At 33.7% G+C, this 64,540-nt stretch overlaps 5 protein-coding genes and 3 pseudogenes across 5 annotated transcripts; 1 reads left to right on the top strand and 7 right to left on the bottom strand.

Moving 5' to 3' along the window:
* Positions 1 to 9,032: 9,032 nt before the first annotated feature.
* Positions 9,033 to 9,971, top strand: LOC117028918 (olfactory receptor 6C2-like). Its single transcript, XM_033117754.1, has one exon. The coding sequence runs from the start codon at positions 9,033 to 9,035 to the stop codon at positions 9,969 to 9,971; it is 939 nt and encodes a 312-aa protein (XP_032973645.1).
* An 8,126-nt stretch (positions 9,972 to 18,097) lies between these two features.
* LOC117028826 (olfactory receptor 6C2-like) lies at positions 18,098 to 19,039 on the bottom strand. The gene has a single exon (XM_033117686.1). It carries the CDS (start codon positions 19,037 to 19,039, stop codon positions 18,098 to 18,100), a length of 942 nt encoding a protein of 313 aa, XP_032973577.1.
* A 6,614-nt stretch (positions 19,040 to 25,653) lies between these two features.
* On the bottom strand, positions 25,654 to 26,402 carry LOC117029168 (olfactory receptor 6C2-like; annotated as a pseudogene).
* A 402-nt stretch (positions 26,403 to 26,804) lies between these two features.
* Positions 26,805 to 27,359, bottom strand: LOC117029013 (60S ribosomal protein L17-like; annotated as a pseudogene).
* Positions 27,360 to 34,679: 7,320 nt separating this feature from the next.
* On the bottom strand, positions 34,680 to 35,615 carry LOC117029044 (olfactory receptor 6C2-like). The gene has a single exon (XM_033118025.1). It carries the CDS (start codon positions 35,613 to 35,615, stop codon positions 34,680 to 34,682), a length of 936 nt encoding a protein of 311 aa, XP_032973916.1.
* A 6,300-nt stretch (positions 35,616 to 41,915) lies between these two features.
* Positions 41,916 to 42,851, bottom strand: LOC117029050 (olfactory receptor 6C2-like). The gene has a single exon (XM_033118033.1). It carries the CDS (start codon positions 42,849 to 42,851, stop codon positions 41,916 to 41,918), a length of 936 nt encoding a protein of 311 aa, XP_032973924.1.
* A 9,242-nt stretch (positions 42,852 to 52,093) lies between these two features.
* Positions 52,094 to 56,095, bottom strand: LOC117028825 (olfactory receptor 6C2-like; annotated as a pseudogene).
* Positions 56,096 to 56,553: 458 nt separating this feature from the next.
* Positions 56,554 to 57,492, bottom strand: LOC117028973 (olfactory receptor 6C2-like). The gene has a single exon (XM_033117890.1). It carries the CDS (start codon positions 57,490 to 57,492, stop codon positions 56,554 to 56,556), a length of 939 nt encoding a protein of 312 aa, XP_032973781.1.
* Between the last annotated feature and the right edge of the window lie 7,048 nt (positions 57,493 to 64,540).

Raw genomic sequence — 64,540 nt, 5'->3', positions numbered from 1 at the left:
GCATCAGAGTTGTTGTTGTATTACGCTTCATGTCCTTAATGTCATCCAAATGTCTTCCTTTCAATATTTCCTTTATTTTTGGGTAAAGAAAGAAGTCATTTGGGGCCAGATCAGGTGAGTAGGGAGGGTGTTCCAATAAAGTTATTTGTTTAGTGGTTAAAAACTCCTTCACAGACAGTGCCGTGTGAGCTGGTGCATTGTTGTGATAACAGAGCCACGAATTGTTGGTGAAAAGTTCAGGTTGTCTAATTTTCTCACGCAGCCTTTTCAGCACTTTCAAATAGTAAACTTGGTTAACTGTTTGTTCAGTTGGTACAAAATCATAATGAATAATCCCTCTGATATCAAAAAAAGGTTAGCAACATTGTTGCAAGAAGTTCATGAACCTAATTGTCAGACCTCATATAGGTTTAGTACAGTTTATATAAAAATCCAAGCAATATTTTTTACATATATGGACAAAATAATTCTAAAATTTGTTAGGAGAAGCAGAATTATAATAATGTGAAATATTTATTTAATTAATTAATAACTAGTAGTTAATAATATATTAATTAATGATATTAACAAAAGTATCATTCTACAGGCAGATACGTATGCAATGAATTATCAGGAATGGTAAATACCAAATTATTATTTAATTATCCACTTCTGAGTGGATAACTAAAGAAGAGGAACATATTTGGCAGTGATCCTTGTGAAAAACTTATTCTATATGGTATTGACTTTTGCAAAAGATATTTAATTTAAAAATAAATTTTTTAAAAATTCAAGTTTATCGGGTTAACGATTGTTAGTAAATTTACATAAGTTTCCAGCGTACAACTCTGTAGTACATCATCTATATATTATGTTGTGTGTTCACCACCCAAGTCAGTTTTCCTTCCATCGCCATATATTTGATCTGTTTTACCTCATCTACCACCCTCTCCCCGTTACCCTCTAGTAACCACTAAACTATTGCCTGTGTCTATGAGTTTTTGTTTCTTTATTTGTTTTTCTTGTTCCTTTGTTGTTTTCAGTTTTATATACCACATATTAGTGAAATCATATGGTGAAAAATGAAATATTTTAAGGATTGAAAATATTAACAGAATGAATATAAATGGATTTTAAAGTGCTGGATACAGTGATTGAATAATCTAATCAAGTATAATTAAGTAAAGAAAGATCATTATGCTGAAAATTTGGGAAAAGTAACTTTTTTGAATGCAAGGAAAGTAAGACAGTAGAGGCAAGAAAAATTAGAAGCTGAGCCATTAAGATGGATCCATTTATTTTCATATTCATACAGTGTGCTATACAGAGAAGAAGAAAAGTCGGAAGGACAAATTTGGTAAAAATTGTAGAGAAAAATTTTCCTTGTGGTGAATAAGATTTCACTCACTGAATGAGAATCAAAACAAAAAAATGGAAATGATTAAATACATAACAGTAAATTTAAAAATATTATAAAGAAATATAAACAATATTATAAACAAATATAACTCTTTTAAAAAGTATAAAGTATGAAGAATAGACATGAAAAGTGTCTTATTCAGAAAAACATAAAATTTTTTCCTGAAGTGTAACACAAGATTGCATGTCAAGAGCATAGTATAAGCTCATAAAGACCAACAAAAAACTGGGAAAATATTTGGAACACACATAGCAATCAATTAGTTAATGTATATAGAAATAACATTAATGGCCACTTCTAGAAAATACTCTAAGTAGGCAAAGAAATTTGTACAAACATGCATTTTACATCAGAACTGATAGTTGATTTAAAAAGAAACAACATAAGTTTATAATGAAAATTGTAGAACCATAAAATCAATTCAAGGTAGTCAATGTTTTATAACACTTAAAAAAATTTTTTATAACACAATTTCAGCTGTTAGGATTGATTTCAAATTATGATGGAATTCTCCAAAAAGAAATACTACATAGTTCCTTGAATGATGGTGCAGTTTATAATTATTGAGATAAAAAGTTTAAATTTTTAATTATCAAAGCAATTTGAAAACATGTAAAGAATGTTTATATTTGTGAATATACCAATTAATATAAATATATTTGCATACAAAATTTTTGGAAGGGTGTAATTTGAAATATTCAGAGTGGTTATTACATTTAAGTTTAACTTTTCTATTTTATCTCACATTAATTTTTGTTAATAATAAATATCAATTAGTTAAGGTTAAATATGTTACAGAAGGAGTAAAGGGGTAATTGTATTCTGTTAATAGGTATTATGTTAGCAGCTGTAGATGTTATTGAATAAAAGGAAGAAAAGTTAGGCTTGCTCTTTTTCATCTGATTTTTATTTTGAGTCAAAGTCCTGGTTGAATGTCTTGGGAATCTTCCATTCTCTGAGGACACCATCCCCACTGCTACACGCTCAAGATCTTTGCCAAAAGATTACATGAAAGGTTCATTAATGACTTTGGAACCTAATTCACCTAGGACTTGTGTTTATTCATTTGGCTTCAAGTTTGGCAAATAAAACAAGCATCATCTTGCTACTGTAAAAAAATTCTCATTTTGTGTCGGAAGGTCCAAACATCATATCTATCTACACCAGAGAGAGTTCCTGATATTCTCCCAGATCTTGGAGTGGCAATTACCTTTCATAGTAACACAAATATCTTATAGGAAAGTCTTGGCTACATAATAGAAATGAAGTGGTCAGATAAGTCAACGCTATCCCAGAGCTGCCTGTGAGGTTAGGATGGGTCCATGAGTATGAGGGACCAGAAGGATACACACAAGCACATATATTCTTCTTCATCCTTCTAAACTTTATGGTGCTCAGAGATAAATAACCAACTGAAACCACTACATCTGTGGTCTTTGAGAGACTTAGAAAATTATTTTCTCTGAGAAACAGTTTGATATGTTTTACCAAAACTAGAGAGATGTGAATAGTTAATTAAATTGTGCTGAAAAGAAACAAAAGTTCATAATTTTGAATCGATTGAAGACTTTGATGGGGCTGGGTTTGTGAAAGAATAGATAACAGGATATCTGAAAATAGGTGAAATGAAGGACTTCTAGAAGTAGCCTTGAATTGGAAATCATCTGCTAGTATAATTGAGATCCCTGCAGTTTTTAAAATGCTCAGTTCTCTAAAAGACAAAAGAAGTAAACAGATAACCATCGAATGATAGTGTCAATTTACTTTTCAAATATTTAGGAGCAAGGACATGGTCTAAAATTTCCAGAGTTGTCTAAGGCACCAACTACATGTCCCAAGACTGAAGAAAAGAGAGGCAGGTGGGTTGTATATGTGATCCTTTTCTATAATTCTGGTCTATTATTGTATTTATTTTAATTACTTAATCTATGTGAATATTTATTTAATATATTTTTATTTGTGCGATGCTAACATTGTTGGGAGTGCCCCCAACTTGTCATAAAATATTAAACCCGGGTCAGTTTTCCACCTCTTTAATGGAGATATTAAACTCTGGGAGATTAACTATGGGAAACAGGCAGATGGTGGGTAGAGTGCATCTCCCATGTCTGGAGAAAATGAATTTTTTAAAGCGTCAAATGAACCCTTCACATAGCCAGTTAATTGGAATTTCTAAAAGATTCATGTGTTTTTCCCCCAATTTATTGATGGCCTTAAATAAGCATTGGAGAGAGAAATTATTTCAGCAGGTTTAGGGTAGTTAGTTGGTGTTGGCTGAGGAACAACCACAGAGCAGGTGCTGGTCCATATCCAGACTTTAAGAGTCCTTCAGCTCTGGTGTTTATATGTTTCTGACAGGTCTATTGAGGAAGCATGAACGGAAACCATAAAATGAAAGGCGTTGGCTAAAAACAGTGATCAGTCAGTTAAAACTTTTTGCCTTAATGCTGGCATTATATATGTGCCGAGTGGGTAGTTAGGTTACGGTGTTAATAAAGAACCATTCAGAACATCGCTTTTTAAAAGTAAAATCCATCAAGAATCCCCTAAATTAGAGTCAGGGATACGGCAAAAGTAGGCGGTGTCAGAGTAGTTTTAAAATTGAATATACATAATAAGCAAAATAACTTGGTTTAGGTCTGAGGGTAAATATTCTTTTGAATTAACTCCATGTCTCCGAATCCTTCAGCTCTGTGCTTATTACATCACACAAGAAAAAATCCTGTTTCCAACAATATTTTTATTGTCTCCATTTGTTATGTGTGACAAAAACACATAGAAAGGTCTTAATGTGTTTGGGAGATTGGGAAAGACGCTTCTGAAGAGTCTAAGCAAAAAGAGAGAAATGAGTCAATAAGAGCCACGTATAGGTCAGAATCAGCAAATGGATGGAATAAATAGGGTGAGGGGGGACAAAAATGATTAGATGAAAACATTTTCCAGAAAGGTAGTCCATGTGAAATGACTACCACAATACCTATCTCTCACTACGGTGGGTTTTTAGAGCCACTCTCCACAGCTTTACTACCGCCAAACCAACAAACAAAAAACTTCTCCTTGCTAGCGTCAGGGAAACAGCAAAATTAAGTGAAACTACGTGCAATGTCAATAGACTTTGAAGATAGGGTTAAACTAAGATATCGGTTGTTAATATAGGGCAATAGTTGTTGGCTTTTGGTTTTAGTATAGTGAACAAGGAGTAAAGTGATTAATAGAGATGCAGAACATGAGGCATTCCATTTTGAAGAAATTCACTTAGAGGGAGTGTGAAATTGCTGGGTGGAGATGTCTAGAATTCGAAGAGACCATATTAAAAATGCACATTTTGAAATTGTCAAATATTAAATGCTAACTTAAACTCACAGAATTTAATCAATTCTCGGGAAAAACACATAGAGAAGCAGAAAAGGGGATATAGGAGGAAATGTAAGAAATATAAATGTTAGAAAGATGAGTAAGGGAAGAGATTCTTATAAAGGAGAAACCAGAAGGGGGAAACAAAAACCAGGAGTGTGGATATCCTTCAAACAATGTGTCTAGAACATCATAACAAGAAAGCAGTGATCAACAGAGCCAAATGCAACAAAAAGTGTAAAATAAAATAGCTACATTTCTTTGAAACTTAAATAACAGTTAAATTTGCCAAGAGTAGTTTCAGTGAAGTGGTGTGTTCAGAAGCTGTGTTATAAGCAGCTGAGTGGGTTGGAAGTCAGGAATTAGAGGAAATTATTAGAAGCTAAGGATAGAAGTCAGATCGGAGAGTGTATTTAGTACTTACAGAGCTGATTAGAACATCAGTGATAACAAGGAATGTGTTTCAGCCAAATATCAGATTGAACTATAAAACACTAAGGATAATAAATTCTTTAGCTGCGTGCATAACATTTTCTCACTTACTAGTGATTTGGTATGTATCAAAATGCTCTCTGTGTTCTGCATAAAGTGGACAATCGGTGAAAATCGATAAAGGCGTAAACAATTTGACAAAGTCATGGGAAAGAGCAAGGAAAGGATTTTTTATATAGGAAACGTCCTTTTTAGATTAATTATAGGTTTGGTCATGCAGTGCAACAGTGTCCTAGATGGCTTTGAAAGATGAATATAGAAATATCTTGTGTCATAACCACCCCTATGTGTTTTCATTTTATCCAGGAAAAAAAGCTTCAAGTAGATAATGAAACAGTAAAATATTAGATAGTGATTTGGGAAAAATTCTTAGGAAAATAGGTATATCCTAAAGTTCATGATTTCATTGCTTCCAGAGGAACAAGTGTGCTATGAACATATCTATTCAAAGACTAAATTAAAAAGCATATATTTAAAAAAAATCATGGAAAATTATGTTTTACTTAGACTATATTATTTAAAGAAACTAAAAAATTTGTTGTTTTTCAAATACAGATAATGACCATTTAGTAGACTATAAAATGAATTTTGTGATATGTATATTTATTTATTTATTATTTATTAGTTTCAGGTATAGAAAGCAATGTAATAGTTAGACATTTACACCCATCACAAAGTGATAAACACCCCCAATCTACTATTCCTCTGAGATCATATATAGATCTTCCTATACTATTGACTATATTCCCTATACTGTATTTTACATTCTGTGACTATGTGTATATATATATATGTATATATATACATATATATATGTGTGTGTGTGTGTGTGTGTGTGTGTATATTTAATTATAGTTGACATTCAATGTTATTCTACTTTAGCTTCAAATGTATAGTGCAGTGGTCAGGCATCTACACAGTGTATGAAGTGATCTGCCTGTTAAGTCTAGTACCCATCTGGCATCCTACATAATCTGTACATTATTGATTATATTCCCCATTCTGTATTTCATATCCCCATCACTATATTGTGATTGCCAATTTGTACTTTCTAATCCCTTTACCTTCTTCCTCATCCTCACCCCCTCCCATGTAGCAACCATCAGTTTTTTTCTGTATATCTCTGAGTCTATCTCTGTTTTGTTTGCTCATTTATTCTGCTCTTTAGATTCCACATATAAGTGAAATCATATGGTATTTGTCTTTCTTAGTCTGACTTATTTCACTTAGCATAACATTCTCTAGGTCCATCCATGTTGTTGTAAATGGTAAGATTTCATTCTTTTTTAGGGCCAAATAATACTCCATCGTATAAATGTACCACAGGTTCTTTATCCAATTGTCTATTAATGGGCATTTTGGTTGTTTCCATATCTTGCCTATTGTGAATAGTGCTACAATAAACATAAGGGTGCATATATTTTTTTGAATTAGTGTTTTGGATAGATACACAGAAGTGGAATTGCTGGTCATAAGGTAGTTCTATTTTCAATGTATTTATTTATTTATTTGTTTATTTATTTATATATTTTCCCCCTTCTCCTCCCCTTCTCCCCTCCGGTTCAAGCCATTGTTTCTCAGTGTAGTTGTGTAGGACACAGCTCCTTGGCCCACGCTGGTAGGCCTTGTGCTCCCCCCGGCTGAGGCAGTCGGTCACCGGTCGACAGTGGTCGGTTGGCCGCTCATGGCAGCTCTTGCTGGCTACTGGCCACTCACTATGGGTACCGGCTACTCATGATGATTGCCGGCTGTTCATGCTGGCCACCAGTCGCTCATGGGAGCCCACCGCAGCTCATGGCAGCCCAGCTCCAGGGAGAGCCATTGTTCACAATCTTACCTGTAGAGGCCGAAACTCACTAGCCCATGTGGGAAGCGAACTGTTGACCTCAGATGTTAGGAGCACAGTGCTGGGAGCCCCTGAGTCACTGGGCCAGCCCTATTTTTAATATTTTGAGCAACTTCCATCCTGTTTTCCATAGTGGCTGCACGAATCTGCAATCCTACCAACAGTGCAAGAGGGTTCCCTTTTCTTCACTTCCTCGCCAACACTTGTTTTTTGTTGATTTATTGATGATAGCCATTTTGACAGGAGAGAGGTGATAGCTCATTGTGGTTTTTGTTTGCATTTCTCTAATGATTAGTGACTTTGAGCATCTTTTCATGTGTCTGTTGGCCATCTATACGTCCTCTTTTTTTTTTGTACGTTGTCTTTACAGAAACGTTTCTTAATATTCTTTGCCCATCTTTTAATTGGGTTGTTCATTTTTTGGTGTTGAGCTGTATGAATTTTTTTTATAAATTTTGCATATTTTGTTGTTGTTTTGTTTTTGTTTTTGTTTTGATCAGAATAATTTTATATACAAAGACAATGAAGAAATTTCCCGTATAGCCTGCACTTTTATCCCTATTATTAACATATTAACCCCTTATCAGATGTATCATTGGCAAATATCTTCTCCCATTATTAGGATGTCTTTTGTTTTATTGATGGTTTCCTTTTTCGTGAAAAAAACTCTTTAGTTTGATGTAGTCCCACATGTTTATTTTTTCTTTTGTTTCCCTTGCCCCAGGGGATATATCAGTAAAAATATTACTAAAGGTAACATCTGCAAATGTACTTCCTATATTTTCTTCCAGTAGTTTTATGGTTTTGGATCTTACATTTAAGTCTTTAATTCATTTTGAATTTCTTCTTGTATATGGTGTAAGAAGGTGGTACAGTTTCATTTTTTTTGCATGTATCTCTCCAGTTTTCCCAGCATCATTTATTAAATAGACCGTCTTTACCCCAATGTAAATGCTTGCTTCTATTGTCATAGATTAAATGACCATATCGATTTATTTCTGGGCTCTCTATTCTGTTCCATTGATCTCTGTGTCTGTTTTTATGCCAATACCATGCTGTTTTGATTACTATAGGCTTGTAGTATGATTTGATGTCAGGTAGTGTGATACCTCTCACTTTGCTCTTATTTTTCAAGATTGTGGTGGCTATTTGGGGTCTTTTATGGTTCCATATAAATTTTAAGATCATTTGTTTAGTTCTGCGAAAAATATCGTTGGTAATTTGATAGGGATTGTGTTGAATCTATACATTCATTGCCTTTGGTAGTATGGACATTTTAACTATATTAATTCTTCGTATCCATGAGCATGGTATATGTTTCCATTTATTTGTATCTTCTTTAAATTCTTTCTTCAATGTCTTATATTTTTCTGAGTACTCGTCTTTTACTCCGTTGGTTAAATTTATTCCTAAGCATTTTATTGTTTTTGAAGCAATTGTAAATGTGATTGTTTTCTTAATTTCTCCTTCTGATAGTTTGTTATTGGTATGCAAATGCAACTGATTTGTGAATACTAATTATATTTATTTGCAATGAGATAAGTTAGAACAGAAAAAAATTGGAGAGCAGAGCATCTAAGGGTTAGTATTTCATTGAAATTGTAGTTTCAAATATATGAAAGTATGTGTGTCTGTGTGTGTGTGTGCGCACACGTGCACACACATGTATACACTGGACTGCAATTTAAAATGTATACCTTACCCTGTAGTGTACTCAAAAATGTTTGAAAGCCAGGTTTTTAACCTATCAAATGATTTATCAACAGAGCTGAGAGCATGAATTATTTAAAAATATTCATTATCAAGTAAAACATATCTATGTAAAATACATGGCTTAGCTTTTCTAAACAAAATCCCATTGTAAACATTTTTCCCACTGTCTTTTCAAATTTTACCTCCCTCAGTTTTACCATTAAACTGGGCAGAAGTTAGGAGCCAGAAATGAGAAACCATACGTCCCTAACCAGCTTCATTCTCTTGGGATTGACAGATGACGCAGAACTACAGATTCTGATTTTTGTATTTCTACTTATCACCTACATATTGAGTGTAACTGGAAACCTGACCATCATCATCCTCACATTAATGGATTCTCACCTCAAAACTGCAATGTACTTTTTTCTCCAAAATTTTTCCTTCTTAGAAATCTCATTCACTTCTGCCTGCATTCCTAGATTCTTGTACAGTATATCAACACGTGACAGGACTATTACCTATAATGCTTGTGCATGCCAATTATTTTTTACATATCTTTTTGGAGTAACAGAATTTTTTCTCCTGGCCACCATGTCCTACGATCGATATGTCGCCATCTGCAAACCACTGCATTACATGACTATCATGAACCATAGAGTCTGCAAAAAGCTTATCTTCTGCTGTTGGATAACCACTTTGTTGATCATATTCCCACCACTTAGCTTGGGACTGGAACTGGATTTCTGTGACTCTAACACCATTGACCACTTTGTCTGTGATGCTAACCCTATGTTGAAGATCTCATGCTCAGACACATGGTTCCTAGAGCAGATGGTTATTGTGTGCTCTGTGTTGATCTTCATCATGACTCTCGTGTGTGTGGTTTTGTCTTACATGTATATCATCAGAACAATTCTAAGGTTTCCCTCTGCCCAACAAAGGACAAAAGCCTTTTCCACCTGTTCATCCCACATCATTGTGGTTTCTATCACCTATGGCAGCTGCATCTTTGTGTATATCAAACCTTCAGCAAAAGATGAAATGGCCATTAATAAGGGAGTAACCATACTCACTACTTCCATTTCCCCCATGTTAAACCCATTTATTTATACTCTGAGGAACAAACAAGTGAAACAAGCCTTTAAAAACTTAGTCAAACGAATAATATTGCTTTCAAAGAGCTAGGGGAGTGTTGAAGTCAGGATCCCTAAGCAATTTTCTTGTTTCTGCCCTATTTTGTCTCTTCCTGATCTAGATTTGGCCTTCCATCCAGTAATGACCCTGTTCAATTTACACCTTGTGTCTCCTTATAAACCAATCTCTTTGAGAATAACTTTTATTAAGAAAAACTAAGAATAGTTGTTTCTGGAAATCTAAGCATGACCTCACTCTCATCATTTCCTTTCCAATGCTGAAAGGGTTTGGAAATTTATCATAAAATATCAGTGCAATAGTGCACATAACTGTTTCAAAACAAAACTACTGAAATAAGGAGAGAAATAATATTAAAAAGAATGAATACTATTGCTAAGTGTAACAAGGAATAATTTTCAAAATTGCAAAGAACTTGTATATTTTAAAACAAGGAATGAGTGTAAATGTTTAGGATTTCAAAAAAGGTTTACTAAGAAAGAATCTTTACATGAATTAAGTTAAAATGAAGAGAGAAATGCATTGATAATTCCTTGTAAAGAATTGAAATCTGCATTGAAATTACACGAAACAGATTGATACTCATGTACCAATTGAAATACTAAATCTTGGACTGGCCTGGTGGCTCAGGTGGTTGGAGCGCCATGTTCCTAATGCAGAGGTCAAGGGTTCGATTCTCATATGGGCCAGTGAGCTGTGCCCTCTATAGCTAAGATTGTCAACAACAGCTCTCTCTGGAGCCGGGCTGCCGTGAGCTGCCGTGGGCTCCCATGAGCGGCCAGTGGCCAGCGTGAGTGGCCAACAGCCAGCTGCTGTGAGTGGCTGACCCACTGACAACTGGTGACTGACTGCCTCAGCCGGGGGGAGAACACAAGGCTCATAATACCAGCGTGGGCCAGGGAGCTGTGTCCTACACAACTAGACTGAGAATGGCTTGAGCTGGATTGGGGGGCAGGCAGAAGAAAGGGGGAGAAAAAGAAATGTTAAATCTTGACTGTAGAGTCTTTAAACCAAGCAAACAGAGAACTACAAGTCCAAGGAAACTAATAGGGCTAGAAGAGTGTGCAGAAAAAAGAAGGAGAATAGAAGAGGAATACTAATATCAATGAAATGACTTGCTTTTACAAAATAAAAACCTTACTCCATTCAAGAATCCAAAATATGTACTAATGATATCCTTCAATGAAAGATCTGCATTTAATTACTTGTTAAATTTTTCACCAACTTCCACTTTTGTAGTCCAACATACTAAAACTTCCTTTGATCTTTGTTCTCTTACTTCAGGCTACTGTTCATATCATGACCTCTGTAGGCAGAAAATTTCCCCTCACTTTTCAGCTACTCAACCCCCAGCATCTTCCAGTTTAAAAGACATTCCCACAAAAAGTTTTTTGCTGACTTTTCTTACTACTTCATCACCAACACTACCACCAAGACTGGATTAGTCCTACTCATCCACACTTGTGCCATTACTTATCTGCTGCTTTCATCTCTTACCAAACTACAATTTCATGTTTACTTGTTTTTATTTGAAATGGTAAATGCCTTGGGGAATGTCTATCTTGTATGGCAAACTCTAGAATGCTTTAAGCTTGGCATTTAGAGAAACATTAGTTACATAATAGGTAATCGTCCAACATGGTGATTTCATACTTCAGATAATGCAAAATGAGAATTTGTATATGAAAATAAAAAAATACAAAGGTAACATTGGACATTAACCTGTGAACAAAAAAGAATGACTATCCTGTTAAAATATTTATTGTTTATTTTGTGAATGAAATAGTCAGAAGGAAAGTCAAAATTTATTGAAAATTTATACTGATAAACCTGAAAGTAACCCTACAAGTTATAGTCATAGTTTACACTGGAGAAATGTGGAGAAATTAAGGTAGAAAAGTGAACTATTACTAGCAAGTAGTAGAACTAAGATTCAAAACTGGTTTTATTGATTTTGGAAGAAACTGTTTGTTCAAGTAAATGTATCTGCTTCTCACGAGGCATCAAACTGATTTCAAGGAACATCCCAAGAAACACCTTTTAATACTAAAATTGAGCAAGGTTTATATCAAACAATTTACATATGTAAAGGTAAACTTTAATGCATTTAAACACATACCTTATTAATACTATGTTAATAATAGATAATATTTATTATTGTAATTGGATAAGATACACTAAAACTATTAGATTATTTAAAAAATCATATTAACAATATATAGAAATAAAAAGCAAGTGGAAATAGAAAAAGAAGTAAAAGCAAGAGAATAGGAAAAAAGAAAAAATGACCTTATAATGTGGATCTTCAGCCTCATTGAGGAAAACCTACCTCAAGGCATTTTTTTGAATCATCTGTTCTCTGACAGAGCCTCCTAATGTGATTCCGTTAAAACACTAGAGGACCCTGCATGAATTTCTCAAAATCTTTGTGCTTGAGAGAAAGGGTCTCCAAATTCAGTGTCCTAGGACAAAAAATGTTTAGTGGCCTTCCAAATTTCAGCCAGACAAAAGCAATGGGGTACGTATCCTGAACCTAGGGCTATGGTTTAACTTCAAATTTCTAAAATAGTTAGCTTCTCTGATTCTTTGATTTTGCCATAACCTGTGCTACTAATCCATCAAATGAAATCTATGCGTTATGTATATTTTAGTTAAGATTTAATCTTTGTTTTTTTTCCTACATGTGGGAGTTCCTTAGCCTACCTACACCACTAAGGTGAAGTGTGTAGAGTTCAACTTCTGAATATCAATTCCTTAGTGATATCAATTTATATAACTTCTGTCACACCACTCTTCTTTGACTTCTTTAACCAAAAGTGAGAAATTGTTTTGTACACAAGCCTGATATGTCCTTTCATATACAGTTTGGTCACAAATGCAAATGGTATCAATGATATTACATTTCTAAATCAAAACATGGCTGTTTATTCGTATTATTTAATCTCACATTTCCTTGATATGAGTTCTAAACCTTTTGAGAAGTACACACAGGAGTCAGATAAGTGTCAAGAGTTGCTTTATTCATGATAAATGTAGATTGAAGAATGCAGCTCAGGTGAGAGAGTTTTCTTATTTTGACCTGATTTACTTGCTATATTAGAAGCTGAATGTTTCTGAAATCATTAGTGGAGTTAACTCAGAGGCAAATGGAGGGAGGAAGACAGCATGCCTGCCTTACAGGTAGCCATTCATGAGTAGTGATTTTATCCCAATCTCAACAAGCAGATGAGTTTTTTGTAGAAAATTGTCTAGTAATCTAGGTTTTTAAACCATTCTCAAATGGAAAATTTAAAACATCCACAAAAGGAGTCAAGATAGAATAATTAACAGACATGTACCCATCATCCAGGTTCCATAATTATCAACATAATAAAATTATTTTTCTCTATCACTCCCAATCTTTTGTTTTTCTTTGGCTGGCATTTCACCTTATAACATTTCAACCATAAATCCATTGCATTTCACCCACAACTTTATCAATAGGTATCTCTAACTGATGAGAAAATTTTCTTTTATCTACCATCATGCCATTATCCCACATATCAATATTATCAATAAATCATTATAGATGCTCATAGTCAGTATTTATTCATATTACTCTGGTTCACATAACGATTTTTTCCTCACAATTGAGGTGTTAGAATAAGAATCCAAACAGAATCCATATATCATATTTTGTTGTAATGCTACTTACAACATTTTTTGTATTCCTCTATAGTCTTTTCATTTTTTTTGCATAAATTAATGGAAAAATGATGCCATGTGCACTGTTTAATATCCTTGATTATTTAACTGATTGCATCTTTATGGTATCACTTAACTTGTTACTCTATCACCCAATTTCCTTTTAATGTTAATTAGATTTAAATACTGGTTAGATTTAGATTCATATTTTTAGCAAAGATAGTTGATAGGAGGGTCTGTGTGCTTTCTATTGCATCACATCATGAGCCTCATAATGTCTGTTTGACCTACTTAGTAATGCTTAGATTGATTAGTCAATTTCCTTTTAGAATGCTGTACACTCATGGATTTTTATTTATTTGGTATTTTTCAATCCATTACAGTCATTATTATATTTTTATGCTCAAATTTCAGGGCAGTAGTTACGATCCAAATTGGTTCCTGTGTCCTCATATGATTTTTTTTTTTCTTTTTTTTGCTTTGTTTCCTTCTGGAACAATGATGTTTGCTCAGCTTGTATGCTTCCTACCCCTAACTTGGAAACAACTCTTTCTTCAAAAAGCACTGGTTCCTTTCAGTGGGAAATTCTATTTAGAAACCACATTCTGCTGCCAGAATTGCTTACAATCTAACATGAATAATGGGCCCTAATTAGTGCCAAAAAATTTACACTGTTTAATTCTACAAGTTTGGTTGCTGCCCTTTCTTTCTCTCATATCTTTTGTTCCAAGTATAGCCATGCTTTCCATTAAAATCAACTTGGTTAACAAATAGAAAAAAATATCCTACTGACTTCACTGACTTTCTGAATATTTAGCCTGTATTGCAATCATTACCAGTTACATAATCAAAGACTCTATTAACTGGAGTAGAACATTAACGTTTAATTTGGCATTCTATGGCAAAATACTTATTACTTCAAACTAGGAACATTTTAGATAGAGAAAATAGCTTTATTTAATCTGGAAAAATCTGTGAATTTAACTCAGATTAACATTGTAATTCAACTCAGTGGCATAGGTAGACATCTCTTTCAGAAAATGTAAATTTTAGAATTTTAATTAAGAATATTTCAGTTGAATTCCCAGGTAAGATGGTGGATAGGTAAATGCTGTGCTTGTCTTCTCTCATGACCACATCAAAATTACAACTAAACTATAGAGCAACCATCATTGAGAATCACCTGATGTATAGCTGAACTAAAGACCTACAACTAAGGACATACAGAAGAAGCCACCTCACACTGGTAGGAGGGGCAGAGCCACGGTATGAGCTGGTCCCATGCTCACTTGTGACCATTAAAAAGTGGGAGGGATATCTTATATGTGGAAGTGCCCCCCAGAGGAGTGAGAGGTTCCAGTCCTATACCAGGCTCCCAAGTGGAGGGTTCCAGTGCGGAGGAGAGAAACTCCCACAACTTCTGACTATGAAACAAGCGGTGATTGCAGCTGAGTGAGACGGAGGCTGCTGCACTTCTACGTGGTTCTCTTAAAGGGCCCATGCACAGACTTACTTGCTGACAGGCTCACTAGCTCTGAGCTCCAGTGCTGGGAAGCAGCTTGAAAGGCTCCAGGGACATATGGGGAGGAATTGAATTGTCTGGCTTCAAGGCGAGGGCTGGAAGGGCACGTTTCTTCTGGACAAAACAGCTAGCGGAAGCCATTGTTTCTTTGTTGAACCCTCTGCCCTCCTGGCATGCAGCATCAGGCAGCTGCCATATCTGAGTCTCCATAAACCTGACTAACACTTTGTCCACTCCACCCTGGTGGTTCCCTGAGATCCTGCCTCACCCATAAGACTGTCAGCCTGTTTCTTAACAGAAAATTTGCAGGCCCGAAGGGACTGGCACAAAATATTCAAAATGATGAAAAGCAAGATCTACAACCAAGATTATTCTACCCAGCAAAGCTATCATTTAGAATTGAAGGACAGATAAAGAGCTTCCCAGATGAGAACAAGCTAAACAAGTTCATCACCACCAAAGCAGTATTTCAAGGAATGTTAGAGGGACTTCTTTAAGACCAAAACAAAAACAATAAATAATATGTGTAATAAAATGGCAATAACTATATCAACAATCACTTTAAATGTAAATGGTTAAAGACAACAAGAGAATCTTAAAAGCAACAGGAGAAAAGCAGCCTGGGTGTCCATCGATGGATGAATGGATAAAGAAGAGGTGGTACATATATACAATGGAATATTGCTCAGCCATGAAAGGGGAAATAGTTTCTTGCCATCTGCAGTGTCATGGATGGACCTGGATAGTATTGTGCTGAGTGGAGTGTCCGACAGAGAAAGACAGATGCAATGTGATTTCGCTTATATGTGGAATCTAAAGAACAAAATAAACAAATAAAACAGAAACAAACTCATAGATACAGAAAACATTTTGATGGTTCCCAGACAGGAGTGGGATTGGGGATTCATAAAAAAGGAGAAGGGATTAAGAAGTATAAATTGGTTGTTACGCAGCAGTCATGGAGATGTAGGGTATAGCAGAAAGGATTGTCAATAACATTGTATCAACTATGTGTTGTATTATATTGGTACTAGATTTCTTGGGGTGATAGATGGGAGGGGGTTGTGGGGCAGGGTGGAAAAGGTGAAGGGATTAAGAAGTACAAATTGGTAGTTACAAAATAGTCATGAGGATGTAAAGTAAAGCATAGGGAATATAGTTAATAATATGGTAATAACTATATATAATGATAAATGGGTACTAGACTAGTCAGGGGGATCACTTTTTAAATTCGGCCATTCTAGCCTTTGATTTTATGAATTTAACTACTTTTGATACCTCATGTAAGTGGAATCTTAAAGTATTTGTCCTTTTTTGTCTGGCTTATTTCACTTATCATAATGTCTTTAAGGTCCATGCCTGTTTATGAATATTGCAGAATTTCCTACTGCACCTCCCCTCCCCCCGTTCTGAGTCAAGCTGTTGTTCTCAGTCTGATTGTGGAGGGCGCAGCTCACTAGCCCATGTGGGAATCGAACTGGCAGCCCTGTTGCCCAGAGTTTGCACTCTAACTAATAGAGCCACCAGTCCGCCCCACTGAGTGACTTTTAAATTAAAAAATTAAGGGAAAATGTGTGAGACACAAAGAATGAGGAAAATATTTTTTACAGAGAAACAGCATATGGAAAAGATTAAACCTGAAAGCAGAGGGGAAAGCAGGTTCATATTTCTGAAGCCTGAAGTGTAGTTGGATTAGGGAAATAGTTACAGATGATGAACTGTATGAGCTTTTTTTTCGGAGTAAGTGTGGTAAACAGTTAGTGTTCTTCCAATATATAACTTTTTTTTTATTAGTTTCAGGTGCACAAGACAAAGTAATACTTAGATGTTTATCATTTATATCCCTCACACTGTGTGAACCCCCCTCCCTCCATCCACTATCCCTCTGACATCGCACACAGCCATTACATTTCCACTGTCTCTATTCCTAATGCTGTACTCCGCTTCTTGTAAGTATATACAACATATAACTTTTTATGTCATAAATGGGGTAATAACTTTATTACAACTTTTCATATTCCTTTGGAAAACTTTTCTGTTTGTAAGATGCTGTATATCTATCTGCATTTATTTCTTGGATTTCTTTAACTTCAGTTTTTCGCATGTGTTTGCTTATGTTAGTGACATTCTATGTTGGCATTTCAGTATATGTGTCTACATCTGGCAGATTTTTTTTGCAATACCAAAATATTTAAATTTCTCAAAATAATTATTATCTATTTTTACCATCTTCCCATTAACTTCATGTATTTTTTTGGAGAAAAGCTTATGACATTTAAAAGTTTTGATTATTACCAATTTGCTCTGATACAAATCTTATAAGTTTTAGTATTTAGTTTAGTATTTAGTTTAGTATTTAGTATTTAGTATAAGTTTTAGTATTTTAGATGTTTTACCATAATTATGAGGTTTATATTCCCTTTTATGAAAACACTATTTATTTGAGTGCAAGTTACCATTTTGCTTTCTTTAACATAGAATTTATTCTGTTTACCACTGAGGGGACATGGGAGTAAATTTTTGCTGGTTTGTTCCCTCCTCTATTTTTATTGCTTAAAACAGTAACAGTACCTGCCCCAAAGAAACTTCCAATATTTGTTAAGTAAATCAATGAATAAATCATTTGAAAGCTTTGGATTAGATAAAACACTGGCAATCATTACTTATTCTTTTGCTGGAAAATGTAAACATTTGTATTCTCTTTTGATATTTCTAATTTGGAGAAATACTGCTATTCTATTTTTATTTTTTGTTATTCTTAATTTGGAGGTGAAGCCAGTATTTAAATTTAATACTAAGCACATTTCAAAAGCTATTAATGTGCTTATTTGTGGAAGGATCTTAGAAGAGGTTTGTGAGGAAGATGTCACTAGATCAGGATGAATGAGAATGTTTTGAATAACTTAACATGGCTAGGGAATGTATTAAGTTCATTATATGTGTTTATTTAGCTTCACATTCTCTTATTGAAAAATACCTCAATTCTTTTGATTGAGTTATGGAAGGCTTGTTTGACTTGCTTGTTCCTCAGTGTGTAAATGAAAGGGTTCAGCACTGGAGCAATGGAAGTAGTGAGCACTGTCACACCCTTGTTAATAACCACTGATTCCTTTGCTGAAGGTTTGATGTAGATGAAGATGCAGCTGCCATAAGTGATGGAAACCACAATCATGTGGGAAGAACAGGTAGAAAAGGCTTTTTTCTTTTGCTGGGCAGAAGGGAATCCTAAAATTGTCTTGATAATATAAATGTAGGACAGTACCACACACATAAGTGTCATAAGGAAGGTCACCACAGCACAGATTATAACAGTCTGTTCCATGAACCAAGTATTTGAACAAGAGATTTTCAGCATAGGAGATGCATCACAGATAAAATGATCAATGGTATTAGAATCACAAAATTCCAGATTTAAGCCTAGGCTAAGTGGAGGGATTATAATAAATAGACCAGCTACCCAACAACAGAAGACAAGTCTTCTGCAGACTGTGCTACTCATGATAGTCACATAATGCAAGGGTTTGCAGATGGCCACATAGCGGTCATAGGACATGGTGGCCAGGAGAAAAAATTCAGTTACACCAAAGAGGTCAATAAAAACTACTTGGCTGACACAGGCATTGTAGGTAATGACTTTGTCACCTGTTGCTATGTTATACAAGTATCTGGGAATACAGGCGGATGTGAATGAGATCTCCAAGAAAGAGAAATTTTGTAGGAAATAGTACATGGCTGTTTTAAGGTGAGAATCCAATAAGATGAGGGAGATGATAGTCAGGTTCCCAGTTATGCTCAGCATATAGGTGAGAAAGAGAAAGATAAAAATCAGAACCTGCAGCTGAGGGTCATCTGTCAGTCCCAGCAGAATGAATGTTGTTACTGTACTGTTTCTCATTGTTGGCTTCTGACTTCTGTTAAATCTGCATGTGACATTGAGACATTTTATTATAGATTATTTTTAAAAATATGAAATCTATCAGCATATAGACTGTCTTAATGCACAATGAATGTACTTATGCACAGTATACATTTATAGTTTTATGAAATGCTCTGATAAAAAACTTTAAACATACAACAGATGATATGTTTCTCTGACCCTTTTATCTGTCTGTTAGTGGTCATATCACTTCACTCTCACTGTACTAATATTTCCTTTTATATTCATCAATTCTGTTTTGAAATATCATCTTTCATGTGATTAGTACTAAATCTGTATCTTTTTGTAATAGTCCTTTCTGATTCTCATATGCAACCGAACATATCTATTTAAACATTTCACATGGACCTCAAATCCACTATGTCACAAATAAAACTCACAATTTTCTCTATCACTCTTTTTCTTCCTCCTCTCAGTATGTTCTTATCAATAAAGATAATAGACTACATTTATTGAGCGCATTTTATGTGACAGATATTTTAGTACACATTTCTCACGAAACATCTGTTCTCTGTCTTCAACTCACCTGAATAGATTCTATTCTTCCGCTAGTTTTCAATTTCATCTTTAAGCTCTCTGGAAAGTTTCCTGCCTGTCTGATGAATATGCAATCTCTTATCCTTGTCACTGTGTTCCCAAGGAAAACAATGTTTTCCTATTTTAACACTTAAGACAAAACCAATTTGTGGGGAGCATGAAATGTATCTTTTTCACCATACAACTCACATAGCTCCAGATATGTTGCCAACTGTCCAATAAGTGTTTCTAAGTGAATTTATCTACGTATGTTTTGTAGACACCTATGAATCTATTTTTCTATTTGGACTTATAATTCAAAGCACTTTGATATGATCTTTGTTGAATTAAATTTTCTTTGTTAGAGTCTGTGGTTGAATTTTTTTGTTTTGCTTTCAAAGAGGATCAACTTTTCTGCTTTTGTTTATTACCTTCATAGGAGGTAAAAAAGAGAAACTACTGTCTCTTTGCTCTATTTTTCAGTAATTCTGTTGATGCAGTTTTTGCCATTGAGAGCTTCTATCCGAAGGCATTTAATCCAGAAGACATGGACTTTTTTAACTCCGAGTTTGTGTTAATAGTTCTTCCACAGGCATTGACAATTGATTACATTAGTAGGGACTCAAATATTTTTATTTCTTAATTATTTATTCATTTTTATTAAATTTATTGGGGTGACAGTGGTTAGTAAAATTATATAGGTTTCAAGTGTACAATTCTATAATACATCATCTATATATTTTATTGTGTGTTCATCATCCAGAGTCAGTTCTCCTTCCATCACCATACATTTTAAAATTAGTGTCTGTAGGTTTGAAATTTCCCTACAACAGTGAATTGTGAGAAGTTTCCTCAGGAGATCCGAATTTATTTGTATGTGGACTCATTTTATTATGTAAACTAATGGGTTGTTTTACTTGGTCAGCTCTGATTATCTAAGTAGGTACTGGAGATAAGGCCTCAGGTTACAGTATCCAACATAAGGAAGATGAGTAAACTAGGCTCATGGTTTGCCTGGAGGAACATGCTAAGGGAATTGGAGATACAGTCAATGACTACATTAAATCAAATTGAGATGTATGTAAGAGAAAGATTTCTGCTGCCCATTTCCTACCTTTTTCCAACCCTAAATAATCTCTCAGCAACAATATGCATCATATCACTAAGTAAATTTACTGAGCTCTGTCACCATGTGCTATTATGTTGTGTTCTAAAAACATGTTTTTCTTTTCTTTTTTCCTTCTAAGGTATCACAAGGTATAATAAAACAAGATTTAAAAAATAACTCAGTGAAATGTGACTAACTGCTTTTGTTGATTCTATCAAAGATATGTTTGAAATGAAGACAGGGATCTCTAATGAAATGATGCAACTTCAGTCAATGTGTCATTCTTTTGGGAGATTAAGAAGTATGCTTACACAATAACATGAATGTATGTCTTATTTTTTGATGTGAGGTTGTAGATATAGGTAATATATTTCGGGATAGCTATCCAGTTTTAATCCTTTTAGGTTACAATATATTTTTGTGCATAAAAATCTCCCAGAAAATGACATTTATATATCCAACAAGATTTTATTCTAAAAAAGTAATAACATGTATGCTTTAGCAAATATAGAAATAATCATTTAGATTTTCAATTAAAAAAGTAGATAAAATATGTTTTCCAGAACTTAATAAAACTCAAATCACACAAAAGTAAACAGAATTAAAATGACAAATTTTATCTCACTTACTATTATGACTGTCAATCATAGTTTCTGTTGGTTGTTGAAAAGCATGAAAGCTTAAAAGTCCTAAATTGAAAATGGTCGTTGGGGTGAAAACTTTCATGTGGACTTCTGGTCACCTTTGCTTATGAATCCACTTTCATATTCACAACAACTTTAAGATGCATAGACCTCTTGGAAGTATCCATCTTCAAACAATTACATGGAATTTCTTGTTGTATTGTTATAACCTTCCCCCAAAAAGAAAAATGTCAAATAACAATAATATAGTATGAGGGTTGTGGGACGTCAGGAATGCTCTCCAGTTTTAAGGAAGTTGCCACTATGATCACTCAGGGTTGTGAGCATATTTACTTATATCTAGCTTGACAGTTTGCTTTATTTGATAAAAATGCAACTAAGTGAATAAACAAAGAGTCCCTGGTGACTCTAGAACAAAGCCACTAATGAATCTTCTGAGTGAGAACATTGAGGTAGAAAAGACATGCTAACTATGGCTTCTTTGGAGACAGGGTCCTTGGAGATAGGATGCAGCAGCAGACAAAGGCCAGTAGGACTACAAAGAATCTGGTTATAAAACACAACTTTAGCTCCTTTTTTACTGTCATATATTATAAACTGAGACATACTATATGGGAGGATCATAAAGAAGTCACATTTCTCATTTACGTTTGTTTTATGAATAATTTATTATACTTGGGAAATTAGACAAGAAAAAGGAAAAATATGTAAAATCATATAACCCATACTACTTAGTTATAGTATCAAACTTCCAGACTTTTTTTCTTCAGGTTTATTAATATATATATAGTTGTTATTTAAAAAGAAGCAGCAACATAATTTGGATAACTCTATATGCATCAATGTTCTTTAACTTCTAAACATGTACCACCATATTCATGTTCAATATCTTGATGCTCCATCAGACTTTAAATTTAATTTACTCTAAATCCATGTCCTTTTGAATTGTCTATGCTCCTATGGCCAATTAATGTGTGACAAAGGAGCCAAGAATATACAACAGAGAAAGTACAGTCTCTTCTACAAATGGTGTTGGAAAAATCGGATTGTCATATGCAAAAGAATACAACTGGATCTCTATTTTACACAATGCACAAAAATCAACTTGAAATAGGTTAAAGACTTGAATGTAAGTCCTGACACTTTAAAGTTCCTAGAAGAATCCATAGAGGATAAGCTCCTTAACATCAGTTTTGGCAGTGACTTTTTAAATATTTGGCACCAAAAACAAAGGCAGCAAAGCAAAAATTAACAAGTGAGACTACATCAAACTAAAATGCTCTGTATATATATATAAAAAAACCCTCAAAACATCAACAAAATGAGAAAACAATTCATTGAATGGTAGAAGAAATTTGCTAATCATATCTGACAACGAGTTAATATCCAAAATAAATAAATAACTTGTACAATTCAATTGCAAAAAACCCCAAATAAATATAATTAAAAATTGGGCAGACAAGCTGAATAGACATTTCCCCAAAGATGACATACAAACAACCAGCAGGCATATGAAAAGGTGCCCAACATCACTAATCATCAGGAAAATACAAAAGCACAATGAGACCTACCTGTTAAAATGGCTACCATCAAATAGACAAGGAAGAATGAGTGTTTGCGAGTATGTGGAGAAAAGTTAATCCTGTACATTGTTGGTGGGAATGTAAATTGGTGCAGCTACTATGTAAATAGTATGGAGGAATACTACTTTCCCCTAAGAAAAGGTAATATACTGTCATTTGTGACCACATGGATGGATCTTGAGATTCTTATGCTGAGTGAAATAAGTCACACAGAAAAAGTCGAGAACCATATGATTTCACTGATATGTGTGATATAAAACTGAAAACAACAAAGGAACAAGACTCATAGACACAAGCAACTGTTTAATGGCTACCAGAACATAAGGGGGAAGAGGGGTGGCAGAAGAGGGTAAAGGATTGGTCAAATATATGGTGATGGAAGGAGAACTGACTTTGGTGGTGAACACACAATGCGATCTATAGATGATGTATTATAGAATTGTACACTTGAAATCTATGTAATTTTACTAAACATTGTCACCCCAATAAATTTAATTAAAAAAATAAGAAAACAGTATGGAGGTTCCTAAAGAATTAAAAACTACCACTTTGGGGTATATATCCAAAGGAAATGATAACAGGATATCAAAGAGATATCTGCATTTCTATGTTCATTGTAGAATTATTTACAGTTTACCGAGAACTGGAAACAACTTAAGTGGCCATCAACATATGAATGGATAAAGAAGATGTGTTGTACATATATATATACACACAGTGGAATATTATTCAGCCACCAGAAAGAAGGAAATTCTGCCATTTGTGACAACATGGATGGAACTTGGGGGCATTATGTTAAGTGAGATAAGTCAGACAGAGAAATATAAATACTGTATGATATCACTTTTATGTGGAATCTAAATAAAAAAGAAAAAAAGTAAAACTCAGAAACAGAGAGTAGAAAAGTGGTTGCCAGGGACTAGGGGGTAGGGAAATCAGGGAGAAGTTGATAAGAGAGTACAAACTTTCAGCTATAAGATTAATAAGGTCTGTGGATATAATGTATAGCATGGTGACTATAGTTGATAACACTGTATCGTATAATTGAAATTTGCTAAGAGAATAGAACTTAAATGTTCTTATTACCATATATAGTGACGAATATGTTAATTAACTAGATGGGAAGAGTTCTTTATATATATATATATATACATATACATATACATACACACACACACACACACACACACACATATATACACACACACATACACACATACCTACAGAGGATGCCAAAAAAAGTGTACACATTTTAAGAAAGGAAATAACTGTATTAAAATTGTAATACTCAATATATACCAATAACAAAAGATGAATACTAGTCATGTGTATACATTTTTTTGGTACCCCCAGTATATATTCATCATGATGTATACTTCAAATATCTTACAATTTCCCTTGTCAATTATACCTCAAGATAGCTGAAAAAATAATTAAAAATGAAAGATAATTGCTTTTGAAATGTATTACCATAAGTTAATTGATACCTAAAGCAAAGTTAGATTTATGTCCATCTTTGTTGGAGGAGGTCATTGAGAGGACGTGACTGCCTGCTAAAGGCAAGATGGAACTGGGTAATCGGACGCTTCTCATCCGCTCCTCTGCTTTTGGAATGTACATTTTGCCCACTGTTCCCACAGTGGGAGTTATTTTCTAGGACACAGCCTTGGGAGAGCAATGTGTTGTTGAGATTATCTGGATGGTACATGTGACTGATTCCAGATGAGGCTTCTATATAAACTTTTAAGGTTCTAGTAGACAGGTGCGGGGATCTACTCCTTGGCCTCCCAAGATGAACCTTGTATATAAATAAGTTCCTTTGCTTATTGAACCTGCTACTTACCAATCTGTAATGGTCTGCTTCTTTCTTAGGTCTTTCCTTTCCCTCTGTGGATGGGGACTTGTTTCAAATTTCCCCCTGATGCTTCTGAGGTTGCAAAGCCAACAATTTTTTACAATGAAAAAATTAAAAAAAAGACATTCTAATAAAAATAATTTTGCACACTTGTTAGAATAATTGCGAGTGTATTTTTTGGGTCAAAATGCTATGTTATTTTTGCTTTCTAGTGAATTTAACTAAAAAAATGAAGTTATATAGTTTTTTCCCTAACAGTTATGAATATTTTTGTTCAAGATATTCCTCATCTCTATGTTGTTTTCAAACATTTTTTTCAATTAAAAATACTTTATTAAGATATAATTGACATATAAATTATGTGAGTTTCAGGTGTACCTGTTGATTTGATATTTGTATTTCCTGTATTGTGAAATGATCATTATGGTAGTCTAGTTAACATCCATCATCACATATAGTAATATGATTTTTTCTTGTGATGATAACTTTTAAGATTTACGCTCTTAGTAGCTTTGAAATATACAATAGAGTATTATTAATATAGTCACCATGCTGTGCATTACATCCCAGGACTTATTTATTTTATAATTTGAGGTTTGTACCTCTTGACCCCCTTCACATATCACCTACTCCCCACCTTCAGCCTCTGGCAACCACCAAATATTCTCTGTATCTATGACTTTGGTTTCTTTTTGGTTTGTTTGTTTTAGATTCCACATATAAGTGAAAGCACATAGTATTTGTCTTTCTCTGTCTGACTTATTTCACTTAGCATAATACCCTCAAGGTCCATCCCTGCTGTTGCAAACAGCAAGATTTCATTCTTTTTCATGGTTGAAATATTCCATTCTATGTATGTGAAAAATACAACTTTTATAGATTATGGAAGTGATAATCATGTGGGATGAACAGGTAGAAAACGACCTTTTTCTTTGCAGGACAAAAGGGAATTGTAAAATGGTCTTGATGATGTATATAGGATAGAACTATACGTACAAGGTTATGATAAAGGTCAACACAACACAGAATATGATCACCTGCTCTATGAGACATGTTTCTGAGCGTGAGATCTTTAGGAGGGGCAATACCTCACAGACAAAATGATCAATAACATTAGAGTCCCAGAATTCCAGATTTCAGCCCAGGTTGAGTGATGGGATTATGATCAACAAACCAGATGTCCAGCACCAAAGGATGGGTCTTCTACAGAACTTGCTGTTCATGATGGTCGTGTAATGCAGGGGTTTGCCGATGGCTACGTATTGGTCATAAGACATGGGGGCCAGAAGAAAAAATTCTTTAGCACCAAAGAGGTCTATAAAATATATTGAATGGCACAATTGTCATACATGATTGTCTTGTCACCTGTTGATATGTTGTACAACTATTTGGGCATATGAGCCGATGTAAATGAGTTTTCTAAGAAGGAGAAATTTTGTAGGAAAAAGTACATGGTCATTTTAAGGTGAAACTCTGTGAAGATGAGGAAGATGCTTGTCAGGTTCCCAGTTACCCTCAACATGTAGGTGAAAAATAGAAAAATGAAAATCACAGTCTTCAGTTGTAGGTCGTTAGTCAGTCCCAGCAGGATAAAAGTTATTGTGTGGTTTGTCATCATTGTGTCCCGATTTCTGTTCAATGTGCATTTAAAATTCAGAGAAATTTGAAATGAGGAGTGATGTTAATATTACACAGTAAGAATTAATTGCTAACAATGTATTCAAAATCATCTGACACACAATTTTTAAAACTTTGATTATAAATATTATTTTTTATTAGGTATTATTAGGTTCCACAGCAGTTTGTTTTGGTAATTTCAAAATATATATATATGTAATATATATATATGTAATATATATATGTAATATATATATAAATATATATATATTTAAAATCAGATTACTTTATCTATACCACGCTTCAACATATTATGAGTCATTTTCTTCACTGCTTTTTATTCCCAATTTATGTTTTACTTTTTTTTTTTACTTTTATTAGCATTTATTTGACGTTGAATTTACTCCCGGGCCATAAGTTTTTGTTTCTTCAGTTTCTTCTGGGAGATCTTTTTCTTCTGTGCAACATCCTCTTCTAGTTTAAGAACAATGTGTTCTTTTTCAGTAAAGATTTTCTCAGTGTGGCAGGGAGAGCTCATGTATGGGCTAACCCGCCCATGAGCTCTGTAAGTTCTGCACCACATCTTGGAAGCTTTGTTCACCTGGATGTGCTCAATGGCCAGAGAATCTACATCTAAACCTTTAAGTCCAGCATTACTCTCTGCATTTTTAAGCATTTACAGCAAAAATTCAGCACTCTTTTTGGGCCACCAACCCTGCGTCCAGCCCCACTATTTGGCCTGGGCACACCTCCCAACCCCACCATTGTAATGGCAGAATGGCACACATTGCTTCTGTAAAGTGACATCCTTTAGATACTTGTTGGCTTTTCAGATATGCATACACTTGATGGCCTGAGCAGTTTCATGAGTGTTCTTAAAATGAACACGTAGGTTTGAACTTCTTGATTTACATAATTTTGTGCGGTTCTCTGGATCAAGTGAATAGCAAACCATTTTCAGAGGTCACCTCAGGCAGCTTGTGGGAAGAGCCCAATTTATGTTTTACTTTTATTTGCACATTGGATTGGGATTACTCATGTTTTACTTTACTGCTAACTGAAGCTAAATCCTAAAGCCAAATCTTGAACTCCTTAAAAACTTTTTCTTTGTAGTTGTTTATTGATAAAGTACAAATGTAACACAAATAGTTGGGGCTTACTATACAGGCTTTTCAGATCTATTACTTAAGATTTTGAGTTCTAGCATTATTTCTTTTTTTTTTTAAATTAGTTTATTGGGGTGACAATGGTTAGTAAAGTTACATAAAGTTTCAAGTGTGCAATTCTGTAATATATCATCTACATCTCACACTGTGTGTTCACCACCCAAAATCAGTTCTCCTTCCATCACCATATATTTCATGCTGTATACCCTCAAGTTTTTAAACTCATGTTTTATTCTCTAAATAACTTTCTCCTCATTCACTTCTTTCTGTTTCTCCCTCATGACTTTCTTTCTAATTATATGGTTACTGTCTTTTGTGCAGAACATAGTATTTTGGTGAGAAATATGTTGTTTCCAATGTTAAGATATGTTGGGTGTGACAATCACAGGATTGTATGACATCATCATGATTGTTTTTATCTGTTAATCTGGTTAGCTAAGTTTTAAACATTCCAACATCTTGGTACCAATGTCATTAAAAACAAAAAAATCCAATTTAAATACTAATCACATTCCCCAAGCCCTGTGATTCAGTTTTGTCATCTATGAAGTGGAAATAATAATAGTATTTTTTTCAATGTTTTTTAAAAGTTAAATTTATATGTATTTGAAATTTAGAAAAGTGCCTAGCTCACAATAACTAATAAATATATGCTTACTATTTCAATGTCTTGATTCACAGTGATTTCATTTTTATTATTCACCATCCATTTATTCTTTATTGTAACAACACTTTTGCTGCCACCATTCTAATGAAACAGTTTTTGTCAAAATTCATCGACCTATTTTTTTTTTTTTGGTTGGTATAAAATAGTAGCAGACTTCTGTGTGGAATGTATACTTTTGACCACACACTATTCATAGCATTCTCTCATAATTTACCTTAACATTACATGCATTTTTTTCTCTATCCTTTTTATTTCTAATTTCTGCGTGTTTCTCTTCTTTCTTCTCTCTGTTATGTTTATATTTCTCAGTCTCCTCTCTTACTTCCTTTAACTTAATAAGTACACGAGGTGGATATTTTCTTGGACTCCTAATTGCTTAATCTCTAAAAGTAATTGCTCTTCCGAATCTCAAGAATGTAGTTAATTATATCTCAAACATAAAATGTCCCTACTTTCCTTCTGCTTCGTTCCTTGAATTTCTTATAATCAAATAGATTTGACTGAGTATTGAACAAATTACTTTACGTGGAATATCTATCTGGAGGAATTTTTCCTTTAAGATTGTCTCTTTCTTCGTTTATCTGTCCCCCAATTCCAGGACCACTTGGTTTTTAGTTTAAGTATCTATTCTTTTTGAAACTTAATGAAACTCTGATATAGGTGTTGGGTGTCATTCAGAGCAATCCGTTCTTATTCCCATTTTAATATTTCCCTGAGAATGTACATTGTTTTGAGATTAAAGAGGTACTTTAAAACTAGAACAACATCTATAAGTAACATAGTTCTCTCTATATATTCAATACCTAAAAAAAAAAAAAAAATACTGGCCAAAAATGTAAGTAAAAATTTCCTCCTGAGCTATATTATCCTTATTTGGGATGTATCTAAAAAGTGCTGAAATATTGAATTTACTTATTTAATATGCTATATTCTGAGTCATTTTGACATTTTGACTTTTTAAATTCTGATACATTTTATTATTTATTTTTATTTTTAAATTAAATTTATTGGGGATGACATTGGTTAATAAAATTATATATATTTCAAGTGTACAATTCTAAAATATATCATCCATATATTGCATTGTGTGTCCACCACCCAAAGTCAAGTCTTCTGTCACATATATTTGACCCCCTTTAACCTTTTCTACCTCCCCCTCCTCCCCCTTTCCCTCTGGTAACCACTAAACTGTTGTCTATGTCTATGAGTATATTATTTGTTTGTTGTTTGCAGGTTTATATCCTTCATTTTGCCTTTTTTTGAAGTTTTTTTTCTCCTAGTTAGTGCAGTCATGAAGAAACACTACTCAGATTATATCCATTACTTTCATTCTTGAAAAAAGTGATAAGTGCCTTCTCCTCCTTGCCTTATCTGCCAGTCAGAAGAATAATTGTATGTTCATTGATACTGCTTTTGCTTTCCTGATGTATCTCTCAGTTAGGTATTAAAACCAGGAGTCAGAGACTTTGATGTTCTAAATTTGTGGCAATATATTGTATACAGATTTTTTTTCTCAACTAACACAAACTAACATCAGCTTCTTAAATATTTAAAAAATTGAATCACTGATTCCCCAAAAGGAAACTTTCCTATAATTTGTGCTGGAGCCTCCAATTTGTTTATTATGTGAAAACTTTTTCTATATTACTTTATAATATTCCCTTTGCATTGAGATGGGGGGCAGTGTCAGCTCTGATCATGTGTGTAAGTTCCAGAGTTAATCTCAGGAATGAGAGTCACTATCACAGAAAAGGCGCATGGACTTGCTCATGGTTTGCTTGGGAGCTAGGATGTGCCCATGGAATGTACATCTACACCTGAAATTTACAACACATCATCATTCTTGAGATGCACTGAAAGATCATTTCTGCATCCCAGCTCCCTCCCTGTGCTTCTCTGTGGCAACTAATGCAGCCCAACTGACTTTGAATAGTATTCAGCTTTAAAATCATTTTTCTTCCCGTCATTAAAACTGTGCTTCCATGAGAACTGTTATATTACAACCCAAGTATGGAGTAATTGAATTTATCTGGATTGTTATTGACTGATTACTGTTTATATTATGTATAGAAGATTTAGCATTTTTGATTTCTAATGAGATGATGCAACGTGAGCTAAGTTGTCAATCATTTTTTTCTGTTGGGGGTATTGCTTCTTCATGTCCCTCAAGTTATACTACCTTTAGGTGACTTCCTACTTATTGTTGCATAAAAATGATCACATCAATGAATACAAACTAGTTAAGAATAATGCATTCTAAAAATAACATTTCATTAACATTCGTGTTAAAACTCACATCTCTCAGTTTTATACAGTCAAGGATAATCCATTTCTGAGAGACAAATATGACCCAATCTCACCAAAAGAGAACATAACTGAAAAGATAGAAAATATATTTATACTTCTAGCAGATAATTATAGCCTCCCTCAATGAGTTGTTTAACTACAATTATTCTTACAGCTACAAATTTGAAAAATAATGCAATGTTGACCACCTTCATGAGAGTTTCTGCTCACTACTGATTGAATCCATACCCACAATTACAGAAACCTTGAATGACTTGAGTTTCTCTCTTTAATCAGTTGCATAAATTTCTTCAAGATAGATGTACTGCCATAAGCCCAGGAAATATTTTCTTTTATTCTTCATTTCTTTTATTCTTCAAGAAATGCTAGTACAGAGAAACTTCCAATAGCTTTGGAAGAACTGATGTTCTGAACATCTGTCTTCTCATAGAGTGAGGATTTTTCTTTTTTTTTTACTCTTAATTGTATTTTTAATTTGCTGTTTCATTAATTTATCTTTATTATTTTCTTTCTTCTACCTTATTTGAGCTCATTCTGTTGTCCTCCCAACTTGTTAGTTCAGATCATTAATTTTCCTCTTTTCTAATATAAGCATCTTGAGGCTATTAATTTTTCTCTTACCATTGCTTTAATTATATCCCAAAGGTTTTTTTTTTGTTTTTGTTTTTTAATTAGTTTCAGGTGCACAAGACAAAGTAATACTTAGACGTTTATCATTTATATCCCTCACACTGTGGACCCCCCTTCCCCCATCCACTATCTCTCTGACATCGCACCGAGCCATCACATTTTCTAGAGTGAGGTTTTTCCAATTGCAAATTTGATGCTTGTTTATTTGCCAAACTTTGCAACAAAGTTGTTTGTTAACGAAAGGGTCCTGGAATTGGTTTGCAAGTATTTTTTAGATGACATTCACTTCTATATTCATAAAGGATGTATAGTCATAAGGTCTGTAGTTTTCTTTACTTGCAATGTGTATGTCAGGTTGTGGGATCATGGTAATATTAGTCTCGTGGAATGAATTAGGAGGTGTTTTCTCTTCTATGTTCTCCAGATGTTTGTGAAAGGCCAGTGTTAATTATTCTGTAAACATTTGACAAATTTTAACATGGAGGACATCTAGGCTTTGGGCTTGCTTTATGACAAGTTTTACTAATTCAACATCTCTGCTTGTTATAAATCTAGTAAGATTTCTATTGCTTCTTGAGTCAAGTTTGATTGTGTCTTTCTAAGAATTTGTCCATTTCATCTAGGTTACCTAACATGTTTATAGTTGTTCTTAATATTTCCTTAAAATTCTTTTTATTGTTGTAAGGTTTAGTGATATCTTTTCTTTTCTACCTAATTTTAGTAATTTAAATCTCTCATTTTTATCTTGTTCAATGCAACTAAATATTTTTCAATTTTGTTGACATTTTCAAATAACCAACTTTTGATCGATTTCATTGATTTTCTCTAGTATTTCTCTATTCCATTTATTTCCACTAATCTTTTTTCCTTTATTTTAATTATTAGTTTCAGGTGTGTAAAACAACATAATGATTAGACATTTACACCCCCTTACAAAATGATAACCCCCCCTCCCAGTCTACAACCCCTCTGATTTCCATTAATCTTTTTATTTCCTTCCTTCTGCTTGCTTTTTCTATGAGGTTGGGTTTTTGTTCTGTTTTGTTGTTTTATATTCCACATATATGTGAGAACATACATACTTGTCTTTCTCTGTCTGACTTATTTTACTTAGTATAATGACTTCAAGGTCCATCCATGTTGTTGCAAATGGCATGATTTCCTTGCTTCTTTATGGCTGAATAATATTCCACTGTATAGTGTGTAACATTTACACATTCAAAAGAGTTTACTCTTTTGCATGTTTTATCAAATGGTACTTTTTCATCTTTTCTTATGGAAGAATAGTAAGTATTTCATTGTGTATATATACATAGATGATTGGATAAAGAAGATGTGGTATATATAAACTGAAAACAACAAAAGAGCAAGACAAACAAATGAAGACAAAAACTCATAGACACAGACAATAGTTTAGTGGTTGCCAGAGGGTAAGCGGGGAAGGGGTGGTAGATGAGGGTAAAGAGGATCAAATATATGGTGATAGAAGGAGAAATGACTCTGGGTGGTGAACAGACAGTGTGATATATAGATGGTATATTACAGAATTGTACACCTGAAATCTATGTAACTTTACTAACAATTGTCACCCCAATAAATTTTAATAAAAAAAAATTTCCAACCAAGAATATCAATTGCCTTTTTTGTTCCTATTATATTTTACATTTTTAAAAGAGATTTTACACTTTATATATACACTGTACTTTTAGGTTAAATTTATTCTCTTGGTAATTAAATTTTTATGACTGTTATGACTAAAATAATATTTGCTCATTGATTTCCTGTTGTTTATTGCTAGTATAGTCTACTGAATTTTAAGCATTTCCCATTTTTTCAGTTAGAGTACCAACTTCCCTTATTAATTCCATTAGTTTCCTTTTAGAGTTTCTTGAATTTTCCGAATGTGTAAGAAATCCTCAGGATAAAAGAAGAGATCTGCCAAATTTTATCAATTTTAAGACCTCGTTAATTATAAGATGTAATTACACTATGTATCACTGTTGAAAAACAATGTTGCCAATTAAACTATGAACAATGGTAGATGCCATCCACTGTAAGATGTATCTTTATTTCAGAACAGCAGTATGGGAATAAAATTAGACTTTAAAACTATCAAATGCAATAGTTTTATTTATTTTTTCCATATTTATCTTGATTTTTTTATGTTATTACATGTCTAATATTTTCCAATAAAATATTGAACATTTCTGTTTTTTACTCATCATAATCACTGGGGTGGGGGTTTAACTATGGTATTGAACTTTTCAAATAACTGGAATTTGAATTTCTTTAACTTATTTAATTGATTTCATTTTCTACGCACAGTAAGTTACATTTAACATTTACTTTTGTTTATTTTTTATTATTTTATTATTTTAATTTACTTTTTAATTTATTAGGATAAATTCCTCTTTTAGGGCTGGTTTACACTTTTGTAACTAATGAATATTTTTAAGACAACAGAATTACTTCTGACCACAGCTTTTCATTGCTCCAAATAATTTGTGATGATGTCTGCATTTCATTGTTTTCCAGATAGCAAATAGTTAATTTGATGTGAATAGTTTAATCTCTAAGGAATTATATTTGTGTGGATTTTTCTATTCATTACATCTAATAATTTAGATTATTATGTCAGGATTTGGACTATGAAACTTAATTTGTGTTAAATGTAGGCAAAAGCTGTCAAATACATGGAGAATGTTTTTCCTTTGAGTCACAGCTCTATAAATAGCAGACAATATTTTTCAGATAAAAGTGAAATCTTTCTGTGAACATGACCACAATTTTCTAATTCAAGCTTTCATTGAATATACAGCTATTGTGTCATCCCAAGTGCTCTCACCACACTAATCCTGGGACTTTAAACCTAAACCTTTGTGATCCATAATATAATCTTCTACTTCCCCAATCTATGATCTCCTGAACATCCACAAGTTATTTTATAGATTATTGTTCTACTTTTAGTTGAATCTTTCTTTCTGATACCTCCTATTACAACTTTGCAATAATTCTAGCTATAGATTCAAAAAAAATATTTATTAAATTTTGTTTAGTTTTTCTGTGTGTTCATTTTAGTAATATTTCCCTCTATTTTCTAAATATTGGAAGTGTTATTTTCTTTCACATGTATTTTAAATTATGCTATTATTCATCTATTTTAGACATTTTGCATAAAGCTACTCTTATTATGTGTGTTTAGAATTTAACCCTTTATTTTCCTGAGTTATTACATATATATATATAATACATATATATATATATATATATATATATATATATGAATAGTATTATGAAGTTAGTTTCTTTTCAAAATGATTCTTTAATTAACACACAAAACTATGAGATATTGGTTTGAAAAATGAAGATAGCTCAGTGGAAGCTAGGTTAAAGAAGTGTTGAGAAAAATTAATGTAACTCAAGTATATATTGTTAAAAAACAAGATTATAAGCTTCAAAATTAAAATTTATTCTTGTTTTTGAGATGTTTTAAAAATACTTTCTTTTACTTAGTTGAGAGGAAGGCAATTCTTTTGATTGTGTCCTTGAAGGCTTTCTTAACTTGATTGTTTCTCAAGGTATAAATAAATGGGTTCAATGTAGGTGAAATAGAAGAAATGAGCAGTGAAACCACTTTATTAATGGTCACCTCTTCCTTTGCTGTAGGATTCATATAGATGAAAATGCATGTGCCATAGGTGATGGCAACCACAATCATGTGGGAAGAACAGGTGGAAAAGGCCTTTTTCCTTTGCTGAACAGAAGGGAATCTAAAAATTGTCTTGAGGATGTAAGCATATGACAGAACTACACAAGTAAGAGTCATATTTAGGGTCAGCACAGCACAGATTATAACTGTCTGTTCCATGAACCATGTGTCAGAACATGAGATTTTCACTAAGGGAAATGCATCACAGGCAAAATGATCAATCATGTTAGAGTCACAAAATATGAGATTTAACCCCAGGCTAAGTGGAGGGATTATTATACATAAACCAGCCATCCAACAACAGGTGATGAGAGTCCTGCAGACCCTACTGCTCATGATGGTCACATAATGAAGGGGTTTGCAGATGGCCACATAGCGGTCATAGGACATGGCAGCTAGCAGAAAAAATTCTGTTACTCCACAGAGGTCAGTAAAAAATACTTGGGTAATACAGGCTTTATAGGTAATGACCTTGTCACCTGTTGCTATGCTATACAAGTATCTGGGAATACAGGCAGATGTGAAAGAAATCTCCAAGAAGGAGAAATTTTTTAAGAAAAAGTACATAGGTGTTCTAAGATGGGAATCCATAAAGGTGAGTGTGATGATGATCAGATTTCCAGTTATGCTCAGTGTATAGGTGAGAAACAGAAAGATAAAAATCAAAACCTGCAGCTGAGGGTCATCTGTCAGTCCCAGCAGAATGAATGTTGTTACTGTATCGTTTCTCATCACTGACTTCTGACTTCTCTCCAATCTGTATGTGATATTCAAAGAAATTTTCTTATAGATTATTTTAAGTGTTCTAAAATTTGATGCATTCAAACTTTTATATTTCATTATATATAATGTTATACACACATATATAAATATGTATATAGATATATTCACATTTTATGTCTATCCTGTGCTTAGGATTTTCCCATGTGATTAAATAGATTGCTAAGGCGGTGAATTTTGTGGTAGCAATAATGTTTTGGCTTTCAAGAATTCTTCCCTATTCAGAAATAAATCACATAGTTTCATGGTTCTTTTCCTGTTTTTCCTTGACACTTTGGGTCTTTTAAAAAAACAGTGCTAATATAACTTGGGTACTATACAGACACTAGAACAACTTGAGGTCTTTGTTCAAAAAGAAAATTTTGTTTGTTGATGTGTTTTTAGGTTAAGTGTGCTTAATTCTTATGAACAACCTTAAGCACTATGGCCTGCCCCCCTGCTGCAGACTCTATCGTTTTTTTCTGAGTATGTGCGTTACCTTTACTGACTGTGTGTTATCTTTACTGCTGACACAAGCGATGACTGTCTTCTCTTTCCTCCCACATCTTCCAGTCAATGAATTATTGTATCTTCATTGATACTACATTAGTAAGGACTCAGATGTTTCTAATATATAATCAATATGCCAAATATTGATGCTTACTGATATCAATTAATAGAAAATATTTTCCCCTTGTGTACCTAGTTTATTTGTTTTATGAGAAGATTCATTTTATTGTTTAACTTATTGTGTTCTTTCTTTATTGAGGTTGGGCAGAATTATTGTGACTATTTACCCAGTTCACAAAGCTTCCAATATAGAGAAAAATCATTAACTGAGGATCATAGATTACTCAAAAGTCAGAATCCTTTTAGGAAATTTAGTTCTCATTCAACAATATATCTCGTACATATCAATTTGATATAAATACTTGATATTTGTTTCATACATATATATACTATATATATACTATATGTAGTATTACATATATGGTATATATTTACATAAAAATATATACAAATTGTAGTATTACAATTTTAATAGTTTTTTCCTTTCTTAAAATGTATATACATTTTTTTGTTTCTCTCTCTCTCTCTCTCCATATATAATGTTCTTTTGCACACAACCTACCTTTGTTCCATCTTTTCTCCTAACCTATCAGATGATATGTGTATCTCTGTGAATTCTCACTCAGTCCTTGAAACTTTGAATGTTATTCAATTCTCAAACTGTTTTTTTCATGATATTACAACTTATAATAGAAGTTAATAAACAGATTGACACTAAAGTATATGTAACTAACTCATTTCTATTCTATCTTTCAAATAAATGTTCAAAATGAACATAAGAATCTGTAATGCAATACTGTCATTTTGTTATTCTTGTTTTTGGTTGGAAGAGGAATGTAAGTGTATGCTTATATACTTCTATATATACAAAGACACTTTATTTTTAACTTGAGGTTGAATATATATCCATAGTTACCCTGAATATTTCTCCAATTAAGATATAGATTTATTTACATATCTTATACATAAAAACCTCCCAGACAATGCCATTTATCTGTATGAGGGAAATTCTTTCTAAAAAATGAATTTCGTAGCTTAAACCTATTAAAAATATATAAACTATCACTGAAACCTATTTTCTTTTCAGAGGAAAATATAATGTAGATCCTACAAAGGGAATTGAAATCAAAGAGACAAAATTGATCGTACTTACTCTTCTGTTTGTAAACCACAGCTTCTGTTGGTTGTTTTAACCTAGCAATATTAAGACTAAAATGTTAAAAATAATATTTTTATAAAGGTATTTATGTCTTCACATTTATTGGCATGACTGGGAATGCATAGATCTCCTTTTGTTTTCCATCTCCAACAAACTGGACAGACTTACATATGATGAGCTTAGTGCTATTATAAGCTTCCAAATATTTTTTTACTATCTCCATTATCGAAAAGAAAATAAATTACTCTAAAGGCTGAGAATTCTCTCCACTGGTAGAAGAGGTAATATTTTAAATCATCAGGATAGAGAGAAATGATTTTACAATGTCAAATGTGACTTTTTAATTTGCAGAAAATGCCACAAAGGGAAAAAAACAAATGGTCCTTGCGGACTTACAATCAAAAGTCGTTATTTACTTTTCTGAGTAATGAAGTTTGGCAAAAATGCTAGTAATGCAGGCTTCACTGGGGACTGTGTCCTTGGAGATAAGAGGATATTACAGTAGTATTTGACACAGGTCAGGAGGACAACTGTGTCGTTTAAATTATGTAGTTCGTTTTTGTTAAACTTACTTACACATTTAGTGAGGCATTTGGAAGATTGTAATCCTTTATTACACGAATAAAATCCTGTAGTATATTAATCTTTTATTATTGTTGAACAATTTTAATCACAGAAGTGAAAGAAAAAGTTTACTTGATTATATAAGGCTAATACTTACATTATAGATTTTATTGTTCCAGATTTTTCTTTCCTCAAATACATTGACTCTATTATTCACAAATGCATAAAAATGTGCAACCATATCTTATAATTGTACGAAACATATACCTTTATAGTTGCACAACAATATGAATGTACTAAATGCCACTGTATTTTACACTTAAAAATGGTCAAAGTAGTAAATTTTGTGTTATGTGTTTCACCAGAATAAAAAACACACACTTTAAATACTTAAACATATCTTAATTTATCACATAAGATAAATTTGTTTTTTCCAATGTCCTCTATTAATAATGTTGACTGTATGAATATTTGGCAATTTCTAAAGCAGTGCCTGAATTAAATGTACGATGTCCTTTATTTTCCACATTTATGAATTATTCTATCAAAAGTATTTTTATACAATTATTTTTATATGTATGAGAATAATTAGTAGAGGTGAAATTTCTAGATAAAATATTATTTTACTTCTAGAAAATTTGTATAATGCTGTAAAAGCCATAAGATTAGTTTATATCAAACATTTGCCATCATAATCAGGTTTTGGTGTACATTATTTTTATTCTTATTCATACCTTGTTCTTTTAAATGTGTCATATATGTATTTTAAGATTATAATAAATCTTTAAAAGTGTTAATGCTGATTTTTGGCATATAGTTCATGGTTTCATACAGTCAAATCTATCAAATTATTTTGCGTTTTGATTTTTAACAGTATTATGGAGATATAATTAACATACAATAAACTGCACATATTTAGTATATAATTTGATAAGTTTTGATATATGTACACTCCCAAGAAAGTATCACCATAATCACAATAATAAATATACCCATCATTCTCCTAAGTTTTATTTTTAAGTCCCTCTTTCCTGTACATCCCCCACTGCTGCCATTCACAGCCAACCACTCATCTGTTCTCTATCATTACCATTTTCAAGAGTTTTATATGAATGGGAGCTCACAGTATATACTCATTTTTCATGTGGCTTATTTCAATCACATAATTTTGAGATTTATCCACGTTATTATGTGTATCTATAGTTCATTCCTTTTATTTCTGAGTAAAATCGCATTGTGTGGATATACCACAATTTGCTTACTATTCACCTGCTGAAAGATATTTTGTCATTTCAATTGTAAGTCACTTACAAATAAATCTGCTATGAAAAATCATGCACAAATCTCTCTAATGACATTTACTTAATTTCTATTGTGTAAATACCTAGGAGTGCAATGGTTGTGTCATAGGGAAGGTATATATTTAACTTTTTAAGGAACTACCAAACAGTTTTCCATAGCAGTCATATGATTTACGTTCCCAGCAGCAGTACATGAGTGTTCTAATTGGTCCACCATCTTGGTCTGACTGATCAGTGTTTATACTTTTAGACATTCTAGTAGATGTATAGTTGTATCCGATTGTGATTTTAATTTTCATATACCTAATAGCTAATGATGTTGAATATCTTTTGGTTTGTTCAGTGGCCATCTGTATCTTCCTTGGTGAAGTGTCTGTTTAAATCACTTACCTATTTTTTAATTGGGGTGTGCATTTTCTTATTTTTGAATTTTGAGAGTTCTTTATACAACCTGGATATACATGCTTTATCAGGAATGTAATTCACAAATATTGTCTCCCAGTTTGTGGCTTGTCTTATCCTCTTAATAGTGTCTTTTTAAGAGTAGAAATTCTTTTTATTCCAATTAAAAAAATTAAAAAAATATTTTAAATTAAAGTTTATTGGGGGTGACAATTAAAGTTACATAGGTTTCAGGTGTACAATTCTGTAATACATCATCTATATATCACACTGTGTGTTCCTCACCCAGAGTCAGTTCTCCTTTCATCACCATGTATTTGACCCCATTTATCCTGATTTACCACCCTCTGCCCACCTTACCCTTTGGTAACCACTAAACTATTGTCTGTGTCTATGAGTTTTTGTTTCTTCATTTGTTTGTCTTGTTCCTTTGTTGCTTTTAGTTTTATATCCCACATATCAGTGAAATCATATGGCTCTCGACTTTTTCTGTGTGACTTATTTCACTTAGCATAATAATCTCAAGATCCATCCATGTTGTCACAGAAGGCACTATTTCATCTTTTCTTATGGTCGAGTAGTATTCCATTGTGTATATATACCACATCTTCTTTATGCAATCATCTATTGAAGGACACTGGTTGTCTTGGCCACTGTAAATAAAACTGCACTGAATTTCAGAGCACATATATCTTTACGGATAAGTGTTTTCAGATTTTTTGGGTATATGCCCAGGAGAGGGATTGCTGGGTCGTATGGTAATTCTATTCATAATATTTTGAGGCACTTCCACACTGCCTTCCATAGCAGAGCAACAATAATCAAAACAGCATGGTATTGACAGAAAAACAGACACACAGACCAATAGAATAGAATTGAAAACCCAGAAATAAACGCACCTAAATATGGACAGACAACTTTTGATTAAGCAGCCAAAAACATACAATGGAGAAAAGACAGCCTCTTCAATAAATGGTGCTGGGAGAATTTGAAAGCTACGTGTAAAAGAATGAAACTAGACTGCTATTTGTCACTGTGTACCAAAATTAACTCAAAATGGATCAAAGACCTAAGCATAAGACTTGTTCCATTAATTTTTTAAGATAATGAATATATTTATGGATGAATTGTCCTTTGATTTCTTCTGAGTGTAGCTTCTTTTTTAATGCTTTATATGAATTGTTATGAAGTATCTCTCTCATTGCGTATCTATTTCTTAACTTCTAGAGTTATGTTTGGATTCGCTATCTAATTCTTTATACCTAAATTATTAGTAAATTTTGAAAGATAGTATTTAGGCTGCAAACGCTCGCTTTTAGATAGGCAGAGGAACATAATAACAATCCCCTCACCCCCTTATCCATAGCTCACACCTCAAGAAGAGACAGAAACAGTTCTTAGAGAAAATTGGTATCTTTTCACAAGAATGGGTTATTGTCTCCCCTAGGTCATACTTTAAAAATTTTGACTTTATGCTATTCTGTCAGTTTCATGTACTTTCACCACTTGGATCCTGACACTTCATCTCCCATCTCCATATGCACATTTCAACCCAAGCCCCTGTAACCCACAATCCTGCAATTTGCCCCTCTCCATCCTCTATTCTTTGCTTTCTTGGCAATCCAGGGTCATAGATGGGATTATTTATTTTCATTTCTGATAAATCTATCTCTGATATCTTGTGATTGCCCACATTTTAACCTTTACTCTTAGCTATATATGCAAAAGAATATTTGTGCGATTTTATCCAGCATGATTTTTTTGTTTTTTATTGTATTTCCCTAGGGTATTATAAATGCTGTTATCTTCCCTCTCAATTGTTTTTTGCATTATCATATCATGTCCTCATTCATCCCAGTCAGTATTTTATCATAAAATTTCAATTTTTGCTTGAATTTTTGTAGTATTTAATGCACATGTGAGTACAGTAATCAGTAGTGGTATGCTACCTGTTTATGTGGAACTAAAGAATAGTTTTTATTATATTATAAAATTTAATAATATGGGGTTATATTTAGAAACAAATAAATTTATGAGAAATATAGTTTCATTTTTTTTTTTTACTGGGACAAATCTTCTATAAGAAGTGGAATAAAAACCAAAGAAAAGAAATAAGTTGATTAAAGTGCTATGTGAGCAAATCTACAGAGGAACTGAGAAATATAACATAACTGAATAATAATTATTGGAAGGTAAAGAAAATTGTAAGCTTCAACAGAAAAGTGTAGCAGCTATTCACCTTTTATTTTAACTTTATTTGTTGACTGCTATTTTATTTTACTTTCTTAAGAATGATGCAATTCTTTTGATGGAGTTGTTGAAGGCTTTCTTTACTTGCTTATTTCTCAGTGTATAAATAAATGGATTTAACATAGGTGAAATGGAAGAAATGAGTAGTGAAACCACTTTATTAACAGTCACTTCTTCCTTTGCTGTAGGATTCATATAGATGAACATGCATGCGCCGTAGGTGATGGAAACCACAATCATGTGGGAAGAACAGGTGGAAAAAGCCTTTATTCTTTGCTGGGCAGATGGAAATCCTAAAATTGTCTTGATAATGTAAGTATAGGATAGAACTACACACATGAAAGTCAAAATGAAGGTCAGCACAGCACAGATTAGAACAGTTTGTTCCATGAACCATGTGTCTGAACATGCTATTTTCATGAGGGGAGAAGCATCACAGAGGAAATGATCAATGACATTCAAATCGCAAAATTTCAGAGTTAGCCCTAGACTAAGTGGGGAGATTATGACCAACAATCCAGCCAACCAACAGCAAAAAATAAGTCTCCTGCAGACTTTGCTGCTCATGATGGTCACATAATGAAGGGGTTTGCAGATGGCCACGTAGCGGTCATAGGACATGGCGGCTAGCAGAAAAAATTCTGTTACTGCAAAGAGATCAGTAAAAAACACTTGGATTACACAAGCATTGTAGGTAATAACCTTGTCACCTGTTGCTATGTTATACAAGTATCTGGGAATACAGGCAGTTGTGAATGAGACCTCTAAGAAGGAGAAATTTTGTAAAAAAAAGTACATGGGTGTTTTAAGGTGGGGATCCACAAAGGTGAGTGTGATGATAGTCAGGTTTCCAGTTACACTCAGCATGTAAGTGAGAAATAGAAAGATAAAAATCAGAACTTGCAGTTCCAGGTCATCTGTCAGTCCCAGCAGAATGAATGTTGTTACTGTATAGTTTTTCATCACTGATGACTTCTGTCCAATTTGCATGCCGAGTAATTCAGAGATTATTATATAGACCACATTATCTGTATAAAATAATTTAATCAGCTCTATTAGCTTTCACTACATTTTCATCTTATATTTTAATTAGCTCTTTTAGCCTTCGTTTTATTTTCATATATTTTGAATCACATTAAGGATGTAATAGATTTATCTGCTAGTGTCATATGATTTTATGCATAGCATAAATGTCATTTTGTTCCCCCAAATTCTTCCCTATTCAGAAGTAGAAAAAAAAATCACATGATTCAAGTTATGTTTTTGTTAACAATTTGGTCTTTATCCAAATGCTAATACATAATACATAATTTGGACTCACTCTAAAGAATCTTAACCAGAACTTGGAGTATCTGCTGTTGCCCTATAATAAGATTTTTTCTTTTTCTTTCTTTTTGTAAGTATATTTTCTCCTATGAACAATACTAAATCTACATAAAAGACCACATATAAGTGTCCCTTCCTTGACTTCCTTCCACATTTCTCTATCAACATGCAAGCCGTTAGGCAGAATACAGAATTTTAAATACTATTTTCTTATATTTATGAAATGCTTTGATAAATTAACTTAAAAATTACACACATGATTTTTTATGTTATCTTTTTGCCTGTTTTGATTCCTTGGAACTAGTTATTCCTCTTCACTTCTGACTACACATTTTCTCACTGTTTTCTCCACAATTTGTACAATTTTATATGACACCTATCACCTACTGAATCCTAAATTCCTGTTTCTCGTAGTGGATTGCTTCTGACTTACATATTGAATTGACTACCAAACATACCTGCTTACATATTGAACCTCTTACCAAATGTATCTGCTTGCACAAATCACATACATGTCCATTTGAATGTGCCTCAAGCAGAAGTCATGGTCTTCCACAGGGTATGTCACCCCCCCCCGTCTTTTCATGTGTGCTAAGAGGTTCCATCTGTTAACCATGCACTCTGTCCCAGATCCGTATTATAGTAAACACTTCTCTTGTACACTTTGTCTCATTCCCCAACTCAACCGAGTAAACCTAACCATCATTGATTTTCAGGTGAAGCACAGCTTCCCCTAGGAAGTTTCCTGCAATTCTAATGACTTCTTAGCCTACACGCCCACTACTGTGCTTCCATAACAAGCAAAACTTTTCACAATGTGAGCGTTTAGCCAGAGAATATGTTTGGATCCTGTTTTTCTCACTGTGACAGCAATGACAACTAACACATTTCCACATACATTGTCAATGTCTAAAAATATTTTCTGAATAAATTTACATATCCCAAATTTACCAAGCACACACAGACTAAACTGTTTCTTCATATTTGGAGTTAAGTTCATATTGCTCTGATACTGAATATGCTTTTTAAATTTTCTATATCTCTGACTCTATTACTAGAACATTTTGTGATTTTTTTGCTTTTTTTTAAGAAAGAGCTATTTTTATTCAGTCACATTGTGAAGGGATCTTCATAATTGTGACAAAAGTTATAACTGCTTTCTCTTCCATGGTTTTTCAAAACAGCAATTGTATTTTTATTGATAGTGTGTTTCCATACTCACTGTCATCCATTAATGCAATGTTAAATGCAGAGATTATGGGTTTTTGATGCTGATTTTATGTAAAAAGCAGCTGCACAGTAATTTTTCACACATCTGGAATTAATTACCACAGTGGGGGCTTAAATATTTTCAGTTTTCAGTGTTTCAATGCTTGTAATCCAGCATGAACAAATGAAAAACATTCCCTTTGAAACCGCAATTTATTTGTTTGTAAGTAGTTTCTCTTCATTGTTTTTAACTGTATTTTATTCATACTGAGGTAGGAGAAGGGCCAAACCTTATGATTTACCCAGTTCATACTGTTAAACCCACAGGGTGGCAGTCACCAATCCAGGAAATAAGTGCTGACCTAGGCTCATGGTTTGCCTGAAAACTGGAACCGTCCTGTGGAATTCTGGGACATATTCAACGTATGTATTAGATTAAATTCAAAAGTAGTGGAGAATGCCTACCTACTATTCTGTCATCCTTTCTCCTTGTGTTTTAGGCTACACATGAATCACTGTGTAAGTTTACTCAGCTCGACATGTTATGGACATTACTCAATGCTCAAAAATTTTTTCTTCTAAGATATTACACAGTATTATTATAGCCAGAATTCAATAAACTAATTGACAGTGACGTCTAACCAACTGACTTCTGTTTATTATTTAAAAAATATTTGAGGAGGCAGAGATTTCTGAGAGATGTTACTGCAGCCAATCTTTTGGAATGATGAAAAGAGAAACACACACACACACACACACACACACACACACAGACACAAACACACACACACACAAGATGCTTTTATTTTACAATTTGATGTCAATGTATAACTGATGTCATTTCCATATATTAGGATTATTATTATTATTTACATATCCACCTTTTTAGTATTCAGACATATTTTTGAAGACATTGTAAAATATATGTTGTAACTTGTATATCTGATTTTAATATGGGCAGATGAAATCTTTTTTTCTCAGAGAAAAGCATGGCCAAAGTTTCACAAAGAGAAATACTACTGATGTTGCAAAACTTATTATACTTACTTTTCTGTCAGTCAATCATAACTTCCTTAAGTTGTTTAAAACAGTAACTTTTAAAGGCACTTAGTTGAAAATGGTAGGTTTGATGAAAATTTCCACGTGAACTTCTCTTCAGTTTTGCTCATGCATTCATGTTCACACTCACAGTTTCTCTGAATACACAGAAAGCTCTCTGAGATTGCTGTCTAACAAATTGGTTTGATTTTCTCATGAAAGGCTTGAGAAATATTTTCTTGCATATTTTAACATTAAATGGGGAAAAAAAGTCACCCTAATGTCAGTAGAATGCCAGAAACTCTCTTCTCTTTTGAAAGAGTTGGTATTTCAGTATCTCTGGACAAGGACAGAGATTTGAACAGCACCAACCTTGATTTTTTTGGTGAGTTTTCTCTACCTGCAAATAAATGAATAAACCAAAGGTCCTTTGTGGTTTACACTGAAAAGTCACTAGTGACTTTGGAGTAATTTTATTTGGCAAGGCAAAGTAATGAAAGCTACTTTGGCTCCAGGTCCTTGGAGACAAGAGGACAACAAGTATCAGGTTATTTATTTCACTTCCTAATTTTCCTCAACAGCTTTATCGAAGGAAAATCAACATGCAATAAACTCCACATATTTAAAGTGTACAATTTGATAACTTTGGACATGTGTACATTGCTGTGAAAACATTAACAGAATAAAAAAAGTGAACATGTCCGTCAACCTCAAAGTGTTCTTGGGCATCTTTGTAATCCCTTCTGCCCTCCTCTTTCTGCACTCCTCCATTCCTATGGCAACCACTGATAATTTGTCACTGTAGATTAGTTTGTTTTCTTGCAGAAGTTTAAGTAAATACAATAATGCAAGAATTTTTTTCTCCCTCTGGTTTCTTTCACAGGGCACGGATTTAAGATATCCCTCTTTCTATGTGTGTCAATAGTTCATTCCTTTATACTTCTGAGTAGTATTCCAATATTGATGGGCCTCTGAGGTCTTTCCAGTTTGTGACTATTACAAATAAAGTTGCTATGAATAGTTGTATACTAGGTTTGTTTGGAAACATGTTTTCATTTCTCTTGGGTAGATACCTTGGAATGAAGTGGCATGGTTGGTGTATGCATAACTTTTAAAGAGTCTTCCAAACTGTTTTCCAACATGCCTTTAGTATTTTACATTCCAATTATCAATGCATGAGAGTTGCAGTTGCTCAACATCAGTGCCAACGCTTAGCATGACCAATCTTAAATTTTAGCCATTCGAGCAGGTATAGTGTGGTATCTCGTTGTTGTTTTACTTTATAATTCCCTAATGCCATATGATGTTGTGCATCTTTTCATATTCTTATTTGACATTTGCATATCTTGGGTGTGGTATCTGTGTAGATATTTTACTCATTTTTAAATTGGTAAACTGTTTTTCCTATTGTTGAGGTGTAACAGTTTTTATGTATTCGGGATACAAGTCTTTTATCAGCTATGTGATTTTTGAATATTTTTCCCATTGCATGGCTTTCAAATTTTTGAGCCAAAAAAAAATTAATTTGGATTAAGTTAAATTGATTTATGCTTATCTTTTACGGCTTGTGCTTTTGGTGTCATATCTAAGAAACCTTTGTGTAATCCAAGGTCACAAAGATTTACTTCTATGTTTTCTTCTAACAGTTTCAGAATTTTAGCTTTTACATTAAGTTTTATGGTAAATTTTGAGTAAATTTTTGTGTAAGGCATGAGAAAGACGACTAAATTAATCCTTTTATATATGGATATCTAGTGGAATAGCACCATTTGTTGAAAAGACTATTGTTTTTCTAGTGAATTGTCTTGGCACATTTGTTATAAATCAGTTGACTATTGTAGTGGGTTGAGTAACATCCCTGAAAAAGATATGTCTAACTTCTAACCTGTGGAATCTGCAACTGTGACCTTTTTGGAAAAGGTTCTTTGTAGATGTAATTAAGCTAAGAAATTGAGGAAGCCCTAAATCCAATGACTGTGACCTTATAAGAAGGGAATAATAAACAGAGACATAGGGAAGAAAGCCATGTGAAGATGGAGGCAGATGTTAGAATTATGCTGCCACAATCAAAGAATTCTAGGAGCCACCAGAATCTGAAAGAGGTATGGAAGAATTCTCCCCGTTTTTCCATCTTGGGGCAGACAGTCTTTTTGTGGGGATGTTTTTTAGTTATTAAACAGTGTTTTGGAACAAATTAAACTGTATATAAAGATACACACACACACACACACACACACACACACACACACACACACCCCTTGGCAAAGCAACTGAAGAACAGAGTCACTAAAGGGTTTTAGCACAAGAATTCACAGGAAATGTCTGATAGTGAGGACTCCTGCGGGCTGTGCCTGGGGGACATTTAAGATACTTATGGTCACTACTGTATTATTGCCTTGTACAATGAGTACTTGTTTGCCCAGTTTGTGAGGGAAAAATAAGGATGCACATGATACATAGGTAGTACTAATTCCATATCTATATAAATGTTTTTAATTTTTGATTTATGCTTATGAGTTAAAACTGTAACTCTAGAAATCAATGAGATTTGTATGCAAAACAATACCCTGGAATACGATAATCAGTTTTGAGAAATTACAATGATCTTTCCACAATGAAGAGTTCTTGGCCTTCTATGATGTGTAAATATCGTAAATTTGTTATTGGTACATAAAATTTATTGTGCCTTGTATCTGGTTCTTGTATTTTGTAATTATTTGTTACATAAAATTTCTTGTACCATATTATGTTAAAAAATAGATGCTAACATTACTTTATAATACAAAAAACAAATATCAAAATGTAAACAAATAAAAATTTGAATTAAAAAATTAAAATGAAAGATTTTTCTCTCTGAAAGTTTGGGCCAAAAATGTGGGGGTGCATTATACATGGCAAAATATAGTAATTTATTTATACTGCTTAGAGGATAATCACTTTTTGTTTGTTGCTGAATCCTTGGTTTGTCTTAACTTTTGTGTAATTTTACATTATTGTGGGAAAAATGGAAACAAAAGAAGGGTCAGGAATTCCTGGGCAGGGGAACCAAGCCACAGAACATTCTTTACACACATTAAAGGTTGGACAGAAAGAAAATCATTTGCCAAATACTTGACCTTTAAGTCACTTTTCTTTGCCTTATGGGTCTTTGAAAGCTTAAAATGATCTGAATATTCATTTTAAATGTTACTGGTCTAATGTCGTCACACAACAGCCTAGCCGTTTGTCCCCCCGCAACTTTCCCTAAGGAAAGAAGAGTCTGTGAGACTGCTTCTCTGGGACTGAGTCTTTTACACCTTGTGTCTCTCTATTTTGTCTCCAAAAGAAGGGTTTGCAGCCAATGATGAGTAAGATTCCCCATGGGGGGAACAACTCAAGCCAGGTGGAACCCTGCAGAGACCCCCATGAGCTGCCTTGGAATATCTGGGAAGGAGCCTTGTCTCCCCTTCCCCATGCTTGAGAAAAGCCTCTGTTAACTCTGGCTACTCCCTCTCACCTAATTGTGAGAGAGGTCTTTGGAGTGATAACATCAAGCTCTCTCTGCTCAGCTCTTTAGAATTTTTCACATGAGAGACTTTGCCCCCCAGGGAGGTGCATACCGCATCTTAGTCATCATGGGACTCTATGCTTTGGCTGTTTTGGGACAAACAAGTTTGGTTTGAGGTAGTTTTTTTGACGTAATGGATGAGTCTCACAGACCGTGTCTAAAACAATGCCACTTCCTTGTATGCTTATCAATAAAAGCCGTCAGTCAGTCCAATTCGGAGCTCCAGTCTTTCAAGGCTGCAAGACCCTTGGCCCTCTGAGATTTAACTGCATTAAGTCTCTGTTTCTTTCTTTCTTAAAAACTTAACCCAAAGCCGCCTCTTCTCGCCTCCTCACAGCCCGTGTTGCGCTGGACGCGACAGTCTAATATATCAATTAAAAGACAGAGATTGTCACAGCGAATTAAAAAACAAAAGCCATGTGAGAAACTTAAAAAACTTCTGTTTCATTCTTTCTTTCTTCCTTTTTTTGTATTCCTGTATGCTGTCTGCAAGACACCGACTTCAGATACAGGTTTGGAAAGACAAAAGTAAAGGGAGGGAGAAAGATATATTATATTAACACTAAATTTAAAAGATTGGGGTGGCTATATTAATTTCTGTCCTAATTATTATTATTTTCTTTTATTTGCTTGCTTTGGTTTTGGTTTGCACTTCTGTTTCAGGTTCCTTAAAGTGGAAGTTTAGGTTAATTATTTGAGATCTTTCTGTTATAAATTTCTCTGTAAGCACTGCTTGAACTGCATTCTGTAAGTTTTCATATGTTGCATTTTTGCTTTCATTCATATCAAAGTATTTTCTCATTTCTCATGTGATTTATTCTTTAATCCATTGGCAATCTAGGAATGTGTTGTTTACTTTCATATAATTGTAAATTTCTCAAATTTTCTTCATTTATTGATATATAATCTTATTACATTGTGGTTGGAGAATATAATTTGTGTGACTTAAATCCTTTTTAACATATTGATTCTTGTTATATGGCCACATATATGATCTGTCCTAGAGAATTTCCATGTGTGTTTGAGAAGATAGTGTATCTTGATGTTGTTTTGTGGAGTGTTCAATAGGTGTCTGTTAAGTCTAGTTGGTTTATAGTGTTGTTCATATCTTCTATTTATGTGATAATCTGCGTAGTTGTTCAATCCATTATTGAAAGTGAAGTATTGAAGTTTCCCACTATTATTTTTGAATTGTCTATTTCTTTTTTCTTTTTTGTCAGATTTTGCTTTATGGATTTTGGGGCTCTCTTGCTAGTTGAATATATAATTATGTCTTTCTGATAGCGTTTTGTCATTTTAAAGTATCCCTCTTGGCTTCTAGTGACAATTTTTGTCCTATAGTCTCTTGTTTGATATTACTCTAGTTCTCCTTTGGGTGGTAATATATTTTTTGATCCTTTTACTTACAACTTACTTGGGTTTTGAATCTAAAGTTTGTGAATTGTAGATAGTGTAGACATAGATCATTTTAAAAATGCATTTTGTCATCTCTGCCTTTTGATTGGAGAGTTTATTCCATTTATATTTAATATATTACTAATAAAAAAGGATGTTCTCTACCATTTTACTGTTATGTTCATACATGTCTAATGCCTTATTTTGCTCCTTTTTGAATTAAAATTTATTGGGGTGACAATGGTTAGTAAAATTACATAGGTTTCAAGTGTACAGTTCTGTAATACATCATCTATATATCACATTGTGTATTCAGCACCCAGAGTCAGTTCTCCTTCCTTCACCATATATTTGACCCCGTTTACCCTCTTCTACCACCCCACTCATGGAAGCAACCAAAGTGTCCTTCAATAGATAATTAGATAAAGAGGATGTGGTATATATATACAATATAATACTACTCTTCAATAAGAAAAGTGCCATTTGTGACAACATGGATGGATCTTGAGATTATTATGCTAAGCAAAATAAGTCACACAGAAAAAGTCAAGAACCATATGACTTCACTGATATGTGGCATATAAAGCTGAAAGCAAGAAAGGAACAAAACAAACAAATAAAGAAACAAAAACCCATAGACACAGACAATAGTTTAGAAGTTACCAGAAGGTAAAGGGGGGAGGGGTGACAGATGAGGTTAAATGGAGTCAAATATATGGTGATGGAAGGAGAACTGACTCTGGGTGGTGAATGCACAATGTGATTATAGATGATGTAATACAGAATTGTATACTTGAAACCTATGCAAGTTTACTAACCATTGTCACCCCAATAAATTTTAATTAAAACAAAACAAAAAAAGCAATAGAACAGAAACAAACAAACAAAAAAACACAACTCTACCTGTGTGAGTCTACAAGGATTTTAAGTTACACAAGGGAATCTTTTCTGTTCTTTTTTTAAAAAAACTGATAGCCAAAAATATTCAAACTTAACATCTGAATTTGTGGACAGGCAGATTTAAAAAAAAATTTCCCTTTCATTGAATGTACATCAATATGGTAATCTTAGTTTCATGCTGTTGTGCTATTTCTAAATGTTTTTTCTTCATGTGGCTATTGAGATCTCACGTTCCATCTTCATGTGGTATTTAAATTAATTCCACTTGGATGCATTCTGAAATATCTTCATTCGCTCTTTTCTAATTTATGCATACTAACTTCAATCTATAGGCTTAGGCTGTCTGTTTTCAGTATCCTCTTTATCTCTGCCACTTAGGGATTCCCCTTATTTGATATAAGATAAGCTAAACTTTGAAAATAAGATTTATTCATTTGTACTGACAATTTTCCAGGTGTTTGTATTGATAGTACTTTTACATTATTTCAGTCTGCCATATTTTCCTAGTAGTGATATTATAATATAGTCTTACAAAAACTTGTGCTTTTTATTGCTGCATAATACCTCATTTATAACCTTTATCTCAAATTTTATTATATAATTATATTCATGTGAGTGGAATTGTTAGATTTGGAATAGAAGAATAAATTTGTAATAGTGCCCCATCGGTAAAGTAAAAGAAGTTGTCAAATGCTCATAAAACTGAAAGAGAGGTTATTAAAACACAAATATGATTAGCATTTTACCAGAAGAGTTGAAGGAATATGCATCCTTCATTGTGATTAATCAACTACTTTTTCCTCTTATTCTTTAAGAAGAATGTAATCCTTTTGATTGAGTCATTCAAGGCTTTCTTCAATTGCTTGTTTCTCAAAGTATAAATAAGTGGGTTCAACAGAGGTAAAATAGAAGAAATGAGCAGGGATACTTTTTTGTTAAGAGTGACCTCTTCCTTTGCTGAAGGTTTGTCATAGGTGAAGATGTAGTAGCTGCCATAGGGATGGAAACCACAATCATGTGGGAAGACGATGCAGAAAATACTTTTGTTTTAGAATTGTCAAGATGATATAAATGTAGGACAGAACAGCACACACAAGGGTCATGAGAAAAGTCAACACAGCGTACACTAAAATCATTCGCTCAATGAACAATGTGTCTGAGCATGATATCTTTAGCAGAAGGGTGGCAGCACAGAAAAAGTGGTCAATGACATCAGAGTCACAGAATTCCAGGTTGAGGCCCAGACTAAGTGGAGGGATTGTGATGAACATACCAGCTATCCAACTGCTGATGATAAGCCAATTGCAGACTCTGTTATTCATTATGGTCACATAATGCCGGGGTTTGCAAATGGCCACATAGCGGTCAAAGGGCACAGTGGCTAGAAGAAAAAATTCTGTTATCCCAAAAAGATAAGTAAAAAGTATTTGGACCTGACAAGTATCATAGGTAATGATTTTGTCACCAGCCGATAAGTTGTACAAAAATCTGGGAATACAAGCAGTTGTGAATGAGATTTCTAAGAAAGAGAAATTTTGGGAAAAGAAGTACATGGCTGTTCTAAGATGGCAATCTATGAAGATGGGGGAGATAATGGTCAGGTTCCCAGCTGCACCCAATAGGTAGGTAAAAAAAAAGGAAAGAAAGATGACAATCAGAACTTTCGGTTGTGGGTCACTGGTCATTCCTAGCAGGATAAACGTTGTTATTGTGTGGTGTCTCATCATGGATTCCTGCTTTCTGCCCAGTGTGCATGAAAAATTCAGAGACACTTGAATAGAATGTAGTGAAGCCAAAAGAGCCTTCAACACTGGCTATAAATGCCAAGCAAGCTGACTTGACTATCTTGAAGTGATCATCTTGTCTATGTGTAATATTTTATTGTGGCTATAAGTAGTAATATATTTTCATTCTTGCCTTATCTACCAATCAGATAGTTTCATCTTTGTTCCCAATATTTTTGACAGTGTACCTACCCATGAGTTATGGAAGTTAGTGGACAAATACTTTGTAATTCTGAGAGAAATTTTCCAAGGTTATTTTTTAGCTTTTACCAATTAATTACAAAGAAATTCAATTGTTTTCAGCCTGCATCAGTGTCTCCAGGGCTTGGAATTTCCCTACGTCAATGGACATAGGAAATTCCCCCCTGCAGACCTGAATTATTTTATGCGGTTTATTTTTTACTGTCTTCATTTAAAATATTCTCTTCCTATTGACATGGGGGCAGGATCAACTTTCATAAAAAGATTTACTGTGTCCCCAATTAAGCCCGCAATTAAGGATTGCAGACACCATCATAGACAAGGAAATTGTTTTGGTTTTATTCTTTGCCGGAGGGCTGAAGGCTTCCCCCAAATTACGGGTTGGCCAAGGTAAAACCATAGTAGATGAATTTGGGATGCTGGGAAGAACATATCTACAGCTTAATTCGTTTCCCCTTCCCCTAAAGTTGTGGGCACATGAGCACAGTATCACTGTGATGCTGAACTCAGCCTTTCACATTCCAGTCAGATTTCAGTGTTCTAAAAATAACATTTTTTGAAAAAAATCAATACAGTTTATCCATGTAAGTCAATTTATTCTAGATATTAAAAATCATGGATTGAGAAGGTAGTTGACTTGAATGTTACTGATTCATTCTGTTTATTCTAAAGTTCTGTTGAATCAGTATTTGTAATGAAGGGAGGGGTGTCAAATGAGACGATAAATCATGACTATATGACCTTGTTTTACATGGGTGTGATGATCATATTTGTGTGTGTATGTGTGAGTGTGTGTGTGAATGTGTATGTGCATCCATTTGGTTATGATTGAGGATAAGGTAGGAGTTTATTGTCTTGTTCTCTCTCAAACTGTATACTACACTAATGCATAAAAGTCAACCTGTCGCGGTTTTCATCTATTCTAGTATAATGAATTTTAATAATTACGTATGATAAATACCTTTTGGTTCCATTACAAAATATCAAATTTCACACTAACATCTCTGATTTGATGAAGACAAATATAATACATTTTTTTACATTGAAATTTATGACCTTTTTTTTTTTTTTACAAAGGGTACTGAAAGTGAAAACTTCATTGTACTTCCTTTTTTTGCCAGTCAATCATAACTTCAGATTGCTGTTTAGCAACATTAGTGCTTTAGGCTAAATTTTAGTTTTGCTTTTCTGTTCTCTATTGCTTGTAATTGCAATCCATATTCATGTGCCATTTGGAAATACTTATGTCTTTCTGTTATCACCAAAAATTGTAAAATTTTCATCACAAAAGATTTGGGTCATTATAAACTTAAGCAGTATTTCCTCATGCTGCTTATACCTGAAAATAAAAACCAGTTCTAAGAGCTGAGAAGTATCAGGAACTCTCTCAGGTTTGGGAGATCTTGATATTCTGACTTTGCTGGGCAGAAAGAAGTTTGCACATTTACAAGGTTGGTGTTTGTTTTATTTAGCAAACTTGCAACTTAATGAATAAACGAAAGGGTCCTTGGAGACCCAGTTTCCATAAAATTAGGGTGCAGAGCAATGACAGCTGCTGGTGGTGGGTCAAAGCTGACCTAGCACCAAGGCGACAGGGTGTATAGTAGCAGAAAGGAAAACATGACTTGCTGAAATCCCTTTAAAAGGGATTGATTAATGACAGACTTCCAGAGAAACACACTTTTGAAGAATCATATAAAAAAGGATTAATTATTAGGATGTCAATAAATAATTAATAGTGAAATATCAATTGTAGGATGTGAGAAAGCCACTTTAGCTCCAAGTGCCGTCTTAAAATGCTCATTCATATTTATTCTATTTATCCTGGCCTGTAATAATTCCAATGTAGTGGGGATTGTGATTTAGAATGGCAAATTTTGTACAGGGACTACTCCTCAGTTCTCTACCTCTAAGTTAAGCTTGTGGAATCTGAAAGAGATTGACTGAGGGACCAACATCTACTTGTGCAAACCACTGTAGGGTGTCTTGAATATATTTCTTCTGATAAAGTTAAAACTATTTCTGCTACCAATGTACATAAAGGGTCAAGAAAAACAAAATATTACATAGACATTTTTTCCTATAATGTCCTTAACGCAATAGACTCATTGAAAACTGGAAAAGGTAATTTTTTTAAAAAACAAATTTTACTTTATTTATTTTTTTAAGGAGGGCGCAGCTCACAATAGCCCATGCAGAGATGGAACCGGCAACCTCGGTGTTATCAACACCACGCTCTAACCAACTGAGCTAACCCACCACCCCTGGAAAAGGTAATTTAAATTGGTTATTTAAAAAAGTGATTGAAAAACATTGGAAAGCTAAAATTTTATTTAGATAATTGCGTTCTGAAAGGGAATATGAGAGGAAGTACAGGCACTTCACTGGAAAGGTTTGTAGGACCAGGAGACTTCAAAGAGGGGTGGGTAAGTATTACAACTTCGTATATATTATTTTTAATACTATTTTCCCTCATATGATTGTTCTGGGCCAGATTTGAATTTATGGGTGTCTGAGGAGGAGGGTGCCAACGGTCAAGACATAATGTTTATACCATTAATTTTAAGAGTATGTACTTCTAATGATACTTGTGGGTGGGTCATAATTTCTCCCATGTAATCAAATTCGATCTAACTCTGAATATAGCCCCCTTACTAAGTGTCAGGAATAGTTTTGTGATACTTTACCTGTGAAATCTGATGACCATTGACTGGAGGTGGACAGAAGAGAAACTTTATCAAACTTGCTCTGACAGCCTGTCCTTTCGGTGAACACGATAGCTGAGATGAAAGATCGAGCTCATTCATCATCAGTGTGAAGTTTACAAAGTCATTTAAACGTGGACGTCTGGCTGGTAGGTGGGAAAAAGGAATGGTGGATCACATGTTGGATATTTTCATAGGGCAGGTCTAGAAATGGTTCACATTACTTCCACATACATTCTGTCAGCTATGACATAGGCTACATAGCCACATCTCGCAGTGCAGAAATAGGGCAGAAAAGTGTGGTCTGCTGTGTTTTCAGGGATAACCAACATGTTTGGCAAATACCAATTTCTGCCAGATAGTAAGAATAAACACCTTAAAATTTAGTTTTAATGGAGAGTAAAAAATGGAATAGTTAGGGTTCACAGCAAGTTTAAAAACAAAGTGAGAATGTCAGTATGATTGGAGAATAAATCATGCAGAGACAAATAGTATTAGAAGCTTCAGGTTTTCTGCCTATTCATCCTTCTTTTTAATTGGATTCATTGACTCCTGTTTTTTTACATCTTCAAAAGAAATGCAATTTTTTTAATTGAGTCATGAAAAGCTTGCTTCACTTGCTTGTTTCTCAGTGTGTAAATAAAGGGATTCAACATTGGTGAAATAGAAGTAATAAGGAGTGAAATCCCTTTGTTAATAGCTACCTCATCCTTGGCTGAGGGTTTGACATAAATGAAGATGCAGCTGCCATAAGTAATGGAAACCACAATCATGTGGGAAGAACACGTGGAAAAGGCTTTTTTCCTTTGCTGGGCAGAGGGAAACCTTAGAATAGTCCTGATGATATAAATGTAGGAAAGAACTACACACATGAGGGTGATGATGAATGTCAACACAGCACACACTATAACCATCTGTTCTATCAACCATGTGTCGGAACAAGAGATCTTCAGGATAGGAGATGCATCACAGAGAAAGTGATCAATGACATTCGAATCACAGAATTCCAGGCCTAAACCCAGACTAACGGGTGGGAGAATGATGATCAGTGCTGCTACCCAACAGAAAAGGATGAAGTTCTTGCAGACTCTGCTGTTCATGATGGTTGTGTAATGCAGCGGTTTGCAGATGGCCACATAGCGGTCGTAGGACATGGTGGCCAGCAGAAAAAATTCTGTTACTGCAAAGAGGTCTGTAAACAAGAGTTGAGTGGCACAAGCGTTATAAGTAATGGATTTGTCTCCAGATAATATGCTATACAAGAATCTTGGAACACAAGCAGTTGTGAAGGAAACTTCTAAGAAGGAGAAATTCTGAAGGAAAAGATACATTGGTGTTTTAAGGTGGGAATCAATCAGAATGAGGATGATGATGGTTAGGTTTCCAGATACACTCAACATGTAGGAAAGAAATAGAAAGATTAAAAGCAAAATTTTCAGTTGCATGTCATCGGTCAGTCCCAGCAAAATGAAGGTTGTTAGTGTGGTTTGGTTTTTCATCCTTGATTATTGTCTCTTGCCCAATCTGTTTAAAACAATAAGCAGGACTTTATATGAGGAAGTCCAGAGTCCTGGCCATCTTCTAACCCCAAGAGAAGTAAATCTGAGAGTGATTCCTATACAATCGGCAAACACATAACACATGCCAATGTTTGATCACTTTTCTGTGTCACACAAACTGACTATTCATTTTAAATCGTGTATTTTATTCTTCTAATAAATCTACAGTTTAGCCGTAATTGGTGTCAGTTCAACATGTTATCTTCTAAACATCATTAAAATACAAGTCCTCTTTCAATAATGGTTGCTTCTTTCTCCCCCACTACTTATCTCCAGTCATGCTTCCAGCAGAAAAGTCCCTTAAAAACAAAAACAAAAAACCTAGCAATGGTCTTTATTACAAAAATCCTTGCATTAAAGGTTACATTTGTATGTGATGTACAGATGATGTATTACAAAATTGTACGCCTGAAACCTATGTGACTTTACTAACAATTGTCACCCCGATAAACTTAAATTTAAAAAAAAGAAAAATTTCAAAAAAAAGTTTACATGTGTATTAATTTAAAGTAAATTGGCAATGAATACTTATTATATAGTTTATCCTGTTTCAGCTTATTCAGTCCAACTTCTCTGAAGTGTGTTTAAGACTTTTTTACTGGAGGTATTATATATATACACACACACACACATATATATATATATATACACATGTGTATATATATACATATATATGTATATATGTATATATATAAAATTTTAGTTTATTGGTTGACAATTGTTAGTAAAGTTACATAGGTTTCAGGTGTACAATTCTATAATACATCATGTATATATCACGTTGTGCGTTCACTACCCAGAGTCAGATCTCCTTCCATCACCATATATTTGATCTCTTTTACCCTCATCTACCATCCCCTTCCCCCCTTACCCTCTGGTAACCATTAAACTATTGTCTGTGTTATGAGTTTTTGTTTCTCATTTGTTTGTCTTGTTCTTTTCTTATTTTTGGTTTATATACCACATATCAGTGAAATCATATTGTTCTCTGCTTTTTCTGTCTGACTTATTTCACTCAGCATTATAATCTCAAGATCCATCCATATTGTCACAAATGGTCCTATTTCATTTTTTCTCACCGCCGATTAGTATTCCATTGTGTATATATACCACAACTTCTTTATCCATTCATCTATCGAAGGACACTTTGGTTGTTTGTGTGTGTTGGCCACTGTAAATAAAGCTGCAATGAACATTGGAGCACATATATTTTTACAGATAAATGTTTTCAGATTTTTTGGGTAGATACCCAGGAGAGGGATTGCTGGGTCATATGGTAATTCTATTCTTAATTTTTGAGGACCCTCCACACTGCCTTCCTTAGCACCTGCACCAATCTGCATTCCCCCTGACAGTTTAGGAGGGTTCCTTTTCCTCCACAGCCTCTTCAGCACTTGTTATTATTTGTCTTGTTGATTATAGCCATTCTAACTGTTGTGAGGTGGTATCTCATTGTGGTTTCTATTTGCATTTCTCTGATGATTAGTGACGTTGAGCATATTTTATATGTTTATTGGCCATCTGTATGTCCTTTTTAGAGAAATGTGTCTTTAGGTCCTCTGCCCATTTTTTAATTGGATTGTTTTTTTTTGTTGTTGTTGTTGTTGTTGTTGAGTTGTATGAGTTCTTTATATATTTTGGATATTAGCCCCTTTTCAGAGGCATTGTTTGCAAATAACTTCTCCCGTTTGGTTAGCTATCTCTTTATTTTGTCGATGGTTTCTTTTTCTGTGCAGAAGCCTTTTAATTTAATATAATCCCATTCATTTATTTTAGCTCTTACTTCCCTTGCCTTTGAAATAAAATTCATAAAATGCTCTTTGAACCCAAGGTCCATAAGTTTAGTACCTATGTTTTTTCTATGCAGTTTATTGTTTCAAGTCTTATGCTTAAGTTTTTGATCCATTTTGAGTTAATTTTGGTACACAGTGACAGATAGCGGTCCAGTTTCATTCTTTTGCATGTGGCTTTCCAATTCTCCCAGCAGCATTTATTGAAGAGGCTGTCTTTTCTCCAATGTGTGTTATGGTTCTTCATTGAAACTCCATTGTGTGTTTTAGGCTTCTTCATCGAAAATTATCTGTCCATATTTATGTGGGTTTATTTCTGGGTTTTCCATTCTATTCCATTGGTCGGTGTGTCTGTTTTTCTGCTAATTCCATACTGTTGTGATTATTGTTGCTCTGTAGTACAAGCTGAAGTCAGGGAGTGTGATACCTCCAGCATTATTCTTTTCTCTCAGGATTGCTTTGGCTATTAGGGGTCTTTTCTGGTTCCATCCAAAGAGGACATATAGATGGCCAATATAAAAAGATGCGCAACATCACTAATCATCAGGGAAATGCAATAAGAAACCACAATGAGCTATCACCTCACAACAGTTAGAATGGCTATCATCAACAAGACAAGAAACCACAATGAGCTATCACCTCACAACAGTTAGAATGGCTATCATCAACAAGACAAGTAACAAGTGTTGGAGGGGCTGTGAAGGAAAAGAAACCCTTCCTATTGTTGGTGGGAATGCAGATTGGTGCAGCCACTATGGAAGGCAATGTGGAGGGTCCTCAAAAAATTAAGAGTAGAATTACCATATGACCCAGCAATTCCTCTCCTGGGTATCCACCCCAAAAATCTGAAAACATTTATCCGTAAAGATATATGTGCTCTGATATTCATTGCAGCTTTACTTACGGTGGCCAAAACATGGGAAAAACCAAAGTGTACTTCAATAGATGATGAGATACAGAAGACGTGGTATATGTATACAATGGAATACTACTCTGCCACACGAAAACATGAAATAGTGCCATTTGCGACAACATGGATGGATCTTGAGATTATTATGCTAAGCGAAATAAGTCACACAGAAAAAATCAAGAACTATATGATTTCACTGGTATGTATATAAAACTGAAAACAACAAAAGAACCAGACAAACAAATGAAGAAACAAAAAACTCATAGACATAAATAATAGTTTAGCTATTACCAGAGAGTAAAGGGGAAGATGGTAGATGAGGATAAAAGGAATAAAAAATATGGTGATGGAAGGAGAACTGACTCTGGTGGTGAACACACAATGTGATATATAGATGATGTATTGCAGAATTGTACATTGAAAACTATGTAACTTTACTAACTGTTACCACAATAAACTTTAATTAAAAAAAAAGTTTGTGGAAATAAAGAAAGAATGACTGTTATATTTGTCTTATTTCCTTTAAAATGTTTTCTTTAAAATGATTTTAGCATGTCTTTAAAATGAGCTTTAAAAAGATTTTTAAATTTTTTATAAGCTGATAGGTAAAAATTAACTGATTTTTTTTATTTTTTTATTTTTTATTTTTATTTTTTTTAATTTATTGGGGTGACAATTGTTAGTAGAATTACATAGATTTCAGTTGTGCAATTCTGAATCACATCATCCATAAATCACACTGTGTGTTCACCACCCAGAGTCAGCTCCCCTTCCATCACCGTACATTTGATCCCCCTCACCCTCATCCCCCTAACTGATTTTTTGAGACTGCCTTTTAATGTTATGCAGGCATGAATCTGACTTTCTTCATTTGTGTAGACTGATGTCTAGTAAGGAAAAGATTACTTCCTGTGTTTTTTAACATAGTCTCTGGAATAGGACTGCAGTGTTCTCATTTCCCCTTTCCTTTTTAGGCTCAGTTTCCTCCATACTATTTAGTTCATGGAATTATTGTGTTGATTAAGATAATATATGCAGAGTGCCTGGCAGATATTAAGTTAAGCTACTATCTCTACTTTCTGTCCTTCACAATCCTCCTTCTCCTCTTATTTTTTTTCTTTATAACTTTCTCTAATACTTATGCGAATGCATGAGGGCACTAATCAATGACCACTATAATGATTGTCCTTCTTTCCTGCATTCTTTATAAAGCATGTGAATTTTGGTGCCTCTGATAACTGTTCAAAGTTCTGAAAAGAAATACTAAGGGCAGAATTCAGAGAGTACAATTCTAACACAAGGCAATAGGTATTCCACATTGCTTCAAGTAGTTAATTCTATGGACAGGTATTTACTTTTGTAAATAAAGAGTCTATGTCTTTTGTTTTACCTCCATTCTAAAGAAGAAAATAATTTCCCATAAAAAATTAATTTGTTATATGAATAGTTTCACTTATTTTAACAATCTCTACCCCACAAGAAACCTAGAGATGTATTTTCCTAAGGTCTGGGGAATTGAGGGATGTTATTTTTATTAAGACAGTAACAAATAACAGCATCAGGCTATTATAGATAGAAATTACCTATGGTTTATAAGTACCTACAGAAAAGGAGCACCAATCTAGGCTCGGGAGAAATAATTAGCTGATAATCAGGTATCCTTTTAGACAGGATCATATAGGAATTGACCCTTCTGAACCAACCAGAAAATATTTAAGCTCTCACTACTTCACTGTGGCATCTTAACTCAGAGCATTGTTCCAGATTCCAAACTCTCCTCCCATTCTAATCACCAACACTTCTGTGATACTGGGGTATTTAGCATATGTCCTGGTAAACCACTTTCATTCTGGTGTATTTTCTATTTAGTATATTTCAAGGAATATTTGCATTTATAATTAGCTCATTGATCACTAATGACAACATTGCTGATAATTTGGCATTTTAATGGAGGATATTGTAGATATACAGAAGGCGCCAAAAATTGTATGCACATTTTAAGAAAGGAAAATACTGTATTAATGTATACCGGTAACGAAAGATGAATACTAGTCATGTTTGACTTCTGAAATTACAAGCGAAGCTCAGAGTGGTTACTGTCAGCATCCAGACACTTATGATTATGGTGAACTACTGCTTGAGCAACATTGACCAAAGTGTTAACATCTCTTAAAATGTGTATACATTTGTTTGGCACCTCCAGTATATACACACACTCTTGGTAAGAATGACATTGTAGAGCAGATCACTTCTGTTGGTCCCTCTTGTTCCTATGAGTACTCATAAATTAATTCAAAACACATTTACTGAGAATCTATTGATATGACCGGCGGTGCGACAGATATTAAGCAAGATAAAAAGAGTGAACAGTTAACAAACCCATTTCTATTGATGCATGTAATAAATATTTCCAATGAGTCCAATCTCTTCAGATTTCATTTTTGTAATACAAAATAATATTAGAAATAACTGTTTTCTTTTTCAGAGCTATCCAATATTGCCATCTCTGATTTTTAAATAGATTAGTCTGATATTTTCCAGACATCCAGGAACTAGAATGTTGAATGAAGGAAGAAACTGAAATCACCAAACGAAAACTTACTTACTCTTATGGAAGGTAATCATGGCTTTAGTTGACTGTGTAATCCTGATAGTCCCAAAAGTGAAACTGGAAGTATAAGTGGGGTTAAATAATGTGCACCAATGCCCTTCTCATGAAGACATACACATTCATAGATAATTATTTTTGCAGCAGAAAGTGCTCTCTGAGTTGCCAAAAGACTCTCGTTAAAGACTCTATTCCACTTTAGACCAAGAAAGAAATTTCTTATGTCTCAAAGCTGAAATGAAAAGTCATTTAGTTTAAATGTCTGATAAATGTAAGGTGATTTTAGAAGATTTTGAAAGGGATGATTTCTGATTTCTCTGGGCAAAGTTGAATTTTGCACAATGAAGTAAAATGACTTGTATTATCTCAGGCTCTTATGGATGTACAAGGGCCCCAGTGTGGATAAGTAAAAGGTCCTTTGTGACCAAAGTTCAAACATGACTAATGAATCTAATATGCACTGAATTTTGGCAAAATATCTTACAGAGGCACAGTGGGAATCTTGTCCTTGGAGACAGTAAGATGCAACAGTTTTATTAGACACATTCCAAGTGCAAAACAATAGCTGTCTGATGAAAAAATATTTCTGGTGACTCTTCAACCCATGGATAACAAAGTGTTAACAGAAGACTACAATTGCTTTATGTCTGTGTTTCCAATGGAAAAAAATATAGAGGGTGCCAAAAAAATGTATACTCATTTTAAGAAATGAAAAAACTGTATTAAAATTGTAATTCTCAATATGCACCGATAACAAAAGGTGAATACAAGTTATGTGTATACATTTTTATTGGTACCCCCTGGTGTAAATTTACTCAAGAGTAGTAGGTATACGTATAGTCAATTTCTAAGCCAAAACTGTAAATGCTTTTCTATGGTAAAAATATAGGTTTGCATTATAATTTTTCTACATTGCACTCTTTTTATGGATAAATCATTATTTAGTAAAGCTTCAATATAGAACTATTATAAAATTACATATTAAAAATCTTATCAATTTCCTTTGTTTAACTTATCAGAGAGGAATTTCTGAGTCAAAGGCCACTTACATTTTAGAGTTTTGAAGTGCATTGGCAGATTTTGCTTCCAAAGATAATACCACATTATATACACCAAAGTGTTTGGGCCTGTCATTGTTACTGTTAGGATTGTGGGATCTGAAGGAATCCCACCATTATTTCTTGCTTGAGTTCTGAGTCAACTAGAGAGAGAAGGTAGGTAAGTAAATGGAGATTAAAGTGCCAGTTTTATTATAGATAGTGGTGATGAAAACATGGCGTGGATCATCCCAGTAAGAAACTCCCGTTAGTCATATCTATCAGACAGGCAATGCTAGAAACCCAAATCTACCCCACCATCCGGAGCAGACCCTTTTACTGCATGACTTTGAACAGTCTGACATCTATTTGTAGAAGAGACAATATAAAACAGGAAATGGAATAGGATGGATATAACATACCCAAATCTTTGTTCAAAATCTGCCTGTCAGGTAAGTCTCTTTTCAACTCCAGGGGAAGGATAGGTAGGACACAGAGGCTAGTAGATTGCACAATACACAATGCAATATATAGATGATGTATTGTACACTTGAAACCTACATAATTTTACTAAACAATGTCACCCCTATAAATTTAGTAAAAAAAAAAAAAAAGAATTATTGAAAAAAACTCCAAATCTTAG

The sequence above is a fragment of the Rhinolophus ferrumequinum genome, chromosome 10, assembly GCF_004115265.2.
Source record: "Rhinolophus ferrumequinum isolate MPI-CBG mRhiFer1 chromosome 10, mRhiFer1_v1.p, whole genome shotgun sequence".
Lineage (NCBI taxonomy): Eukaryota > Metazoa > Chordata > Mammalia > Chiroptera > Rhinolophidae > Rhinolophus > Rhinolophus ferrumequinum.
This window is presented reverse-complemented; position numbering and strand designations above follow the sequence as displayed.

Coding starts and splice junctions, on each gene's coding strand:
- LOC117028918 (XM_033117754.1), top strand. CDS start 9,033: ATGAGAAACCATACGTCCCTAACCAGCTTCATTCTCTTGGGATTGACA.
- LOC117028826 (XM_033117686.1), bottom strand. CDS start 19,039: ATGAGAAACAGTACAGTAACAACATTCATTCTGCTGGGACTGACAGAT.
- LOC117029044 (XM_033118025.1), bottom strand. CDS start 35,615: ATGAGAAACGATACAGTAACAACATTCATTCTGCTGGGACTGACAGAT.
- LOC117029050 (XM_033118033.1), bottom strand. CDS start 42,851: ATGAAAAACTATACAGTAACAACATTCATTCTGCTGGGACTGACAGAT.
- LOC117028973 (XM_033117890.1), bottom strand. CDS start 57,492: ATGAAAAACCAAACCACACTAACAACCTTCATTTTGCTGGGACTGACC.